The sequence below is a fragment of the Hevea brasiliensis genome, chromosome 11 (genome assembly GCF_030052815.1).
Source record: "Hevea brasiliensis isolate MT/VB/25A 57/8 chromosome 11, ASM3005281v1, whole genome shotgun sequence".
Taxonomy (NCBI): Eukaryota; Viridiplantae; Streptophyta; class Magnoliopsida; order Malpighiales; family Euphorbiaceae; genus Hevea; species Hevea brasiliensis.
In genome coordinates, this window is record NC_079503.1 from 12,194,168 (window position 1) to 12,266,256 (window position 72,089).

Consider the following 72,089-nt stretch of genomic DNA (forward strand, 5'->3'; position numbering starts at 1 on the left):
AATATGAATATAACACTTTAAATTTTTAAATAATTATTTTTTGTGTAACTATATGATTTTTTACTGTTTTGGAGGATTCAGGAGGAGTCATACGATATTGATGAAATATGGTTATGGGAATTTGAGATTTAAAAGTATTATTTGATTTTTTTTGCAAGTTGGGTATGTCATAGGTATAGAGAAAATTCTGTCGAATTTTCGGCAAAACTAAAATTGTCCCTTGATTTTTTAAAAGTTTATTTTACGTAAATATTGATAAAATTTTTGATATAATGTTTAAGTGAACCGGATCACCCTTCCTCATATGTCGAGCCGCTGCAGTAACTTTCGATTAATTTATGAGTATATATTGATTTTATTTATAATTTTAATATTATTATATTGAAAGCATGTTCATGTATCACTTATGCATGTATGTATATAGTAAATATTAAGCACGCTTTATATTGCATTTGTTCTTAATGATATTGCTGTAATTGTTGTCTTATGGTGATCTGGAGCTGTGTGTGTAAGTGGGTGTGTATGTGGTGTGCATATGGATATGGGTAGGAGGGGTAAGCGCGGCTGGAGCTTGACTTGCTGAAACCCGGTCCTTATTATGGATAAATCGAGATAGGCACGGCTTTGAGTTTATCTCGCTGTTCCTCGCATTTTGATATTAAGAGAAAGTCCGGCTTTGAGTTAATCTCGCTGGCAGGGGTTGGAACTAAGAGAGCTATATAGGGGGTCAGCTCCCATATATATATATGTGTGAGTATGGATGTGACATACGGGTGTGTGAGTGTGGATGTGACACACAGGTGTGTAAGTGCTCCATATTGCCTTTGATTTGATTATAACTTGCTTTGTTTGAAATATGTGAAGATAATGCATTTCACTCTTAGGATGCACTAGACATTAAGAGTTATAGAAATTGTAAGTAAAATCAATATCTTACTCTATGAGTTGAACACTCACTCCGGTTCACCCTATTTTTTCAGGTTACAAAAGAGTTTTTCTTGTGATTGACCTGTCTCCTTCTTCGCAAGTCTATTGTTGCATTGTCTATAATTATTGTCATTGATCTAAAATATAGAACTCCGCATGTATTAGTGATATTTTATTTAACTAGTTCTGTAAAAGATTAACTATTTAAATTTGTTAACTTATTGATTGTGTTTGTGTGGACTTATAAATTTATTTATTTATGTGAATGAGGGAGCTGAGCTCCCAGTGATCATATTATGTTGATTGAGGGTATTGTAGTGAGCTGAGCTTTCTAAATGATTATATATATTGTGATTACAGGTCGGGTGAGTCAAAAACTCCTCGTTGGATGGTCCTGGTTATGACTGGACTCTGTCCGGTTATTTTCTTAAATTGGGTTTTGAAATTGGGCTTATCGTTTGGGCTTGACAGTTAGGTTTACTATGGATTTTGGGGGCCTTATGCTGACCGAAGTCCTAATGCTGGTTCAACCCATAATTTGGGTCGTGACAATGAAATATATAGTTTTGAGAGAATTTATAGAGAACTAACTCTACTAAATATGAATTTCAACTAAATTTAAATACATTAAGAAAATAAAGATCAAATAAAAAATTAACTAGTCCTACCCTAAGTAGGAGACGTGATTGAGTCCCAAGTAAAATAAGAAAAGCCTCAAAATTAATTGTGGAACAATTACTATTGCTATAACTTGCTAAACAGGGAGTCCAAGTTGATCTAAGACTGCTGAAGATAAAGAAAATTAATTAAAAAACATAGCTCCTCTTACTGACCACTCAAATTTGTTATTTTTTCTCTCATTTTTCACTTAAAAATGCTTACTTCATTTTTTCCTTCGAACCTTATCCCATTTTCAAATGAAATTATCACTAGTACAATCCTCATCAATTGGCTGGGAGCGACACCTCTTTGTTCCAGCTCCTCTCTATTCACCTGCTGAATGATGGATCTCCCTCATCCTCTTTAGTATGGGTCATGTATAGTTTTGCTGGATGTTTAGCTCACTAATGGTCTATGGTGGTTGTGCTTCATTGTGAGGGTTTATGGTGCAAATCAATGTGCCAAGGTTTCTGTTTTTGATAAAAGGGAGTGTCCCTGTTGGCTAGCGTTCAAGGCGGCATAAGGTATCAACCGTCAGGGCTAAAGGAGATTAAGATGCCTATGGATTTGCCATGCCCTTTCTTGGTTTTAACCGGCCTTGGTCCTAGCCCGTTTGACTCCTCAGTCTGTTGCTGCTTCTCTCACCTATTATAGTTGGGTTGTTTTTTAATGGGGGATTGAAAGATCTAGTTGGAAAAGTTTTAAATCCAATTGGGCATCCCCCTTTGTGTTTCTCTTGTCCCGAGTTTGTAGATCTTTTTCAGTAGTTACTATTACTCACTAGTCAGTTTATGCTGGTAGAAGGCATCGCTTAGTGATGTCATCTAGATTTGGAGAAGATTTGGATTTAACTCAATTAGTCCTTGTGCTCTATTTTTTTGAGCTTTGCTTTATTTTTGTTGGGCTTGGGTGGGAGTTGCAGTAGTAAGTTATGCATATTAGGTTTATGACTTTGTAATGCTTTGTTCATCAATGCAGTATTTCAATATTTTTTTATGAAAAAATATTAATTTAATGAGGTATAATTAAAAATTATATTATATATATATTTTTTAAAAATTAGTAGATACTTTTAACTTTAATATTTAACTAATAAAACTTTAAGTTCTTCTCAATTTCATCATTAAGTCAATTTTCGTTGAGATTGGAAGTGTGAAGTTTGACCTAGCCCACCAACTTCCATGTTACTCTTTGTGTTGGATTGAGGGTGAGCTAAGGTTCTCTTTGCTTGTGTTTTATTACCCATGCAAGTTGATTGTGTTATGATTCCCTTGGATTGCCCAAAATATAGTTAGACTCTGTCTGTTATTTTCTTGGTATAAGGCTTCCCTTATAGGCTTTGATATAATAAAGCTTACTATAAGTTTTAAGGGCCTTATGCTAGTCAAAATTTTAATGTCTGTTGAGGTAGTGGGTGTAAAATAGGCTTTGAAATATGAAAAATCACTATCTCTAAGATATTAATCGCCCATACAAAATTGAGGTTATGGCAATATACTTTCAGGAGACAACAAAACCAGAATGTGTAAACAACAACTTCTGAAAATTTCCAATAAAAACTTTTTATCAACTAGATTTAGAGAAACAAAAAGAGAAGAAGAAGTGTATATAATTTAAACAACTCATTCATATTTATAGTGAAAAGTCATAACATCTTTTATAGACAAACAAATCTATTTATTTTCAACAAATAAGACTATTTATTTTAAATTAACACATATTTTAATATATATGATTGTTTATGTGTAATAAACATGTCTATTTATTAATGGACATATCTATTATTAATAGACATGTCTATTATAAGACATTTCTAAATAATTATAACTATTTATATGTAATAACTATATCTATTTATGACAAATATATCTATTATGGTATATTTCTAAATAATTATAACTATTTATATATAATAAACATATCTGTTTTATTAACGAATACATTTACTTGCTAACATTTGATTGTAATTTAAATAATTATTTTATTATATATATATATATATATATGTATAAAGTATCCTAATAAATTAATATATATTTATTTAAATATATATAATTTTATTATACTTTTTTTTTTTACATTTCAAATTTATTAAAAATTTTTTTTCTTTCTATCATCGTCTCGATAATATCAACATCAAACAATAACCAGACGTTTGCCTAAGAGTTTGCAACGAGGAACAAGAAGCAGTCGTCCTAATTAACATTTTCAACTTCGAGATTAAGTGTACGAAGGACCCTGTCATCACCCAATCCTGCAAGGTACCAAAAAATTTCTAACTTCAATAAAACATACACATGAAGACATCCTAATTGTTTATGTTCATTAACGATGGATTAATATTTGAGAATAACTTGCCAATGAATCTTTGTATATTAGACTCAATAATTTAATAATCAGACATCATCACTTGATATTCCATCTGCTGCAACAAAGACAACAGAATCAATGACAAGGCAAAGTCTCAAATGTAAATATTAGCATCAAACAAAAACAACCTAGTAAAGTAAGTTTTCAACCTTGAAAAACTTTCTATTCAAAGTATTTATCTTTTTCAAGCTTAAAACTGAGGGGACTCGTGGCCTCAAGGGTCAACGTGGTTGTCATTTATTATCTTTTATTGATTTGATTATTAAAAGCTCGTCCACTAATAATCATAACGATTGTTTTCAAACAATTGTTCTCAAATTTAATTCAACCCGTTTCGTATTGGCCAATTTTTTTCAATTTTAATATCTTAAATAATAATATATTATTATTTTTATCGAAAATAATTATTTTATATATTTAAATATTTAAAATATTATAATTTAAAAATACATATATATTATGAAGATTATATTTAAAATTTATATTTTTAACTTATAATTTAATTTTTAATAAATAAGGGGACCCAGCCCGATCTCCCACGGAGTGAAGACGAAGCCAAGGTCATTGCGTATAATCTTCTTTCTCGACATAAAATTTTTTTTGACAAATTTTTTTTTTAAGTTTCACATGACAAGATTTTGCGTAAAATACTAATTACACGAGAATATTTCTTTTATGCATATTTAGCATATTATATAATTTTAGTTTTATGAGTCACATTTAAAAATTAAAATAAAAAAATGGACTTCATAATTTTTTTCTATTAAAAATGCCAAAAAAAAATTAGAGTGTCCCTATAATCTCAACGAGATTTATAAATTGGCCCATAATTTATCCTCATCAAATAATTTATATTGGAATAAGAATTATGGACTAAATAAAATTGGGAAAAAAACAAAGAACTAAAGGAAAAGATTGAAAAAAAATCAACGAGGCAGCATAGCTTCTCTTTTCTCCCATCACCTCTTTTCCCCCTCTCTCTCTCTCTCTCTCTCTCTCTCTCTCTACTGAATAGAATCCCCTTTTCATTTCCCTCCGCAGATCTTCACATTCCCACTAGCCAAACTCTAATTTTCTCTGTCCTTGCAACTGTCTATTCATTCCTTGGTCTCTCTATTACAACTCTATGATCGGTTTCATCCGATGATTCTAGAACCTTCATGAATCTCTACACCTTCATGGACCCAACTTACCGCCATCACCACCGCTCTCTACATCCATCTTACCATGCCTGACCTGCGTAGCCGAGCACGCAGAAATCGGGACCCTAGGAAATCTACCTCGAATCAGAATCCGATTAAGGTTACCGTAGAGACTCGACAGAGAAAAACCGCTGTGAACAAGAGGAAAAAGAACTCCGTCGCTGTTGATGATAAAAATAATATTGTGAACCTTGAAACGACACCGTTGGTGGACCAGACTAGGGCTTTTAGAGAGGAGGTTGCAGAAAAGAAGATGGATGAGTTCGATAGCGGCGGCCGCAGCGGCGATAAGGGCCCTGGCGCTGAGGACGAGGGAAGCACCGCACCGCTGCCTGAGAAGGTGATTTTCTTTGTTTTATTTTTTAAATTTTTGCTGTTTGGATGAGGAGAAAAAATGGTACTGGAGGAGAAATGGAATATATTCAGAGGTTCACGTATTTCTGCTGCTTTTTGGAATATTTTTTAAATGTATTTTAGTAATAAGTTGGGCTTATAAGAAAGGTTGCAAATAGTAATGTGATTATTATTATTGTTAATTTGTTTTCTTTATGTCTCATTTCTGTAACCTAAAAATTTGTGTTTATGGTTCTAAAGGTTTTTTTTTTATGTTAATTTTTTTGGGAATTTTCTGATTTTGTTTATGGGGCTTCTTTTGCATTTTCAAAAGAAGGTTTGCTTGATTTGTTACTAAGAAGTATTTGAAGGAAAAGAAATGAAATCTTGATTGATTTATTGTAGCTTTCCATTTTGTTGCCTATCATTTGGCTTAATCTAGCTTATTTTTTCAGTCTTAGCTAACTTGTGTAGTATCATTATTTAGCAAGGCAATGCATCTTAAATATTTTTGGTTTATATGCAACAGGTCCAGGTTGGAGGCTCCCCAGTCTACAGAATAGAAAGAAAACTGGGTAAAGGAGGTTTTGGACAAGTATACGTTGGTCGTCGCATTAGTCCCACAGCTGCAAATGAAAGAACTGGCCCTGGAGCTGTTGAGGTCTACTATTCTTATATATTTTATGCCACAACTTGATAATCTATGTTAGATTTCACATTGTTTACAGGGCTTACATATGTGTAATTTTCAGGTAGCGCTGAAATTTGAACATAGAAGTAGCAAAGGATGCAATTATGGGCCACCATATGAGTGGCAAGTTTACAAGTGAGACCCCTTGTCATTTGTTATTTTGGGTATTGCATTCATATGGAGCAGTTGTCCATATGAGGTTATGAACTATGTTATCATGGTTGTTTATACTCTACACAGTGCACTTGGAGGCAGTCACGGTGTCCCACGAGTTCATTACAAAGGTCGACAAGGTGACTACTATGTCATGGTAAGTTCAATGGATCTGGCACTATGATTTGGATCTTCTGGTGTTTACTTTAGTCAAAACTTAAAAAGCCACCAGTTTTAGTTGCTTTATGAATTGCTCCATTAATGCAGGTAATGGATATGCTTGGACCGAGTTTATGGGATGTTTGGAATAACAATTCGCACACGTGAGTTCCTTTTGAAATTGCCTGTGGAATTCTGTTCATTTTTTACATAGCTTTTGTAATCTTAAAAAATTTTATGAATTTACCTATCAAAATCAACAATTTTAGATATTTCTAGCATTTACTTTTTACTTTCCAATTTCAGGATGTCCATTGAAATGGTGGCATGCATTGCTATTGAAGCAATCTCTATACTAGAGAAGATGCATTCTAGAGGGTAATTCTTTTTAATAACAATTCTGTTGCTAATGCTTTTGCATCTTTTTTTGTCATATGCTACTAAGATTTCACATGTTGAGGGATCTCATAAGTTTAAATGTTTTGATTGACTGCTTGATGGTCGTGTAGAGATGGCATGGGGCTAGTGTCAATACTCATGTCAGCTTATTACTTGTTAATTAATGTATAGCTGGTGCTTGGTGGTCAACTGGCTTTTGAGAGTCTTGGTTTTGGGTGCCTGTGTTAGGACAGGCAGAAGGCATATCTAAATGGGCTGGGAGCTTACATTTTGTTGATTAACTCTGAAACAATCAGTTATGCTCTTTCCCCCCTCCCTACTCCTCCTCTATTGATTTGGTGTTATACAATTTCTTTGTTGTGGCAGATATGTGCATGGGGATGTAAAACCTGAGAACTTTTTGCTTGGTCCCCCAGGAAGTCCTGAAGAAAAAAAGCTGTTTCTTGTTGACCTTGGATTAGGTAAGTTGTTGAATGTCTTGTTTTCTCTTGGGCCAATGCGTATTTAGGCTCTATATTATTTGTGAATGTACAATTTAGCTCTTTATCTTGTATTTCTTTTTATTTTGTTAAATTTAATATAAAACTTTATTTTTGAAAAATTGATTCCTATTAAGCATGAATTAATCTAAAAATAATGGTGAGGCAAAAATTAATGGTGTTTTATAATGTTTTGCCGTTTTATAATGTTTTGCCATTTTAATAAATCCTTTCATGTTTTTAACTAATTTATAAAAGATATTACAGCCGAGAAAACAAGTTTACATCTGCTAACCTTAACCCTAAATAGCCATTTTAATTCATGGATCTGAATCCAAATTTGGGCGCCAATTCGGCTTTGGATACAGCAATGTGAACTCAAACAGGATAATTTTTTATTTTACTATTAAATGATTTAAGATTTAAAGAAATTAAAAAAATGAAAAAAGAATAAAATCAAATTAATTGTTCAAATGACAAAGTTCTGTATTCAAAAGATAAAAAGGAGAGGTCAGATGCACATTTGCGAATAGTTCAAGGGTCTCCAAATGCATTTGATCTCTCCCCTTGTATTATACTTTCATGCAAGGTGAAAGATGGATGAAATTTTGGTAATTTTGTTGCCCATTTTGATATGCAGCAACCAGATGGCGAGATAGTTCAACTGGCCTGCATGTTGAGTATGATCAACGCCCAGATGTTTTTAGGTAAATGAAAATTGTGCTTCTGTCTGAATACTAGTTGGCTTAAGATTACATTGGGAGATTCACATATCCTTTTGTTTTCAATTTTGACATATCGGTGCTCAACTGTCATTGTGTTGCAGGGGAACAGTGCGTTATGCAAGTGTTCATGCTCATCTTGGTAGAACTGGTAGCAGGAGAGATGACTTAGAGTCTCTTGCTTATACACTGATTTTTCTTCTCCGTGGCCGGTTGCCATGGCAGGGATATCAGGTTTGCAGAATGCAGATACTGAAATTTCATGGGTTTGTGCTTACATTTAATTTCTAAGTCATTCTGACATACTGTTTCTTTTAGGGTGAAAATAAAGGGTTCCTAGTTTGCAAGAAGAAGATGGCAACTTCCCCAGAAACTTTGTGTTGCTTCTGCCCTCAGCCTTTTCGTCAGTTTGTCGAATATGTGGTAAATTTGAAATTTGATGAGGAGCCCAATTATGCAAAATATATCTCCCTTTTTGATGGGATTGTTGGTCCAAATCCAGATATTAGGCCAATAAACACTGATGGTGCCCAAAAGGTACCTTTTGATTTTTGCATCTTGATATTATTGTTGACTGATAATGGAGTGATACATGTCTGCCCCACTATATGGAGGCTATACTTACCTCTGTGTCTTTTATTGTTAAGCTTATTTATCAAGTTGGACATAAGAGAGGAAGATTGACAATGGAAGAGGAAGAAGATGAACAACCAAAGAAGAAGGTACGGATGGGTATGCCTGCAACACAATGGATCAGTGTTTACAATGCTCGTCGCCCAATGAAGCAGAGGTATGCATATAGAGCTACACAGTGAGCTCTTCATTGTTTTGTGCTAGTGATTGAATCTTAGAAGGCTGACGTGTTTAATTCCTGTTGTAGATATCACTATAACGTGGCTGATGTGAGGCTTTCACAACACATACAGAAAGGCAATGAAGATGGGTTATTTATCAGCAGTGTGGCTTCTTCCTCAAATTTATGGGCCTTGATTATGGATGCTGGCACTGGCTTCACTGCTCAAGTTTATGAGCTTTCACCTTACTTTCTCCACAAGGTTGGTTCGCAAACATTGAATAGTTATCTGTTGTGAGTCTGCAATATAGAATTGACAATGAGTTAATCTACACTACATATCTACGTGATGCATTTAATCACGTTTTTAAGGTGTTTAAAATTATTTATTTTCTAAGTTGAATCAATGAGTTAATCTTGCCTGTATCCTTCTGTATCTTTTTAGGAGTGGATTATGGAACAGTGGGAGAAGAATTACTACATCAGTGCAATAGCAGGAGCTAATAACGGAAGTTCGTTAGTTGTGATGTCTAAGGGTTAGTATTGCATACATATCTTTAGGACGGCAGTGTTTTTAACATTTTACATGTTGCAATTCTAACTACTTGCTTTATTGTATTTAGGGACCCAGTATTTACAGCAGTCCTATAAAGTCAGTGATTCATTCCCTTTCAAGTGGATTAATAAGAAATGGAGAGAGGGTTTTTATGTCACTTCCATGGCCACTGCTGGAAGTAGATGGGCAATTGTTATGTCTCGTGGGGCTGGATTTTCTGACCAGGTCTTGTGACTTTTTAAATCTCTGCTCCAGCAAAATTTCTTTTCTGATGACCAAATAATTTTTATGAGTCTTTTTATGTTTTTGCAACCAATTTTAGGTTGTGGAGCTAGATTTTCTATATCCTAGTGAAGGAATTCATAGGAGGTGGGATAGTGGTTACCGCATTACTTCAACTGCTGCAACTTGGGACCAGGCTGCATTTGTTCTCAGTGTGCCCCGAAGAAAACCAGCAGATGAAACTCAAGAGACACTTCGAACTTCTGCTTTTCCTAGTACACATGTCAAGGTTTGTTTTTCGGCTAATCATTTTGTTTGTCTTTGCTTTATATATCCTTATTTTCTTTCTAGAAAAATAATTAGCACATGTTTTATTTTGCTTCTTTTTTCCCAGGAGAAATGGGCAAAGAATCTGTATATTGCATCTGTATGCTATGGTCGAACTGTCTCCTGAGCAACTGAAGCTATGTTGGGAAGCCATTGATGTTATCATGATTTGGCTCCCGTGTATTACCTAGAAGAGAGTTCTCACCACCAAAGGCCCTTTTTTGATAAGCAAGCATCCTCTTAAGCCAAAATGACGCATCACAGCATTTGGGAGTTTATGTATGCAAAAATTCTTCTTTACCGTCGCCAACACATAGCACCAATTACAAATACCTGTGCACTGTCTTTCAATTGCATTGAGATGTTTGAGCCAATTTTAGATCTCATGTCCATTAGGATGGGTTGATTTACCCATTTGCCAAAAAAAAAAAAAAATTGTATAGTTATGAACAGTAGTCACTTGGTTGAAGGTGCGTGCACAGGTGGTCATGTTTTCATTATTAACAGTATCATGATTTTGCAAAGGGTTCTTGGCATTCTCAGTCATCGAGTCTGTACTTATTCCTTCTTCCTTGTTTTTGGACTCAAGGATCCTTTTTATCTTTCACCCAAGAACTTATGGAATGTCTGAATCTGGCCTAAAGAGGGTTGTTACTTATTTTGTACACTTTGAAGTAACCTCTTGTAATATTTTTTTATTATATTAATATTTTTATGCTATAACCTTATATTATTTGTGCCTTCTAACACCCAATTGTGCACGTGTTATGTGATGTGTCCCTCGATGCAGTTATTTTGAGCAGTAAAGTGCACCCTACCTTGCTTTGGTTACCCTTTTTTTTAATATTTTGTATTTGTTTCCTCCTATTGAAGATACTTGTTTACTTGCTAATATGACCAGATTGGTCTTTATAGTTCTGGTTTTGCAACTGAATGCAAAGCCAAAATCTATTCGATCTTTTCCAAAATTAGTTTCTGTTGTGAGAGAACCTCTTGGTAGTTGGGATTTTGTATTTAAGTTATTAATTGACGGTATAGTATTTTGTTTGGAAGCTTTAGAAGGAATATATGACTCTTAACTGGTGACATGGTTGAATTTTATCTTTTGAGATTTTAATTGTCCTTTTGTCTTAATATGAGTAGTTTTTCTACTTTGTTTGTATATGGCATGGTAATACGAGCACAGAAGTTGCTGTGTGGTATAGGATCGCAGGTTAAATTGTTAATATTTTGTGGTCAAGATATTCAAGGTGGAAATATTGTCGGCAAGACCTCCTTGCTCTAAGAATTTGTGATACTGAGTAACCAACCTATCTTTTACTTGGTAAGCCCTGGATCAACTTAGGAAGTTCCCTTTGAAGTTCTGCAGATCTTTTATATCTGATTCACCTTTTCATTGTGATGTTTGTAGCTAAGAAGTGGGTGTATTGCATTGATAAAATTACTTCTGTTTTCAGCAACCACTTCACATTCATTTGGCTCAAAAGCATCTGGCCTGGATTTCTTGGGCATTTGACTGGTGAAGTATGTTAGTTTCTTTGTTCGCCTGGTATTTTTTTCTACCATTTTGACCTAGTCTAATGTCTGCATATCCTGTTTTGCTTGCAGTATTTACACACTGAATGGGAAGAAGTGACAAATTCAGGTCACTTTTGGGTCTGATATGGAATCTAATTGCACTCTGGATTTACATGTTGAAATTGCTGCTTAGTTTAGTGATTCAATCTTCATGCTGATGGTATTAGTCTTTTATCTTTTTCCTTTATCTGCTATTTATGAGAAGGCAACCATTTTTATGTAATTGTTTTCAACAATTTCCAATTTTGCTTGTGAAGACAATCTTGATGACATTTCTGTGACTGAAAATGCTAGATTTCCAAGCAGTCCTTTGTTACTATCAATCATGTCTGTAAAAAGCCTTGGAAAAATTAAAGGGAGAAATCGATAAAAAAGACAATTTATCCTTTTGCATTCCAACTAATTAGTTGTGGTTGACAGCTTTTTTTCTGTATCTATCATGCAACATGTTGACCATGTTCAATGCTCGTTAAGCTATTCTGCTGTATTCAAGAGGGGAACATAGTAGTGACATAGCTTTTCCTTTAGTTGTTGAGAGATGGTAGTAGGATTGCTCTTTTTCTTTGTAAAGAACAGAAGGAAACAATCCACTAGTCAGAACCTAGAGAAGTCTTAAGCAAAGCATTCCCTCCCCCTCCTCCCCCTCCCCCCACCCCTCCTCAAATTCATATTATTGCAATTGCTTATTGTTACAACTGATTTTCATTTTATTTTATTTTATTTTATATTTTTTCTGAAGGCTGATTGTTAAAACTGGTTGGGCAAAGCTAAGATGTGTTATCCCTGTTCTCCCCCCTCACTCACCTTTAGATTTTTCCTTTTCTAATTTAATGCTAAACTAGTTGGTGTCTTTTGTATGGATATTTTTCCTCCGTTCCAGTTGGTATATGGCCGTATACTGGGAAAGATTTGGGGTCGTTAAATCTTCCTTCACCATTTCTCCTTCCATCATCCAAGGTTTGCTCCCTGCTTCCTTTCTCTTACAACTCCATATGGATGTATTAGTCAGTCTACAATGCACGTCTCCAAATGCTTGCAATCTCCCCTTGCTCAATTTTTTTTCTCAATGGCTGCCACTTCAGCTTCCTATGATTGTATTAATTTCTTATTCAGTACATCTTTGCATTTCTGCACATCCATCTCAACATTCTCATTTTTGGCTTCATTAATTGTGTTGCATTGCCAAGGGATTCCATGCAAGATCAGTGGGAGAGTAATTCTTTCTTTGATGAAATGTTTTCCTTGCATAGCAGTTTCTTTTTATCAAAAATTCAGGATTAGTGATAGATTTATATCTCCGAGGTTGAGATAAAGGAAAATTTGTATTAGGATTTAGGAAAATTGAGTCAGCATATTAACAATGAACACTAACACAGGGTGCCGCTAATCCCAATCCAGCCCACAATATAACTATATTAAAGACAAAGTGGCTGAAGATTGGGGCAAAAAGGCCCAATATGGTGGCAGGACGGTTTCATCTGTATCAACGCTCCAAAGCAAAGAAACGAATGCTAAGCACTGTTGTTAATATGCAAATGATACTTGCCTCTGCATTGTCGTGATGGTGTCAAATAAAAAAAAAACACCTGCAACCTTTTATGTCATACATTCTCCTCTGAATATTTATAACATGAACATCGTAATATATAGCTTGATCTCTCCTTTCCCAAGTAGACCGAACGGTGAAGTATAAGCTGTACCGCCGAATATATAAACAATTTGCAGGGTAACTTGCAATTAATGTCACCTGGAAGCAGCACACCGGATCTCCAACTTGCACCTTGTGACATTCTGAATGCTCTAGCGGATCAGAGCGTTTTCGAACTGCATTTTTTATGTTGATGCGCTCATCCTTCTCAGCTCCAAATCCAGCAAATCTAACGTGAACGTCCTTTAATCAATGACAGGAAAATAAATGCAAAGATAATTTGATTCGTAAGCATGTTTTTATTTTTGGTAAAAAGCCTATTTAGACCTTTAAATTGCATTAAATGATCACATTTAATTAAGTTATTTAATTTTTAAAAATATTAAATAATTCTTTTAAATTATTTAAAAATATATTGAATAAATCTTTTAATTTTTAAAAATAAATTAAATTATAATTTATTTCTGACATAAATCTAGTTGATGTAGTACATGAAATTCTTCTAGGCACAAGATTCTCATTAGTAGTTCTGGATATTTGATTTTATTTGATTTGCAATATCTTGGAATAGGTTTATAAATTATTTTTTGTTGAATGATTTAATAAGTTTCTTTGTTATTTCAAGAAACCATTCAATAAAAAATAACTTATCAATTTATGATACATATTGTAAATTAAATACATAAAATTGCTTATGAAATCCCTCAGTGTTAGAAGATCATGTAATGTTAAATATAAATTATAATTTAATATTTTTTTATATGTTTTTAAAAGTTAAAAGACTTACTTATTATAAAAATAATAAAAGAGTTTATTTGATTTATTTTTAAATTTTAAGTATTTATTCAATCATTTTTAAAATTTAAAAGGTTTGTTTTGACTTCAAAATATTTTAAGAATTGGCTGTTGGCCATATTTTAAAAGCCAAATTAGGGCTTTCCCTTTTATTTTAAGAATTCAACTCTTTTTCATGATTAGCCTTGAACTGTTAGTTTAATCTCCATTTAAAGAAGGGTTTCTTTTTTTTTTTAAAAATTTTTTTTTCCTCCCTTAAATCTCATGCTTGTTCTAATGCATTCAATTTCCATCAACTTTGACCAATCACGTATCTTTTTCGCATATTGAGGACAAAAGGAAGTATATTATAATCTAAATACATACAGCTTCACCAGAGGGAAGAAATCTGTGACCGAGGAACATATTAACGTCGTACCTGTCAAGCCAAAAGACAATGAACTTTGGACATCCACTTGCATAGTTGATATGCAAGCAACCTTTCCATAAAAAAAAAAATAATAATAAAGTAACTATAAAATGCATGACAATCCAAACTGGAACAAAGTCCATCTTTAGGGGCATAAATTAAAGTTTAGTCCACTTAACAATTAGTTTGGAAGGCCCCATTTCCCTACCAAGATCTGGCCATAGTTTTCGAGTTTTAGCGCTCTTCCGAAAAGAGGACATTTTGGTTTGACTTCAGACCCGGAGTTTTTGAGTATACTAAGGATTACCCATGTCGAGAAAGGGCCCGTGCTGGTACCGTACCATTGAAGAGTGAAATCCCGCCCCTGATCATGCCTCGAAAAAGGCAATTCACGAGGAAAGGTCCCACTCAGACATTCAGTCTTTTGATGTTTAGGTATAGCGGGAGCTCGCGTAACATGATGCAGCCGTCAGAAACTACCGGCGCCCACTCTGGTGTCGATAAAGCTTCCGGGTCCGGTGCTTCTAGCACGAAAGCTCATTCCCTATCTAATGCTAATCCCAAAATCAACAAAGGTGTTCAAAATTCATACCATTTTACATGTATGCTTACCATGCCCCATCTTTTGATGATCTAGCTTCAAATTCCAACTCAGATAAATCTGCAACTCTCTCTCCTGCTTTTGAACAAACATTTTTAGCAAATTTTAAAAATTAAATCATTCTACAGAAGATTGTGATTCTGCCGGAGAAACAAAAGCAGGCATGAAGCTCCAAGAAACTCAGGAAGATATGCGGGCTAGCTAGGCATAAACAGTCAACATCATTACATACATTCGTAAATTAATTTGCAGTTAAATGAGAAAAGAGAAGGAAAATATGGAAGAAATTTTCATTTTCGAACACTTTCTATTCTTGTTGCTTGCTTATCCCAACATCCAATTTAATTAAAAAAAAATTCATAGTCACTGTTCATCCAATACAATAAATGAGGTTACTTCTGAGTAACATAATGATAAACTGTAAATCAAAGTCACAACACCAGATTCTTTTTGTTTTTTCAAGAAACAACACCAGGTTTTTAATTATTAATTGCACCTCCAAACAATGTGAACTCCGATGACAAGTTAAACAGTTGCAATATTTATATTTATTTCAATGAACTATTTTGATCAATGAAAACAATCATTTGAAAAATAAGTAAAGATTCTATAAACAAGGAAATCTAGCATGTTACCAGAGATTTTCTTTCATTTGCAGGCAGCACACATTGTAAAAAACCACAAAATCTAAATGATACCTAGTACCCAAAATATACGTAATCTAAAAAAAGAACACTAGTAAAACATTCTGCAGTTTTCAGGTTTTACATCACTGAGTATCAATATCAAAATATGGAGAGAAAAGGAAACACCTTTAGGCATTTGAGGACTTTCTTTAGCCTCATTTGAAGGACAACTTTTTGGACAAGGAGCACCGTCTTTTGAAGTATCAGTTGAAGAAACCACCTTGGATGGGCAATCCTCATGCCTATTACCTAAGACATGGATTGTATTTGTAAGAATAGGAGAGTTATGAGATGGATACAAATGACAAAAGCCCACTTGCAGGAAAGGATTAGTAATAACAGCAATAACAGTAATTTAAATAAGGAAAAAGTGAAGTGAAAATGCAAAACCTCACTCCATCTAACAATAGGTTTGCCTGCACGGGCAGAAGAGTAACTGCAAGGGAACGACAAGTGTAAATAAGAGGTGTTAAAGCCCAAACATTGATTTGCACAACAGGAGCATTGCATATGTATCTAGGTTATGCGGCATGAGATGCCTCTTTAATCATGAGACAGATATGGAATTGACATACATTGGTGGTAGGTTTTGGACATATTTCAACATACAAATAAAACTAACAGATGCGAAGCTTTACAAATAGTATACTAAAGCAAGCTATATACTTGAGAACAAAAGAGTTCATGTTAGTAAATTTTGAATCCCAGTTTTGGTTAAAGTAGAGTGGACAAAAGTGAGACTCTCATTCACTTCTTAGTCTTCAATAGAAACTGTAATCTATTTTCCACCTTCTTAAAGAAAACTACCCAAGCTTTCATAGGATTAGAAACAAATGTTTCAAAAGTAATAGAACCAACTTGGGATCTCAAATCTTGGGTATATAGACTTGAGTGTACCATAAATCAGATAGATTGCAGCTGAAAGTGAGTCAAAGGACCCCTGTAACTATGATCTAATCTAACCAGGTGATTTGTTCTATTCACAATTACACAAAGATACATATGAAAGCAACTCACTTGAAACTTCTTGCAATTTTTTGAAAAAATTCCTTGTTCATTGGTTGCCTTGATTCCTTTAGCAATTTCTCCATCTTCTCTATCTGTTTACATGGATGGGAGGAAAACAATTTATCACTCCGTTGCATGAAACATTAGCAAAACAAATAAAGACAATAACTTTAAAAACTTGGATAATCAGAAATTCGTAGGAATGAGCTTTGCCATTTGCCACTAGTTGAAAGAATAGATTTTGCATCATTCCAAAAGCAGCATTTATGATATCACAAAGTTAAACAAAGGGAGTTTTGTGGATCAATATATAGTGCATCGTAAAAACACAAAAACCAATCTAGCATATCCAAACACAATAAACGAGAACTTTAAGTGAACTAACCTTATGAGCAAATAATTCATGATAAACAGATTTAAATAAGAAATATCCTTAAGAACTATTATATATTGAGCAAAATTAGATTGTAAATTGAATTCTTGATGATCTTACATTATTTTTATTTTTTTAAATAAAAAATTTTATTAAAATTTTTTATTTTAAAATATGAAATTTAATAAAAAAAAAATCAATTGAATTGCAGAAGGGGAATGAGTTAAATCCCATGATTACTAACAACCTCCACGATTACAATTTTTATCACTTGCGACTTCATTTTTCCCACAAGCAAATGGATGTTTCATGTTTCAAAAAAAAAAAAAATTCTCCATAAAATAATACAATATTAGGTAAACAGTTTGAATAAAAAAGCTAATGCATTCTTTAATTTTTAAATAAAAAAATTAAATCAAAGGCCTAATCCTAATTTCTTTGGTGTTTATGAGGCCTGTTGGACTATATTAATCTAGCTGACATATGGGCTCATGTAGTGTACTGATCAAGCCCAGCTTAATGGGCTTTTTCCAAACATTTTGAGTAAAACCAGATTTTGAGTTTTTTTTTTTTAATAATTAGGGTAAACTGTAATTTAATTATTGAGATTTGATAAAATTCATAATTTAGTTTTTGTATTCTTAAAATTAAAAAAAATTAGTCTTTAAAATTTAATAAAATTTACAATTTAGTAATGTTAAAATTTTAATTAAATTATCATTAATTCTAACAAAAATAATCAAAATACCTTTAATTATATTTTCAATCTAAAATAATTTAATTTTAAGATTTTATTTTATTAGTAATTTAATTCCTAAAATTTGCTTAAACTTATAAATCAATCTCTGTAATTTTAAAACTAATCAACTTAGTTCTTAACATTTTAATAAACATATAAGTTAGACTATACCGTTAGAATTATTGTTGATTTTCTATTAAATTTAATCAAATACCAAAATGTTTTTAACTATATTTTCAATATGAAAACAATTTAATCTTTGAAGATTTATTTCCATAGCAATTTGCTTCTATATTATTTTTTCATATGTAACAATATAATATAATGTATGAAAATATTATAAATTGACATATATATATATATATATATATATATATAATTAAAATAATAATGACATAAATAAAATTTAACAAAATTGTAAAGGCTTAGTTATAAATAATTATAATATTTAAGGATCAATTCGTAAAATATATAGATGATTTTGCAATTAAATTAAATTTTTAAGAATTTTAAAGTAATTAATTTATATTTTAATAATTTAAATATAAAAATTTTTAATTTAATGGACCCGCATTTAAAAATATAAAAATTAAATTATTAATAAAATAAAATATCAAAGATAAATTATTAAGAAAATAAAACTTAAGGATTAAATTGTTTTTATATAAAAATAAAGATAATAATATTTTTTTCACTTTTGTTAAAATTAACAATAATTTAATGAAATTCTGATGGTATGGATTAAGTTGTAGATTTTAATAAATTTTTAGAATTAAATTATTTAATTTTAAAAATACCAATACTAAACTATAGATTTTATCGATCCTCATATATTAAATTATAGTTTATCCTTATAATTCACATATAAGTTTTTGTATTTAAAAAAAAAAATAAAAAAAAAGTTTTTAAAGAGAAAACTTATTTAATCCATTAATTTTAGGGATTAAAAAATTGAAAATTTCTAAAAGTTATTAATTTTTTTAAATATAAATTTATAATTTTAAACTATTAAAAAAAATCTCCATCAATCATAACGTTAAATTTAATTTGTGAAGCTTGAGATTAGCTCAACCTCAAGAAAAAAATGAAGAAGAGTAGAAAAGATGAACACATATATATGGAAAAGACTTGGTCCTGGAGACCTTCAACGCTTCCAGAATGTATCCAAAGACTAATCTAATGGTTGCAGTGGTTGCAGAGTTGCCGCGTAAAACATGTCAATGTCAAACCACCAAAAACAAAACAAGTTGACAATCAATGGGAACGCAAAATATGCCTACTGCCCACTGCATGCCATAAGCCTGTTAGCTCTTTTCTCATTCCCATCAAATATGCTTTTACACTATTATTTTGATGTATTTTATTGAATAATTGTGTAAAAGAAGAACGTTGGCGGAACGCAGAATGGGTTGAATTTGGAGATTCAAAGAGGTTGGGTGCACTGCCTGACCCTCACCAGGTCTCGCCGGCCTTAGGCTATGAATTGACTATTGAAAAGAAGTTAGTTACTTGAAATGATAAGTAGCCATTTTTTTAAGCAAGAAAAATCAAAGCAGTCAGGAAGTGCCCTTTTCAATTTTTTTACTCAATTCTTCCTTTGATTCATGCGGTTTAAGCAATTAAGTTTTATGTTAGGAGCATCTTAGGTGGATGAACAGGGATGATAATGAATAAAATATTCATAAAAATCATTCTGCTAGAATTTAAATTTATTAATATTTTTACATATCTTATATAGTGTAAGGGCAAAACACCTTATTATATTTCGATCCATAATTAAAAGTTAGATCTGATCATACATCAATTTTTGATTCAATTTTAAATTGAAATTATTGGCTCAGATAATTTCACAGTTTGAATTGATTTTGGTTTAAATAATTTAGATTTGAAATGATTTTAGTTTAATATGATTTTAATAAGATTCATGATATTATTAAATTATAATAATTTTTTAAATATTTTTTTATTTAATTTTTAATACAAAATAATTAAAGAAATCTAAATATAAATTTAACCCAATATAAATTTAAAAAAGAAAAAAAAAACTAATTTTTTAATCGAACTAATTTTAGTTCAAGTTCAAGAAAGGAACCATAACTGGCCCTCTATACCTTGAATCTAAATCAATTTATGAATTGAAATTAGAAATGACAATAGATATGATACTTAAGAAAATCATCCTATTTGAATTTGAACTCAATTAATATTTAAAAAATGCGAACATCTCCCAATCTCATTTAATTTTATATATTTTAAATAATAATTTACATAAAATTTATTTTTATTAATATTTATATTTTAAAAGTTAATAATTTTATAAAATATTTAAATTTTATTTTATTTAAAATAAAAATATAAAATTTATAAATATTATTATAAAAATATATAATTTATATTTAATTAAATATTTATATATAAATTTAAGAAATTAATATTCACACAATATTAATTTCTTAAATTTAAATTTAATTATATAACACTTAAATTCATTTCGGTAGAATTCATCGAATTAGATATAAAAAAGAAAAAAAAAAAACCGTTTTCATACTAACAACCATTTTCTGTTCCGTCGCAGCAATGTAATAAATTCTTCTCTCTCTCTGCCGAAACGCGTAACAAAGATTTTCTCACTCTAAGAAAGAAAAAGGGCGAAGAATTATCCTCTCTCTCTCCACCCTTTCACACGGTCCTGCAGTATGATTACACTGAAGAGAATTACTTTTCTGGTACCATTAAATTTAACATGAGCATTCCAACTTTGCAATACACTCACGCTCACATTGTCCTTAAATTTCTTTTAAAGCAATGCAAATTCTTTTTTATTTATTTTTAATCAAATTGTCCAAGTGGGTAGTCTACGTTCGCCCTTTTGACATTGAAAGTTGAAAGTTGAAAGTTGAAACAAACCCTCTAAGCCTCATCTTCCATTTTCAGAAATTATTAATATAATCACTGGAACTTTTTGGGTTTCGGTTGCCTATAAAAGGTGGACTCTGTTTTCTTTTTCCCCAATACAAGGTTCGTGTATCCTGTGTGTTGTATCTTTTCGGCTTTCTTTTGTTTGCAGAGAGTGGTGCTGGGTAGGGAAGTAGAGAGAAAGTTTTGTGCTTTAATGGCGAGTACAATGGTAAATGGTGGTCACTCAGTGGAGGAGGAGGAGAAGAAGAATGTTACTGTGGGTGGAGGTGTTGAGGACTTGTATGGTGAGGATAGTGCCACGGAAGATCAGCTTATCACTCCGTGGACTGTCTCTGTTGCCAGGTGAAATGGGTTTCTTTTTTCAATCTAAGCCCATTTCTATAATTTTCTGTCTTGTTTTTAGTCACATTATGTGTTTTTGAGATTTTGTTAACGTGGGTTTTGTTTGGTATCATCTAAAGTTATGATCTTTTTGCTCTTCATGTTTCTAATTTTGTCATATTGTTTACTCTTCATGTTTCTAACTTTGTCATATTGTTTTTCTTTTTTCTTTTTAATTTTTGACTCCTTGAGCTTTACTAATATTTAGAGGCTACACGCAATATTGAAGTTTGAGTCTTTTGTATATCCTAAATCTAAATTATTTTTATGATTTTCTGTCCAAATTGTGTTTTGGAAACAAAATTCGTATTAAAATATTTCTATTTCTAGTCAATTTTGCTGCTAAGTAAATAAATTGCACCACAAAGTAATTAATATAATTTTTATTAGATATATTATTTAACTTTTGGTTATAAAATTTCTGTCTTCCATGGGGCTACAGAGAATGGGGCAATTGTTATTTGAAGGTGTGTAGATCTGGGAAATGGCACCAGAATTATGTATGTTCGTGCTAGTTTCTTTAAGTTCTTATTTTAATTATTAAATTTTTGGATCAAAAAAGACGGGCACAAACATAAATGCCTCTTCTAATTTCATAACTCAAGCCTACATATTGATGAATTAAGTTTTCATTATCTTGGATCTTTACTTTATAGCCTTGCCCAAGCCTTCTTGCTAGACGGTAGTTTTGCTGATCGATTCATACTTTGCAGAATTTGAATTATATATTTGTTAGTCTTATAATTTTGTGTTCTGTTACAGTGGGTATACTTTGTTGCGGGACCCACACCACAACAAGGGGCTTGCTTTCACTGAGAAAGAGAAGGATGCTCATTACTTGCGAGGCCTTCTGCCTCCAGCAATTTTCACTCAGGAGCTTCAGGTTAGCTTGAATGACATTCTCACAATTCAAGCCCATATATTTACTGCAATAACTCCCAGATTAGGTGTTTGTTGCTTACTTCTATATGACATTGGAGAATAGGAGAAAAAGTTGATGAACATTCTGAGACAGTACAAAGTTCCCCTGCAACGATACATGGCTATGATGGATCTTCAGGTACTTTTATGTTGATCATAACTCTATGTTGGTAATGGTAATATAGTTGTTCTGCCTTATTAGTTGAATACATTGTATGTTTTACAGGAGAGGAATGAAAAACTATTTTATAAGCTTCTGATTGAAAATGTTGAGGAACTGCTGCCAGTTGTGTATACTCCCACAGTTGGTGAGGCTTGCCAGAAATATGGTAGCATTTTCAGGCGACCTCAGGGTCTCTACATCAGCTTGAAAGAGAAGTATGACTATCTAATATCTTCCATTGATCATGTCCAAAATCTAAATTTTATATTATACAAGAAGATACTGACTAGTGGAATTTTTTTTAGGGGCAAGATTCTTGAAGTATTGAAGAACTGGCCAGAGAGAAATATACAGGTTATTGTTGTTACTGATGGTGAGCGTATTTTGGGACTTGGAGATCTTGGCTGCCAGGTAATAATGCCTGGATCTGTTCTCTTTAAGATAATATATTTGCGATGAATTCATGAGTAAAATGCACAAGTCTCTGTCTATCTCTCAAGAGTTGAATTATTTATTAATATAATTTTCACATTTCTCAGGGAATGGGGATTCCTGTAGGAAAACTCTCTTTGTACACTGCACTAGGAGGATTACGTCCCTCAGCTGTAAGCTTTACTATGATCTCAAGCTCTTATTGTTACTTGTTACATTACTTCTACCTTCTGTTGTCATTTTTCACCATTAGTATTAGAGTAAAATCTAGGAATGAAAAATCATTTGTAACAAATGGATATATCTGTTCGTCAGATATGGCTCAGTAACCTTCCACGTTGGACTTTGATGAGTCAAGTAAATTGCAATTGCAGCAATGAATATAATTCTTTGCTAGTTTAGTTACTGAAATTTTCCAGTTTTTGTTTAATATTTGCAGTGCTTGCCTGTTACCATTGATGTTGGCACAAACAATGAGCAGTTGTTGAATGACGAGTTCTACATTGGTCTGAAACAAAAGAGGGCAACTGGAAAGGTTTAATGATATTTCTTTTTCCTCCTCTTTTCAACTTCTTGTGATGCCAGCACACACGAAACCTGAATATTTAATTCTGAATGGTTCATTTGTTTTTCTGCTTTTAGGAATATGCTGAACTTCTAGACGAGTTCATGACTGCAGTCAAGCAGAACTATGGGGAGAAAGTCCTCGTACAGGTAAGTTATCAATTGCAATATGCCATTTGCAAGTTACTTATTTTTTGAGCTTTGGACACTTGAATCTGATCTCCAAATAATGAAAATATTCTTCTCAGTTTGAAGATTTTGCAAATCACAATGCATTTGAGCTACTGACGAAATACAGCCCAACTCATCTTGTTTTCAATGATGATATACAGGTAAAATGTTGTAATTATTTTTTTTAATAATCCATGCTATCTTCAATGGAATTTCTCTTATTGTCAATTATCTCATTATTACAGGGTACAGCATCTGTGGTGCTAGCAGGACTTCTTGCAGCTCTGAATTTAGTTGGTGGAACCTTGGCTGATCATAAATTCTTATTCCTGGGTGCTGGAGAGGTGAGCCTCAACACTATATGTCTTGAAAGCATTTTTTCTTCATTTTTTCTATAGATAAATGGCTAAGCATTCTTAGTTGTTTACCAGTGTAGTTGTGTCTTTTGATCCTCGAACTCAACAGGGTTTGCCTACCTTGACTTTCACCTCATTCAAAAGCATTTTCTCCAAGCCCTCTTCCCTCCATTGCCCCCTCTTTCCCAAAAACATTTACACCCCCACGATCATCATCTAGATGGCTAAGCTTCCATTCTAAATTTTGAGCTTTATTTGCCTGGCATCTAAGCATTGGGAAGTACGCATGCATATAGATATTTGGTTCTCTTATTTCTCACTTTTTATCATTTCGGTGTTGCAGGCTGGAACTGGTATAGCTGAGCTTATAGCTCTTGAGATATCAAAACAGGTACCGAGTTACTATTTTTATCTATTAAATATTCTGCAATTCAATTCCTTATGCTAATATCATGATTAATCATTAATCCCATAAATTTTCTTCAGATTAAAGGTCCAATTGAAGAGACCCGCAAGAAGATTTGGCTTGTGGACTCAAAGGTAGTCTTGATGCTTGCTACTGGGAAAAATATATACATTTTGCTGAATATTTTGCCTTAAATAAATTTTCTTTGTTGACATTTGATGTTGTTGACTGCAGGGACTGATTGTTAGCTCTCGTAAAGAGTCACTTCAGCACTTCAAGAAGCCTTGGGCACATGAGCATGAACCTGTCAAGGGACTTTTGGATGCTGTTAAGGTGTGAAAATTGTCTTATATTATGAGATAACTCTTTCAAAGCATTTTCCTCACAATTCTGATTTCTCAGGCAATCAAGCCAACAGTATTGATCGGATCATCTGGAGTTGGAAAAACATTCACAAAGGAGGTGGTTGAGGCCATGGCATCCTTCAACGAGGTTCTTTCTCTCTCTAACAAACATATGCACAAATACTTGCATACATTTGCACATGCATACAACAAAGTCATATTGTTGGCTGACCGAAACAACTTATCTATCACTGGCATGCAGAAACCACTAATTCTTGCCCTCTCCAATCCTACATCACAATCTGAGTGTACAGCTGAAGAAGCTTATACATGGAGTAAGGTAAACCAAAAATTTCCCTTCAAATATTTGCTTAAGCTGCTGTGATATCTCACCTCAAGTGTATAGGTGATGCGGCTTGACAGACTAGTAAAGTTTTGCCATCAACTTGAGTGTTTTCCTTGTCAACCTAGCAGGGTCGTGCTATCTTTGCTAGTGGAAGTCCGTTTGACCCTGTTGAATACAATGGGAAAGTTTTTGTGCCTGGCCAGGTTTAACCTTTTTCTGAAGTGTATTTACACCGGAAATTAGTCAATTACTCTTCAAACTGGAAATTCACTGTAATAATGTTGTTCAGGCAAACAATGCTTACATATTCCCTGGATTTGGCTTGGGGTTGATCATGTCTGGTGCAATTCGTGTGCATGATGACTTGCTTTTGGCAGCCTGTAAGTCGACGAACTGATGGAGTTATATTTTCATGTTCACAATGCTTTCAGTTGAAGTGAAATTTGTCTAATCTCTGGATCAGTATTGGATTTTGCCTCTTCCCCCGCGTTAGCGCAAACACACACACACATACATGTTTTCCCTGAAAATCCATGCTTGGCAGCTCCTTATTAGTACTAAAAAGGGATTGTTCTTAAACTTTGTATTACTCTCTCTGCATTAATAAAAAGATCGAACTGTTTAACCAATTTCGTCTTGCAACAGCCGAAGCTTTGGCCGCACAAGTAAAACAGGAAAACTTTGACAAGGGACTAATTTACCCTCCATTTTCCAACATCCGGAAAATTTCAGCCTACATTGCTGCTAAAGTTGCTGCCAAAGCATATGAACTTGGTGAGTTTCTTTTTTGGTTGTATATCTTCCTTTTGCATGCAATGGTTTGTATGATCCACCAACTTACCCAACTTAAATATCTCATAGGTTTGTCATCTCGTCTCCCACGTCCAAAGGATCTTGTCCAGCATGCAGAGAGCTGCATGTACAGCCCAGTCTACCGATGCTACCGTTAAATCTGCAGTGTAGTTTTGCACACTTTGTAGCCTGCAATGTGCTTTAAGCCTTTCTCTTCTCATTTCTGTTTGAATTTTTTTACCATTTTTACAAATTTTCGTAGTGACTGGATTGTAATTCAGTCGACTATCAATTATTAATTTCAGTTCTTAGCCAGTAAAATTTTGGCATTACTATCAGAGCTCGAGTTCCCTTTCCCTTATTCCCTGAGAATGTTGTCAATTTCTTTTTAATTCCTCTTCAATGATTTATAATATTCATTTATCAGAATAAATTTTATAATAGTATGTGATTAAATATTTATCAATTTTACCATTGGCACTGACTCTATAATCACAACTTTTGCTTTTGTTTGCACTGTTGTTGCGTTCATTGTTGCCCAATGTTAACCCATTCTTTCTACTATCACCCGCAACTGAAGTAAATATAAAATTAAAATTCTCACCTATATTACATAAATATTTAATTTTTTTTAATATCATCACATGACATTAAAAGAAAAATTTTACCGTATAGCCATACGACCGGTTATGTTATATGGTAGTGAGTGTTGGGCACTGAAAGAGTCGTATGCATCTAAGATAAGAGTAAGGTGGATGGTGGCCATACTAGATTAGATGAAGTAAGTAATGAGAGTATTAGAAAAAGTAGGGTGGTGCCAATTGAAGATAAGTTGAGAGAAGGAGATTGAGGTGGTTTGATCATGAAGCGTAGATATATGAGAGCATATTAGGTTAGATGATAGAAAGAAAAAACTTGACTTGAGGGAGAGTAGACATATGACCTGTAAAGTATACACATTCGAGGATTTAACTCAAAATCGTTCAGAGTGGAGAAAGCGAATCCATATAGCCGACTCCAAATTTTTGGGATAAAAGCTTAGTTGAGTTGAGTTATATCATCACATGACAGGTTAGCCATCCCTTCCCATTGGGTGTTGTTTGGAAATGCTTTACGGACCTCTATGCTATGCTTAACAGCATAAACTGCCATTAGATCCTCATTGCAGTTAGGTTTCCAACTCCATTCATAAAGCATTGCTTCTTTCAGACCAGGAGATACTTGTCTCGCCTTGCAACCTCAACTTCCCATAGACGATTACAGCTACAGCTTATCCATTTGTGTTTCACTTTCACCATCCAATCTTTTGCCTCTGGGGTTCGCAGCAAATTTTTAAGTAATACAACCCATTTTACTTCAACAGACTCATGAGACAAACCTGAAAAGTGAGACTGCAATCGCATTTCTATTTCCCGGCCACAGATCGCATTGGGTTTGAAGAAAAATGCCTCAGATGATATTAATACTATCCATGGATTCAGTCTTTTGACTTGCAAGTATATGAATTGGGCAATTGATCAATTAAAGGGACAAAATATAATGAGTTTTGGCTCAATCGTAGTGAAACCGTCTCCAGTGCTACAAAGTTTTTAAGTTCAAACCCCATTTAAAAATCATAATTTGAACCCACACCCTAGAAAATCTACAAGGTATATGAAACAAAAAATTTGATCGTCATTTGGAGCACTGCTTACTGTTCCAAACCAGACATTTTATAGCATACTAAAGCTTTGAATTTTCTAGGAAACTTAACTTGTGACTTGCCAAAGAAAGATATCACAGGAAAAGTTTAGATTATTTTTTTCCAAGATGGGACAAAAAAGACTAGTATATACAGGGTAAGCTCATTACATGGCCACAACCAGATTTCCGAGCCACAATCGGAAAATACTGATTCTGAACTTAGTGTTTATCATCAGCAACCTGGGCACTCCGGATTGCCCAAAAAGATTGAGGCTTCAACTGCTTTTTTGTAGCAGTGAAAAGCCACCCCATATGGAACTCACAGTTGGCGCAGTCTGCTATTGTCCATGCATACCTGCAAAATATTGCAAATCATCAAACACAGTCCTCAGATGATCATTACAAGCACATCTCATATGTATTATCACTTGCAGTGTCAAATTTGAGAAGAGAAGCATAAACAAAAGAGAATCACGAAAATTACCAAATAGAAACCTACTACATGTAACAACCTAATTCTGACTACTCCTTGCTCTGCTGATATATTACCTGTGTTATCATTTCTCTCTCAATAATTAACTCTCCAAAATGATTACTAACCACTAAACCCATGAAACATGAGCTAGTTAGACCCTCTTCCTCTCAAATTCCCATCCCCTGTGAAGCAAGTCAAATTACACGGAGGTTTATCCATGCCATTTCACATATAATGATCACTTACAAGTGAGAAAAAAGAAACTTTTCACCACGCTTGAGAAAAAAAGTTGTTTAGCAGTAAAGAATAGTCAGAAAATAGATCCATACCCAGGAAACCAGCTGTATTCTGTAACTGCTTCCCCATCAAGTGCTAAGCCATTTACTTTATAGAAAGTCATTATCTCATGCACAGAACCATGTGGGTTAACATAAGCTCCAAGGGGACCTTCACTAGACATCACCAACATATCACTCCGCCTGGCAATCACAATCTGCATGGAGAAAAGTGAAAAACAATAATAAATTGCTGCACATGATATTTTAGGATTTCGATGTTTTGGTGAGGGTGGGTGGGGAGGATTGGCTGGGGTAGAATGGAAGGACACAAGTGCATTAATGGAGGCACAAGCAGGAACACAAGTATGCATGTGCATACACAGGCATAAAAACTTATAACTTACTTGACAATGTTTACACCGAATAAGATCAAAACTTTTTAGTAAATCAATTTCCCGTTGCAGGCGATGTGAAATGCCATCAATCTCCAAAAGCTCCTGCCTTGTGGATTCAGACACAGGTATTTTACTAGCAATGTAAAAGGATAAAAGATCAGGTCTTTTCACAAGACCATCCATGCTTGGGGTCCCAACTATCTGTTTCCACATGTCTGCAAAATGTTCATGATGGTGGAAAGAAAATTGTTGATCAATTCTACATTCCACACAATAAATGCATAAGACAGTAGAAATGAAGCAAGTTTATCCCATTTACATAACTGCACAACGAAGAATGTGACCGAAGAAACTTCTTCAATTTACATTTTTGAAAGTGATACTCTGCAAATCCACTCAACATGCTTCCAACTCTCTTTGAAATGGAACTTATTTCTAGATTCGCATGCATATTCACACATTTTATTTATGAGAACTTCTTATCTTAAAACTGATACTGATTCAACTATTTCCACTTTATTTTTCTAACTTTGGGTGGGCAAAGCAAAAGTAATTCATGTCCACTAAAAAAGTGAAACCCCAAATTGAACAGTACGCTTGTAAGAGTCAGTATTTGATCAAGATTAAGTCAAATAGTCAACCATGAACTTTTAATCAAATATCAGGGAACCAAGTACCTGCAGCCCTTCCAGCAAGGCAATAGGAGTCATACATACGGTATACCCAGTAGGGCCAGAATGCTCTTGGAACCCTACGAAATTTGTTTAAGCCAGCATTTTTGCTGCGCCTTCTGGAACCTTCCCCTTTGTGAGATTTCTCCCCTGGTGTGGAACTACAGCCAGAATCGATTATGTGAGATCTTGAATATTTTATTTCTGAATCAATCTTGTCATCACTGCTGCTTGTTGATTCATCCATCTTATCATAGCCACAACATGAACTGACTGCAGATTGATGGATTCTCTTTTCAGCCGATGAAAGCTCAGTCTCAAAGCTTTCCTCTGAGTTTGCTTCTGAATCATTGTCACCATCCCCATGTCCATGCAATGAGACTTTTGAATGCATTCTGTGTGAGACATTATGGCCATTAAAATTACATAATGGTGCCAATTTTCCAAATGCATCCTGTGGCGCCCTTAATGGCAGATCTTCCTGGATAACTTGAACCTCCCCACAAGGCTAAACAAATGAAATTATACACCAATCAGAATTTGATTATAGTGTAGCTGTGAAAGAAGGAACAATAATATAACATAAAGATACAGTCTGCCCACTCCTTCCACATCAGTCCAATGACGTCTTATGCGAATGCGCTGCTGGCCACGAGTAACTACATTCAGTGACCCATCCTCTAGCCGCCGGTACTGTCGAATCTATAAATTGAATATAACAAGTTCCATAAGCTATTCTGCTCACGTGATATCTGAAAGAATAAAATCAACAGCCAGATCACCAGGAAAACATTAAAAATATATTTCCATGACACATCAAAATCTAAAAAAATCCCAGTGGCCACCAACCCATCAAGCAAACTGTTAGAATCCCTCAATTAGTGTAAATCCTTTAATAAGTGTAAATTAGCTGTAAATTAGAATATAATTAGAAATCATTGTATTTATTAGCTATTATTAGTTTCCTAGTTAGTCCTAGCCTTTGTATATAAATTAGAATGCTTATAAATCATTTTAGTATGAAGAAATATAAAAGAAAAATTTTTCAAATTCTCTATTTTCTACATGGTATCAGAGCAGAGCCAAAATTTATTAGCATGAACAGTGTAGTTCTTGGTAATTTTTTTTTTTGGGTCAAGCTTCTACGTCGTTCTAGGAAGGGAGGTGACTGTCACCTCCCACCTGAGGAGGAAAGACACCAGCCGATCGGCCTACACCCGAAATCTCGCTGCCGTCCTGTGAAGCGAGTGAGCTCACGCATCTCCAGAAGTCTTGCGTCTCCAGAAGTCTAGCGTCATTCTTCACGCGCCGGCGCGTGCACCCTTTTTTTTGGGTGATTTCTTCGATTGTGCCTCTTGCCGACAACCTTCCCTGTCCGGCGTGCCTCTGACCAACGTGTTTTCACACCTGGTTTGCACATTTTTTTTTTTTTTGGTACCTTCCGTTGTCCAGTTTCTTACTTTCTTAGTACCTATTTCTTTAATTGAAAAATAACTGATGAAAAGAAGAAAGCCTCTGAAACAAAGGCTGGATTTGTTGGTGTTAATCCTTCTTTACAAATTAGTCCTGTAAAGTTGGATGGAACTAATTATTTAGCATGGTCTAGATCTTGTCTACTGTTCTTTCAGGCTAGAGGACTGCAGGAGTATATAATTGGAGATAGAAAAAAGCCAGAAAGTACTAATTCTACTAACAGCCAGTGGGAGTCGGAGAACTCTCTTGTTATGTCATAGCTCATCAATTCTATGCAACATCATATAGCTCGTGGGTATTTACTGTTGGACAGTGCCGTTACCATTTGGAGTGCTGTTTCTCAGACTTATTCTCAAGTTGAGAATGATGCATAAGTTCATGGGCTTAAGAACAAGGTTTATGAAATTAAACAAGGTGAGTTGACTGTTGCTCAGTATGATGCGGAACTGAGTGGTCTATGGCAAGAGTTAGTTTCTATCAGAACTTTTAAGCTTCATGTCACGCTGATGCAGTTAAGTTTCAGAAATTGGTTGAGAAGGAGCGCATATATGATTTTCTTGCTGGGATAAATGTGGAGTATGATCAGATTCGAGTCCAAGTGCTTGGTAAGGATCCTTTGCCCACTTTAAGGCAGACATACTCTTATGTTCAGCAGGAGGAGAGCAGAAGGAGTGTCATGATCAATTCTATAGCTGTTGATAAGGCTGGGCTGGCTGCTAACTCCTTACGAGAACAGTCATATGGTCTATCAGATAAGGATCACTTGCATTGTGCTGTGGGAAATCTCGGCACACCAAAGAAAAATGTTGGAAGCTGCACGGCCGCCCAACTAAAGGGCGTGGAGGAAGAAGGATGGGCTCTGCTAGATCACAAGCAAATGTATCTGAGGCTGTGAGTGTTTCTGAAGATACTGCTACCACTGGGATGTTTTCCAATGAAGAGGTATAGACTCTGAGACGATTCCTATCACAGCTTGAATCACAATCCACTACAGTTGCCTCTTCTAACTTCGTCAACTCAGGTAATGCTTTTCTTGTCAATCATAATAATTCATTTTGGATTATAGATTCTGGAGCAAAAAAACATATGACAGGCTCTTCAAATAAATTCATATCATATTCTCCATGTTCAGGCAAAGAAAAAGTCTACATTGCGGATGGATCCTCATCTAATGTTTCTGGAACAGGTTCTGTTAAATGCACTCCTACTATAGGTCTTAGTTCTGTCTTACATGTGCCTAGCTTTCCTATTAACCTTTTGTTTGTCAGTTCTATCACAAAAGCTTTCAACTGCAAAATTGAATTTTTTCTCACTCACTGTGTGTTTCAGAAGTTGATAACAGGGAAAACGATTGGCAGTGGTAGACTGCAAAAATGGGCTATATCTATTGAATGATTGTGTTGATCAAGCCATGTTGGGACAGTCTATGAGTGCTGAGGAAGAAATTATTCAGTGGCATAGGAGACTTGGACATCCTTCATTTACTGTTTTAGAGAAACTTTATCCTCTTTTGTTTAAACAATGCAAAACTGAATTGTTAGTATATCATGCTTGTGAGTTTGCCAAACATACTAGACAATCTTATCCTGCAATAAATAATAAGGCTTCAGTTCCTTTTATGACTCTATTCTGATGTGTGGGGACCTATTCAAATTGTGTCTTTATCAGGTTATAGATGGTTTGTGACCTTTATTGATTGTTGCAGTAGGTTAATTTGGGTATATCTGATGAAAGGGAAAAATAAAATATTTTCATGTTTTCAACAGTTTCACAAAATGATTAGCACCCAATTTGATGCTCATGTTAAAATACTGAGAACTGATAATGGCACAGAGTATATGAATAGAGTTTTTCAGGAATATTTGAAGTCACACGAAATTTTGCATCAGACTGATTGTGTTAACACTAGTGCTCAAAATGGAGTGTCTGAGAGAAAAAATAGACATTTACTTGAGGTTGCTAGGTCTCTTATGTTTACAATGAATATTCCCAAACTTTAATGGGGGGATGCAATTCTTTCCGCTGCATGTCTTATTAATAGGATACCACTTCGGACTTTAGAGTTTAAGAGTCCTTTAGAGGTTTTGTAAGGTAAAAATTCATATACTGTTCCTCCAAAGGTCTTTAGTTGTGTTTGCTTTGTTCATCAGCTTAATAGGGGAAAGTTTGAACCTCAAGCCCTCAAGTGTGTCTTTGTTGGTTATTCCAGTACTCAGAAGGGGTATAGATGTTACCACCCTCCTACACGGAAATATTTTGTGAGCATGGATGTTACCTTTAGGAAATTTGAATCTTTTCCATCCACCTCTTCAAGGAGAGCATAGGAAGGAAGAAGATGTGTCTTTCCCTTTCCCTTCTTCTTTGTGCTCTCCCAACTTTCAACTTCAAAGGGAAAATCAAGGTTTAAAGCCTATACCTAATAATGATACTCAGGGAGAGTCACCTAAATCTCGAGGGAGATTGAATGGACCAGATTTGAGAATCTATACTCGGCGGAACAAGACAAATATAGCCATCGAGCAGGAGACTGCTGATCAACCGGAATATCTGGATTCAATTCCTAAACATCCTGAGATATGTGATGAGTCTCCCTTGGTTCCTGAAGAGTCTAATTTTAATTCTTAGTCTACTCTTCCTTCTTCTAATGATGATCTTGATATTTCTATTGTTCTTAGAAAAGGTGTTAGCACTTGTACTAAACATCCCATCTCTAACTTCATTTCCTATGATTCTTTATCTCCATCCTATAGAGCATTTTTATTGTCTGTTTTCTCTGTTTCTATCCCACAGGATTGGAAGACAGCATATCTTGATCTAAAATGGAAGGCATCCATAGTGAAGGAGATGAAAGCTCTAGCAAAGAATGAGACATGGGAACTTGTTATTCTTCCACTGAGAAAAAAACCAGTTGGATGCAAGTGGGTGTTCACTGTGAAACATAGAGCAGATGGTTTAATTGAAAGGTATAAGGCTAGGCTGGTAGTAAAAGGCTTCACACAGACGTATGGGGTATATTACCGGGAAACGTTTGCTCCTATTGCTAAAATGAATACCGTCAGAATTTTACCAATTTTGAGTGGGATTTGCAGCAGTTTGATGTAAAAAATGCTTTTCTACAAGGTAATTTGGAAGAAGAAGTATATATGAAAATCCCTCCAGGGTTTGAGAATGGGAAGACCAAAGGAAAAGTTTGTAGATTGAAGAAAGCACTGTATGGTTTAAAACAGTCACCTAGGGCATGGTTTTTTTTTTGATATTGTCAAAGCAATACTGATCACACCTTGTTTATAAAACACTATAGGGGTAAGATCACTCTGCTTATTGTCTATATGGATAATATTGTGGTAACTGATGATGATAGGGAAGAAATGATTCATCTAAAGGAACAACTAGCACAGGAGCTTGAAATCAAAGATTTGGAAATGCTAAAGTACTTTCTTGGAATAGAGGTTGCTAGATCAGATAAATGAATTTTTATTTCTCAAAGGAAGTACATACTAGATCTGTTGGAGAAAACAAGAAAGCTAGGTTGTAAACCAACAGAGTCTCCCATTGAGGCAAATCACAAATTGCAAGTTGGAGTTGGGGAATCCGTGGATATTGGGAGATATCAGAGGTTGGTTGGCAGACTGATTTACCTTTTGCATACCAAACCAGATATAGCATATGCAGCGGGTCTAGTGAGTCAGTATATGCATGATCCTCGTGAACCTCATTTGAAGGCTATTTTCCCAATCTTGCAATACTTAAAATCTGCACCTGGGAAATTAATTCTCTTCTCAAAGCATGGCCATCTTCAAATTAAGACCTTTACAAATGCAGATTGGGATGGATCTCTTGATGATAGGAGATCGACATCTGGTTACTCTACTTTTGTTAGTGATAATCTAGTCACTTAGAGAAACAAGAAGCAAAATGTGACAGCTAGATCCAGTGCAAAGGCTGAGTTTAGAGCAATGGCTCAAGGTATTTGTGAACTATTGTAGTTACAAAAGTTGATGGAGGAATTAAAATTGCTGAAAACTAGTGGTTTGTCCCTGTTCTGTGATAACAAAGCTGTCATCAGTATAGTTCATAATCCAGTTCAGCATGATAGGACCAAGCATATAGAGATTGACAGACACTTCATAAAAGAAAAAGTTGTCAATGGTTCCTTAAGTATCTCTTACGTAGGGTCAAAAAACCAGTTAGCTGATGTGTTCACTAAGGGATTAAGTTGTAAGGGGTTTCATACCCTAGTTTGCAAATTGGGCATGTGCAACATACGTTAACCAACTTGAGGGGGAGTGTTAGAATCCCTCAATTAGTGTAAATCCCTTAATCAGTGTAAATTAGCTTTAAATTAGAATATAATTGGGAATCATTGTATTTATTGGCTATTATTAGTTTCTTAGTTAGTCCTAACCTTTGTATATAAATTAGAATGCTTGTAAATCATTTTAGTATGAAGAAATATAAAAGAAAAATTTTTCAAATTCTCTGTTTTCTACACATACATTAACCATTTTGAATAGCAGAAAATAAATGCTTCAAACACATAAAAATTTTTACAGAATAATGTCATTATAACTGTAAGACGAACAACATCATATTATCCTCTTTTACAAACTGGATCCAATAAGCAAAACTAAATAACTGCTTGACAACTTCTTTAAACAATAACTCACAGAGAGGAATCTTCTTTGCTTACATCAGAAATGCACTTCTCTAGCGTCCTAGTTAACTACACAAGCGACCTCCATTTATGACATCTTGACATCCCATGCTAAAATAGATAGATTTTGCACATATGATATAACAATAAAATATTCTAGCCTTTCTTTTGTTCTGGCTAATCCATCAACGAACAAAAACCGTAAATGTTTGCAACAACGACATATGCACCTTTAATACAAATTTGTTTTTGACATTAATGTGCCTTTTAACAGATTCAACACATAGAAGTTGCATTTCAAAAGTACAAATAGTCATTTAAAAATACAATTGCACACAAATCTTAAGTAGTGTTACCAAACGGCCATGAGATATGTACAATTCTATTTAAACAAAATTTACATCCTCCTCATCGCTTAGAAATAATATAAGACCATAGGATTCATGATTATACCTCTGCAGTTGTCCCTATAGTTGCAAACCTTAATTGTCCCCTATCACGATCTCTGTACGCATGAACCTGGAGAAAGTTCCAAGTAATTTTAATTATGTAAAAAGAAAAAAAAAATGTACAGAAAGAAATCCTGTAAACAGAATAAGCAAAACAATAAGTTTCAGATTGAGTTCACCGACCACGCCTATAGTGTAAGGAGCATCAACTTGTGTCAATGCCCTCTCAACAGCGGATATAAAATTGTGTTGAACAACTCTAAGAGGAAGGATGGCCCCTGGGAAAAGAACAACCCCTGACAACAGTATCAAGCAACAAGATTAGAAAACTGATTCAGGGTAAAGGCATTAAACTAGAAGGACGCAAACCCAACACAAATACAGCTGAACATTAAGATGTTACATCACACTGCTCCTCAGTCCTCAGCTATATGACAAGGTTCATCAAGCCTCAAAACTTTCGAGGTTATGAGCTAATAAGCTGGAATGATTTTAAAGCTTATTATTGCATCTCCTTGACAAAACAAATTCCCATTAGAGAATTAAAAGATACAGAGTGCATATGTATCTAATTTTAACCGTGAATGCAGTGCACTCATGCACACACAAAAATCAAACAAATGGTCATGGTAAAACTTTAAAAACTTCTTAGATTATGACAATAAAATATTCAAAACTTTTCAGATTATGACAATCACCGATCGGTACAGATTATATCAATCACCAATGGTCTCTTTGCATTGACTGCATGTGCATGCGCATGTGCACAGAGAAGGAGAGCAAAAGAAATTAATGTCAAGCTTACCTTCAAGATAGAACAGTGGAAGAGTTAATATGGCACCACCATCTAAGAAAGCCAACCTACGGTAAGTATCTTCAACCTCTGAAATACACATATGAGATTACAAGTCTCAAATCATTTGAATGAAACACACCTTCATCCCTTCCCCAACACCCACCCCCCCCCCCCCCCCCCCCCCCAAAAAAAAAAAAAAAAAAAACCAAAAAAAAAAAAGTAATATAAGCACTTTTTTACGCGTGCTCACCACCAAGATATGTGTGTAACGGAGCCAGGAAGGTGTTAAAAGTATATTCATCAGATGAAGCAGCTGCAGCACCACTTCAGGTACAGAGAGAGAGAGAGAGAGAAAATCAGATAACTTTGACAATAATTGACATGGTATATTGGTATTATACAAATGAAAAAATGCAGTAAAACTGAATTGCCAGTTGAACAGATTATTTGGGAATCGAAGGCATTTGATGCAAGAATTCATTTCTCTTTCACTTACAATTTTTGCTTATATTCTAGAAAAAATGTTCAATTAATCTTAACACACACACACACACACATAGAAAACTTATTAATCTTGCTCTAATCTATAAGACAACAGATTCTCTTAATTCTTAAGACTTCAATAGTTAACAGAAAGTTTTTAAAATTAAATCAAAGTAAATTTATCTTACTGAAAGCACCCTAGTAGTATGAATTTCCCTTTAGACATTGTTTTCAAAACTATCTGTGGATTCCATTGGCAGCCAAACCCAGTATTATTAGCTGCGACTGAAAACCCATCATCTGTCATCTAAAAAAAAAAAAATTGATTCCTTAATCTTTGTCAGCATTCAACAGGACGTCATGAACTAATGTTGGTAGCCACTATCTGATTGGTTTAACTGTTATTTTATACTTAATCCTCAATGTTCAACTTCAAGCGAGTTAAAAAGGGATTAGGTATACAAATTAAGCCATTAAACTCCCATCATCATAAGACAATGAGATATCACTTGCAGAATTCGAACTGACAAAAAATTGAAGGAGAGAAAATAAAATAAACGAAAAGCTCGAATGACTGACAATATAGCCATTTCTTAGTCTCGATTTCCCACAAATTAAAAGGATCTAAAAATTCCAGCAACAAGTAAGGAATTAAAAAAAAAAAAAAAAGGGCACTACTGCTACCAACTCGAGTTTCAACACGAAAGTCCAAAATGTAAAAGCCATAATCTCCCAAATCAACATGAGGTTAAAATTATATATATATATAAAAAGAAGAAAATTAAATTGAAAACTAGTAAATGAAACGGAGAGGTAGAAATCATGATGATTACACGGCGTTGCGGTCATCGTCCGATGAGTTGCCTTCATCCATTTCCTCGACCTGTAATTCCTCAAATTCAAGCTCTCGAATCTGCTCCATCTGGTATCTCTCTGCCTCGAGAATTCTTTGCTCATCCATTTGTTTTTCCTCTTTTTGGATATTTCAAAGGGCTTTTGTTAGATTTATGCTATTAGCATGTACCCGTCACTGAGATCGGCTCAGCGGCAAGTTTCCTGAAAGTTATCACTCTGACCTAAGCCTATGTTAAATAAAAAGAGAAAATAGAAGATTTTTTCACTATAAATTTATTGGGGAGAAATAAAAGTAAAGTTAAAAAAATATAATGTGAAATTTATAACTATTTTTTCTTCAATTTAAAAAGAAAATTGAGTAAAAACATAGATTTATAACTCTAAAATTATTTATTTTAATGACAAATAACAAGTAAAATAAATATTTTATTATTTTTTTCTTTTAACATTTAAAAATAATAATTTTCCTTTCTTATTTTTCTTTCTTTATAATATTTTTTTCTCCTTAAAATGATTTTCAAACATAGTATTTTTTATATAATAATAAAAGATTTTAAATATATGAATGCTAAATTCTATAAATGCCTAAAAAATATATTGTAAATGTGAAAAATAATTTTAAAATTATATTAATTTAAATTATAATATTTCCATGTTACAAGAAAAAAAAATTCTAATATTCTTAAATATGAAACATTAGTTGAGAATAAAATCTAACTTATTATTGAATCTTTTGCTAAAAATAAATTTCAAATTAATTAATTGAAAATAATATATAATTTTTTTAAACACTCTTTCAAAAGCATTTTATTTCAATTTCATTCTCCAACAATTAATAAAATATGGAGTAAATATTGAAATTTCATCAAATTTTATTAATAATTAAAATTTTTTATTATATTGATAGTGACTTGAAAAAATTGTAAAATAAAAACTAAAAAAATTAAAAAATTAAAATACTACAGTTTATTTTGACATGTGTATAAGTCTAAAAGTTATTTGGATAATATGATTCATCATTTGTCCAACTCCAAGCCCCAGTTGATTTATTTAAAATTTTTTTATATAATTTTTTTTTAATTTTTTATATAATATAATATTATCATTATACTTTATTTTAATAACCAATTAAATTTAATTATTTATTAATATGAATATATTTTATTTCTAATTAAAGTTGATTAAAAAAATATAAAAAAATAAAATTAATAAGTTATATTACTTCAATCAATTAAAATATTATAAATAAAACACATAAATAAAACTTTTTATATATATTACTTTAGTAATTAAAATATTATAAATAAAATACTATAAATATGGTACGTAAATATGAATATTTTGATTTTACAAATTAAAATAAATTATTTTTGGAATAGTATCATATTTTTAATAATATTATTATAATTCATTTAAAATAGATATTGTAAAGCAAAAAAAAATATGTGTTTTATTGCTTGACTTTATCTTATTGCAATAAGAATTTTAGAACTAACAATTTTTTTATAAATTTTTTTTATACTTTTGTAAATAATAAAAATAATGAAGGGTATTTTTGAAAATGATATGTTTTCTCATTCCCACTTTTTAATTTTTTTTTCAACTTCTAGCTATTATAGTCATATTTTTAATTTTTGATGATTTTAGCTTGATTTTAAATATTTATTTTTTTAGTAAATAATAAAAATTGAAATAAATTAACAATCAAAATTATGACTAAAAGAGAAACCAACAATCAAAACTACATCGCCTTAACTGATTTAAATCAATTTTCATTATATGTTAAAAAAAACTTTTAAAGTCATGCTAAAATTATTAAAAAAAAGCTATAATTATAAAAATTGAAAAAAAATATTTTTTAATATTAACCCTTTAAATTACATATTATCATTCAATATTAATAAAATTGTTTGAGTTAGAATTTTTATCTATATAAGTATTTTTTAAAATATGATTTATAATAAGACAAAGATTTTAATATGTTAATTATTATTTATTGTAAATTAAAAAATTGAAAAATAATTTCATTATTTCATAAGTTTTTTTATTCATATTTTTATATTTATTAATTAATTATTAGAAAAGAATACAACACTATAAGTAAAAAGTTAGATTAAGAATTGAAGATATTTTTATTTTATATATATATATATATATATATATATATATATATATATATATATTCATGTAATGTAAATTAAAAATTAAAAAAAAATTCAAGTATTTAAAAAAAGTATATATGATAAATGTATTGATGAAAAGTTAAGTTATATAATTTAAAAATACATTGTTATAATTATATGTTATATATTAATTTTATTTTTTAATAAAACTCTAAATACTCATATATTTACATAATTAAATAAGGATAAAAAACAAAAAAAAAATTATGTCAATTATCAATTATAGTAAAAACTTTTAATTATATCAATTTATTCATAAATCTTCCTAAATGTTTTTAATTTTAATAATAAATTTAATTAAAAACAATTAACTCATCAATTGGTAAAAATAATTCAAATTTTCATTTATTATCAATTTTAGTTGCTCCTTTTAGTGTTATTAATATATTCAATAATTTTAGTATTCTTATTAATTTTAAAAAATTTCATATTGATAAAAAATAATAAATTAATAGTATATCTAATATTATTATCTAAATTTTTTTTCTCTTTTTTTTACTTATACTTTTAATTCACATTTTTTCTATCATTTTATTTCAAATTTAAGGAAAAAAAAATCAAATATTTAAAAATAAAATATGAATAATAATGAAATCAAAATAAATATAATTATAATTTTCAAGACAATAGATATATTAATTAAAATAATATTTTTTATCAATTTGAGAATAACTACTAAAATTGATATAAAATAAAAAAATTAGCTAATATTAATAATATATGCAAATATTTGAATTGCTTTTGTTACTTAAGTAATTCAATTAGGCTAATTGCTAAAATTGAAACTAATGTCAAAATTTGAGATTAAATTGATAAAATTAAAAGGTTTAGCTAAAATTGAAGAAATTTATAAAGATTTTGATTTTTTTAGTCATTTAGCCATTAAATAATAATATAAAATTTATATAAATAGATAAAAATTTGAAATGAATAATTATTTAAATTTGATATTATGATTTTTTTATTATATTTTAGCATAAAATTAAAATTAATTTTTATTTTATAAATTAATTATCTAAATAAAGTCTAAATAATTTTTATAAGTAGTAATTTAAAAAAAATTAAAATATTTATAAATTATAATACTTTATTGATGTAAAGAATAAAATTAATTTTATTTAATTAATAAAAAAATTCTAAGCACTTTTTAATTTTATTTAAAATTTTAGTTGATTTTATTAAAATTGTAAAATTAGTGTTAGTTTTATTCTATTTATCTAAATTAGTGAAAATTAAAATGCAATTATAATAATTTCATTAAAGTTTTCAACAAAATTTATTTTTTAATTTATTATGTTGAACAATAATTTGAGAATATAAAATTATTTATTTTCATTCTTAATAAAAATGAAATAGATAAATTTTGTTTATATATAAAAATAAATTTTAAGTTTGATTAAAGTTATATTTTTATCAATGTAAATAATAAAAAAAGACTATAAATTTAAGACCAATAATATAGTTTACCAACTTAAATTCGATTAAAATTTTAAATTCTTAATTTTAATATGTAATTAACACTAAATTTTTATTTAATTAATATATATAGGATTATAATATATAAAATCTAATAATATAAATAAATAGATTAAATTAATTAACTTTAATCGTTAATCATTTATTATTTTTAAATATTACCATGATATATGTTTATCTACTAGGTGGGTGTATAGATCCACAAATATCCCCATGGATAAGTTCTAAAAATGCAGGAGATTTAATCCCAACCTTTGTTGATGATGGTCTAATAATTAATTTACTTTTGATAGTAAGTAGCACAAGAAAAGTCACTAGTTGTAAGAATCTTTTGGTTCTTTAAAGAATGACCATTTGAATTTTCAATTATTCTTCTCATCATTATACATCTAGGATGGCCCAATCGATTTTGCCTAAGTATAAAAATGTTTTGATTAGTAAACTTCTAGTTTACGATAGAATATGCTTTAATTGTACTAAATGCAAGTTAAAAGACAAAGAAAGTAATTTTTCTAATACACATTTCTTACCTTAGATATTATTAATAATACAAAGATATTCAACATTCCTTTCATTTAATGTCTCAATATGACATCCATTTTAGCGGATATCTTTGAAACTTAATAAATTTCTTTGAAACTTGGAAGAAAATAATGCATTATCTATAATGAGTTTTGTTTCCTCAGGTAAAAATATGGTAGCTCTTCAGAACCTTCAATTAAATTTGTATTACCAGATATTGTGTTAATATTTGCTTTTTCCATAAGCAAATGAGAAAAATATTTTTGATTTTTAAATATGGTATGTATAATTGCACTGTCAATTAGACACATATTTTCACCATTGAGTTTTAACCTAAACAAAAACTTTGGAAATAGATAAAATAAGATTTTCTAAATAACATTGCAATTATATTAATATGATATGATAAAAAGTACCTTAAACAAAATACAAAAACTTACATATCATGATAATATTTACTAAGAAAAAAAAAAACATGTAAATGACTTAACGAATAGTCCCATCACTAATCAAATGATCAATTTTTCTTTTAGGATGTTCAAAGAAATCTGCTATATCCAGGTGTGTCATATCAATATCAACATCACTTTCTGAAATAAAATTTATTGCTATATTTTGATCTATCCTTTTTAGCGATGCTTGATAAAGATAAACGAGATGCTATAGCGTACGATAGGTAAGTGACCAGTGTCCTTTCACACCACACCGATCGCATACTTCTTCTGAATTTTTATATTATCATGTTTCTTGTTTCTTGTTATTCTTTTTTCACTTCTAGTAGTGAGATGTATTTTTATAATTTGATAAATTACGAATATGATTACCATGATTGAAATGCATATTTATTCCTCGACCACAACCACGAACACGACTGGGGCCATAACCTCTTCCACGTCTAGAATAATAAGTAGAAGTCTCATTCACTTAAGTGAATGGGGTAGAATCAATTGATCGAATTTCATGATTTTTTTATTAATAATTCATTGTTTTGTTCAGCCACAAGAATGCATGAAATTAATTTAGAATATTTCTGAAAATCCTTCTCTTGATATTATTGCTGCATGAGCATATTTGAGGCATGAAAGGTGGAGATTTTTTTTTTTCTAGCATATCATTATTAACAATAGTTTTTCCATATAATTTTAACTAAGAAGTTATTTTGAATATAGTAGAATTATACTCACTGATTGATTTAAAATCATGTAGCCTTAAATGCATTCAATCATACTTTGCTTTTAGGAGAACAATCATTTTCTGGTGATCATAGATTTCTTTTAGATTATTTCATAGGACAAGGGGATCCTTCATTGTCAAATATTCGGCTTTCAATCCTTCATCAAGTTGATGGTAAAGGAAAATTATTGCTTTAGCATGGTCTTGTTTTGATGCTTGATTTTTGTTTTTGGTGGTGTCTCCAAGACCCATTGCATCTAGATGAATTTTATCATCTAGAATCCATTATAGATAATTCTTACCCGAAATATCAAGGGCCACAAATTCAATTTTGCAAGGTTTGCCATGATGAAGAAAAAAAAAAAAAGAAAGTACCTTAAGTCTATTTTAAAACAAGTGCTTAGAATGGTAGAATCTCATGCTGATAACATATTTGCAATGCCCAACTCCAACCACTAGAGGAATTGTCCGCTTTAGCCCACCCCATCCTGAGACTCACGATTTTATCCCATAAATGGAATGGAGAATTTTCTCAAGAGGTCACCCATCTTAGAATTTCTCTCAAGCGAGTCCGCTTAACCTCGGAGTTCTTCCAACTCTCTAGACCATTCCACCAAAAGGCGCCTCTAGTGATTAGTTTCCCCCATTTCAATGTATGATTTGATTTATTCCTATGCCTCGCATTCCATTACCCTAGGTAGCCTCGCCATCCTAGAAGCTTGCCGGGAGTTTACTCTCTTATGTCACTCCCTGCCCTCATTGGACCCCTTTCTCGGGTCGAGTCTTCACAGGCCCATCAGCTTTTGCTTAGTTCATCCTCGAACCGCACATCTACTAGAGGAGGTTCGACTCTTATACCATCTGTAACACCCTGCTCCAACCACTAGAGGAATTATCCACTTTGGCCTACCCTATCCTTAGTCTCATAGTTTTGTCTCATAGGTGGAATGGAGAACTTTTCCAAGAGGTCACCTATCCTAGCATTTCTCTCAAGTGAGCACGCTTAACCCCGGAGTTCTTCCAACTTATCGGGCCATTCCACCAAAAGGTGCCTTTAGTGATTAGTTTCCCTCGTTTCAATGTATGATTCGATTCATTCCTGTGCCCCGCATTCTACTACCTTAGGTAGCCTCACCATCCTAGAAGCCTACCGAGAGTTTACTCTCTTATGCCACTCCCCGCCCTCATCGGATCGCTTTCTCGAGTCGGGTCGTCACAGTATTATAAAATAACAACAATCAAAGATAAGAAAAAAAATGTAGAGAGAGAATAGAGAGAATTTTATTTGATGGACAGAAGATGGATCCGGAAAATGATGATCACTATAGAGTCAAGAAAACCTATTTATAGCATATAAATTATACCTATAATATTAAATGGTCTATTAAATTAATTTGTGGAGAAAATAAATGGATTAATTGGAAATACAAATGGACATCTATTATAAATATAGATTTATAGCAAATAATAATATATTATTTATTCATTTAGAGTCAAAGTTATCAATTGCACTGCACAGGCATATCATGTCTCCAAATTAAAGTTATAGTTGAATTGTTATTCTTTAGTGTTTAAAAATATATTTTTTATAATTTTTTTTCCAAATATTTTAGCTTATTTATAAATTTTTTAATATTGTAAATATTATAAAAAAATTTAAGGGTAATTTAGTCCATTGATAAGTTCACCCCCTCATTTATGCATTTATATATACTAGCATTTTAAGAACGTGCGTTGCACGTACATTAAAATAGTTTACAACATGTAATTTATTTTATTTATATGTAAAATAATCAAATATTAATTTAATTACTTAATTAAAATATCAAAATTTTTTAAAAATTAATATTATAATTTAATTAGTACAATATAATAGATAGATATTTGAAATGTTTTCATATCCATTATTTTATTGTTTTTTTATGTATACAATAAAATTGTAATAAATTTTTTCGAAATATGATAATTTATTTTATTTGGTAATTATATGTTGTTTTAGTATTAATTTAAATATTTATGCCTATTTATAATTTATTTAGTGTTAACTAATTAACAATGATATATTATCATTATTGATTACCTTTAATTCAATAATAAGTATTAAGATTAATAATTCATGATAAAAGAAAATTTTAGAAAACTTATCATACTCATTAAGAATTATGAAAACCTAATATATAAAAGTTACCCTATGATCATAATAATTACAATAATATTTATACATATATTTAAGAATATATTTATTAGATGGAGTTTATAAAAAAATTTTAAAATATAAATATTATTTTTTACTTTGGAAGTATATATGTTGATGTTGTGATATAGATACATTTTTTGGGAGAATTACAAATACTAATTTTGATATATTTTAATTTATCTTTTTAAAATCTTTAATAAAAAAATAATTTATATCAGGAAGTTGCAATTCAATAAATTTAAAATTATGTAACTTTTATTTTTTTTTAATTATAAAGTTTGTAAATATTATGATTATTTATTTTTTAAATACGTGTTCATATATAAATAAGATATTATATTATTAAACAGTATAAAAATTGAAACTTATATATTTTAGAAAAGTTTATATTTGCGAATTTTTCAAATCAAGTAAGCACAAAATTTTATAAATTTTTTTAGAAATAATTAATTTAAAATACAATATTAATATTATAATTAAAATATTAAATTTCCAACAACAAAAATTATTTTAAAAATTAAAATATTTTTATCCTTTTATAAATTTGTCTTCCCATTCATATTTTTGTAGATTAAAATAAAGTTTTAATGGAATATTTATCTATTTAAATAATAAAATTTGAATTAAATTGGAAATTTTAATTTAAATGAAAATTATTAGGAAAATAATGAAATTCTAATTTTTTTTTTAATTTGGATAATTTTTAAGTAGTAATATTATTTAACTCAATAAAAATATAATTTTCATTAATTAGCTTAAAAAAAAGTAGTTTTTAACTATATCTATTATTATATTCTTTGTTATAATTAATGTCGATACCATATTTTGACCGATCCCCGAAATCAACAGACTTTAAAATCGATCCCCAACACCAAGTCTCCATTACCGATCTCTCTTCAAAGAGACCAAACCAACACCAAGTCTCTAGGTTGCTTAATCCATTACTAATCTCTCAAACCAATTATCAAGTCACCTCGCCAGCCGATCACATTTCCGACCTCCATTTATAAATATGATGGATAATCGTTAAATGAAGTTAAGGTTTCAATCCGGTCCGATCTTCGTTGTGGATAATTGTTTAATGAAATTAAGGTTTTAATCCTGCTTGATGTTGCTTCCAATCTTAAGTGTTCAAATCGGGTTTCCAATTTTAATAATCTTAAGTCCCGTGCAGTGTTTGCTCTCAGCTGATCTCGTGCTTACAATATTTTTCCGACCTCTTATACTTAGATTAATAATCACTTTTAAGTTTGATGTTCTAATTGGTTTAGACAGTCAGGTGCTTGTACAAGTTAGATACTTTCCGATCTCATCAAGTTATTGAACAAAAGAAAGAACTTCATTTTATTCCAAAATAAAAAAATACAAGTCATTCGGCTGGAGGATCACCCCCAGCATGTTCTACATTTTGTTCACCTTCTCTATCACCCTCAGCCTCCTCCTCGCTATCCTCTTCGTCTTGGGGAGCCAGGTCCACCATCCAGGAAAAGTCTTCTTCGGGATAACGCTTCTTGAGCTTGGCCAAAAGGTCCGCATGGGCATTCACATAAGCACCCGCTTCCCTCGTCACTGCCTTTTCTTCTTTTGCTCTGAGTTCTTCAGTGAGGCGAGCAACATCAGCAGCTCGGAGCGCCCGAGCTTCTTCGAGAACATTTGTCTGCTCGGCCAATTTATCTTCATAGAATTTCATCCGCCCCTCAATTTCAACTATATATTCTTGGGCGGATGAAAGTTGAGCTCAGGCGGAAGCCGCTTCCTGACCCACCTTTTGGATCTCCTGCTTTAAATGATGAGCCTTTTCCCGGACGATATGTTGGTTCACCAAACTCTCCACGCTCAGGTTCATAGTCTGGGTCAGGATATCGTCGAGACTGTTCGGGGTCAGCCTATTCCGATCCTCCTGGAGGCAGATGGAGGCCCCCAAAACCTTAGCCAAACCCGGATTCTCTCGACCAGTTCAGTTCTTCTCTAAGGAGTGAATCAGGACTTGAGCACCGCGGGAAAGGGACCTTGTAGGAGGTTGGGAAGGACCCCCTTCCGCACTCGGAGCAACCGTTGGAGGTGGCAGTTCTTCTTGTCGAGGAGGAGACCGGATCATTTCTACCTCAGGGATCGACGGTCCCGAGTGTTGGGACGAGCCTCCCTACATCTCCCCTGGATCGTGCCTTGGCGTCTAAGAGGCCTCAGCGCACTTCATCTCCCTCACTTTTCTGGAGACCTCTCTCTTCCGCTTTCGGCTCTCTTTGGAGGCCTCGCCACTCGCCATGCCTGCACAAAGAAAAAGTTAGTGAGTTCGCTAAGGCCCAAAGATCAGAGATATAAAAAGTACCGAGGCTGAGATCAGAGAGTTGAAGCCCGCGTTCTTCGCCGGTAATCAGCTGCATTGTCCAATGATGCAGTTCGGCCGTCACCGCATCTAAACAGGAGAACTTCTGAGTGGCTGCCTGATCTTTCAGCTCCATCACCATTATGCCCTCTTCCCTATTCAGGGTGATGCGCTTCGGAAGTGAGGGGCCCAGATGCAGCCAGCTACGTGGGAAACCCTTAAAACTGTTCGGAATCTTGCTCCTCAGAATATAGAAGCGATTCTTCCAATTCTTCAGTGAGGAAGGCAGATCGGTAAAAAGCCCGCAATGCGGCTTCGCCTGAAAGAACCAATACTCGTCGTCCTTTAGACGAGTTAGCCTATGTAGCTCGGCGAACACCTTCGCTGTTGGACTAAGTCCCTTAGCTCGGCAAAGGCCTCTGAAGGCTACTAGGATCCGCCATGAGTTCGGATGTACTTGAGCTACACATACTTGGTGGAATTTCAGAACTTCCTTGAAGAAGTCATCGAGAGGAAACCGCAGCCCGGCTTTTCATTTTTCTTCATATATCATGATCATATCATTTTCTTCGAAGAAATGATTGGCTCGGAGATCGCCATGGCATCTGATGAGTTCATATGAGTCGGTCCGAAGGTTATATTCTTGGCCAATCGTCTGTAGATCGATTTCTTGAAGAATTGACGGTAGCTCATCTACGGGAAGGCTTTCTCTCCCTGAGGTATGCGTTCGTCTTAAGGGTGCCGCTTGACCACGGGCTGGAACGGAGGATATAGGAGGTTCAGATCGCTCACTTGGTCCGACCACCTCAACTTCATCTGACGACCACGAGACATGAACAGAAGGGGGGCTCGCCGCTCTCTGACCCTCGGCGCAGCTCATTTTCAAAGAAAAGAGAAAATTTAAACTAAAAGAAAGATCAAAACCCTTACCGGAGTATGATCAGTGTCGGAAGAACTTGAAAAAACGAGAGAATTTTGGAATCGCTCGCGAGATGCTGAAAATGACATAAGAGAGCAACCGGCTGACTCATCCCCTATTTATACCAGTGTGACATTTAATGCTCACAGTGCCCCAAGCGGCGCGTCGGTTAATGAGATTCGCCAGCTTTTTCTGACACGTCTCACGAATATTCCGGAAAACTCCATAATTAAATAAAGAGAGATCGGCTGGTTAAAGACCGGCAGATTAAGGTAGATGTTTAGAATTACAGATCGGCTAAGGGCTATTCAGTTAGGAATCGGATCAGATAAACACATCAGAGATCGAAAAATAACCAATGCAATAATAATAAAATGATAATTATCAAAATAAGATTTCATTTTCAAAAGGTCGGATTACATCATTTGGGCGATCTCAAGAGATCGGATTACATTAAAGGTCAGATCACATCATTTGGGCGATCTCTAGAGATTAGTGGTACATCCTACCTAGTAAAGATATGTCAAAGCCTAGTCTCGTGGCTAAATCAAAAGATGTGTTTGATCAGGAAACCAGCTATCGGCATTGGATAGATGTACAGTTCAGATGGGGTGACTATGACTCTCATGAGGATAAGAGAGGTCATCGTCAATGTTATCGCTAAGAACCAAGCCGCGAGGGACACCCGATGTGGTGAGGAGCCAAGTGAACTTTGAAGGGCAGTCACCAATGATAAGAGGGAAATTAGCAGTCTTCTCGCCCGAAATCGGTTCGCCGATTAGATTGGTCGACCGATTCGAGATCAACACGATCGACATTCTCGATCTGGATCGGTAAATTAGTCCGGTTCTCTCTCTGTCATCAGAGGTGGCCATCGTGATTTTCTAATCACCGGGGTCATAAATTTTCAGTCGATAAACAAAGGGAACAGTCGAAAAAAGATAAAAAACAGCTACCATGGCCGGATTGTGGCCGGAGCGGCTAGAACAGGAAAAGTGAGAAAGAAAGAGGAGAAATTGAAATGCGGAAGGATTTCCCATTAAAGGTATATATAGAGAAGGTCTGAGTATTTATTGCTAACAGAAAACGAAGTGGACGCCTCAAAAACCGAAGGAATAAATGCTTTGACTGAACTGGCCCAGATAAAGGAAAAGACTCAGAAATGGGAGAGATCGGGAGAGGGGGCCCAGCATGAGAGATTGGAAAAAGATCGTATTAGGAAGGTCAGAAGGAATGGGAGATCGAAAAGCAAAGAGAGAATAAGACAACTTCTAGTAACTGTCGTCATAATCAGAGCCGAGGTAGTTAAAGCGTTGCAGACGAGATCAAATCTCCACCGCACGCCTCATTTGCAGAATCACCCACATTACTGACAGGCGCTAGGACGTGTCATGGCAGTCCTATACATCTTGATCTCCACCGTCGATCTTACTTGTAAGGACAAGTCCGGAGCCCTTGGATCAAAGAAGAAGACGACAAGACCGACGCTTTTTATTCCCAGCCCTCGGATCGCTCTTGACAAGAAAATTTTGAGCTGTCAGATTAGAAAAGAGAAAGGACAAATATTTTGAAAAGGATCTCAGCCGTTCATTTTGATTCTCTTTAATTCCAAAGCATCAGATCATGTCCTTTAAAATCCAAACCTTCCATCTCCCTCAAAGAAAATCCTAACCCTTCATTGGGAGCACCCGGTCCCTATAAATACCTGCATGAAAACTGTTGAAGAGGGACGAAAAAAGGGTGGTACCTATAGTGGAAAGGCTCTGAAACTTAATTCAGTTTTGCTACTCTGCTATTTTTAAGCTTTCAAAAATAGAAAAAAAACTTCAGAAACCAGTTTTCTAAAGTATTTTCTTTGAAAGGGTATTGAATACTGAAACTCTCTATTTTCAGTTCGTTCATTACTCTGTGATACCCTCTCTTAGTTTCAGTCTTGTTTTCATTTCCACTTTCATTTTCCAAGCTCAACCTCATTCAAACCCGGTTGTTGTCATTTCGATTTAATTGCATTTTAACTTGGTATTCTTCATTCCAAGGCGAACATTAGTCCCCGGGCTATCAGCACGTAGCTCTACTATCTTTTGTGACTCCATAGTTAGTTCTATAGATTCGACTCTCTACAGGTGAGTGCCTATACCGCTGCTTTATCAAGTGCTCATTTTTATTTTATGTATTTTCTTTGTATTCATGTTCGTAATTTTTGCCAAGTTTATGTTATACTAAAGAACCCGCGAAGAAGGTTATTCTTGAGTTTACTTTTTGTTCATCAGTTCATTCTTTTTCTGTTAGTCTTTGTTATTTTCAAATGTAGGTGTTCTGGTCCCGAGTAACGTATAAGTAGTTTGATAAAATGTTGGTGGCTGTATCTTAACACAAGATTTTCTTTAAATAAAAGTTCGGATAATAAATCAGAGAAAATTATGAAGTCAAACCACTAGACTAGCTCAAGAAGATGACTGGGTAAGGTGGGGAGTCGGAGTAAAATCGAATCTCAGACTAGCAAACGAAATAGAGCGAGTATTGCCTGCCGAAAGGTACTGGTAAGGCGATCACATAGAAGATCCTTAAAAATTCAGTCTGGTATTCCCTATCTAGTCACAAGATACAAATGAGTTAAAAGAAGCCTAATCCAGGTTCCTAGTGTCTTCGGATGCCAGAACCCTTAGCCTAAGGTCCTCGCGCGATACGATCGTAACTAAATTTCAAGAGGTCGAATGAGAGTTCTTACCCGATCCTCACTTAAACGAAAAAGGAGATCGGAGGAGAATTCTTATCCGATTTCTCAACCAAAAATTTTAAAGAGATCGGAGGAGAGTTCTTATCTGATTCTCAATCAAAAATTTTAATAAATATTTAAGAGATCGGAGGAGAGTTCTTGTCCGATTCTCAATAAAAAAAAATTAATAAACATTTAAAGAGATCGGAGGAGAGTTCTTATCCGATTCTCAATAAAAAATTTTAATAAACATTTAAAGAGATAGGAGGAGAGTTCTTATTCGATTCTCAATCAAAATTTTAATATATTTAAGAGATCGGAGGAGAGTTTTTATTCGATTTTAAATCAAAATTTTAATAAATATTTAAGAGATCGGAGGAGAGTTCTTATTCGGTTCTCAATAAAAAATTTTCATAAATATTTAAGAGATCGGAGGAGAGTTCTTATCCGATTCTCAAATCAAATTTTAATAAATATGTGGAGATCGGAGGAGAGTTCTTATCCGAGATCCTTCATTCAAACTTTAAATAAATTATCCCTAGAGATCGGGAAAAGCCTTTACCCGGATTTTCTCAAATCCAAACTAAAATAGCACAATACGCAAAGTAACCCCCTAAACAAAAACTGATACGCAACACCAACTCACTAAGGGTTATCTCATTTATTTATGTATCTAGGTAACCCGAACCAGTGAAAAATTAAATATTCTCTTTTATCAAAGGGATTAACATCTTCATTCTGACCCCCCTAACTACCGATTTTAATTTATAAAGGGCATAATGTCAAATCTGTTTGCTCTCATAGAGGGACGAGACGGGGTGCCTAACACCTTTCCCGCCCGTATACAGACCCCGAACCTATAATCTTTGTTTTCGAAGTGGTTTCATTTTAATTTATTTTCACAAATGGTTTTCTTTAATTTCCCTCAAAAATTAAAGTGGCGACTCCTCACTTTTTCCACTTCAGTGAGTGCTCGTCCAGGCAACCGCAAAATACCTTGCGGCAATTAATAATTTAAAATACAATTTAAAAATGAAATAAAAGTATAAATAAAAAGTAATTATAAAATAAATACACTAATTTAAATATAAAAATAAATTAAATTTATAAATAAAATTTTAATTGTTTTGGAATTATTTATCAAATCAAAATAAAGATTTTAAAATTTTTTTAATTATTTATAAATAAAATTTTAATTATTAAAATTCAAATTATAAATAAATTGTACTTTTTAAGTAATTTATCTTGCTTTATTATAAAAGTCAATTTTTTTAGAAAAACATGAAGCATACGTTTTTTTTAATATAAATTTATTATTTTAATTAATTCCTTTTTATAAAATCTTATTTAAATTACAATAATAAATTTAATTAATAAATGGAAGTAAAGTAGAAGTAGAAATAAGAATTTGAAATTTATATAAACCCTAAAATTAATTTAAATAATAAGAGATAATATATTTATAAATAACATAAAAAATTAAAAATATTTTTATTCTTTAAAAGTTCACCCCTCATTTGTATATTTATATATATTAATAATTATTGATATTTAAAAGTAATACATAAAAATTTATATAAATATGTACCTATTTTTAAATACTTTTGTCATATTAATTATACATATTAAGGTAAATAAATATATTATTTTATAAAATTCATTATATAAATAAAAAAATATAATCGTTTATTTACAGGACGTGAAGAAAACGTACAGTTTTGTTTATTAATTAGGGATGTTTTTATAAAAAAGTTTTATAATTTCATACCATGATCTATAATTTTATAAAAATTATTATTCCAGTGATAGCATGTTTTAAATAAATAATTATAAAAATTCTTTTAATTTATTGTTTTTCAAGAAACATTATACAGGAAAATTTATTTTTCAATGATTTAATGTGATTTATTTTAATAATACAAAATTATATAAAAATAATTTAAAGTATATCATTTTCAATTTATTTAAATATTATTATATTTAATAAATAGTTATTTTATATTAAAGATATTGTAAAGGTATTATATATAGAAATATCTTTATAATATATAATTATATATTATAAATAATATTTAAAACTTTTATATCTAAATAGTTATATATTATTATTCAAATAATTTTATATTTTAGTTATATAATTATGTTTATTATTTGACATTTAAATAATTATATATTATTTGCATATAAAATTTAAACATAAAAACTATTATATTAATAAGAATAAGAGATATAATTATTATTTGTTAGAAATATGGATTGGGTCACCCATGTGGGTCAATCCGGATTCATTAGACTTAAAACCCAAAAGCCATGTACATTGCTAAAAAGGCGACAAAATTCAAAATTTATGTATATTAGTCAAAAGATGTAACTACATGAAGAGATGTGTCGCAAGGAGTTTTGCGGTCGCCTGAACGAACCCTCACCGAAGTGGGAAAGAGTGAGGAGTCGCCACTTTAATTTTGAGGGAAACTAAAGAAAACCATTTGTGAAAATAGATTGAAATGAAACCACTTCAAGACAGAGATTCTAGGTTCGGGGTCCGTAAACGGGTGGGAAGCTGTTAGGCACCCCACCTCGTCCCTCAATAAGGGCAAGTAGATTTAACTTCGCGTTCTTCATAAATTAGTTAGGAGGGTTCGGATGGAAATGTTAATCCTTTTGTCAAAAGGAAATTTTAATTTTTCACTAAATTCGGATCACCCAGATACATAAGTAAATGAGACAACCTTAGTGAGTTACTGTTGTATGTTAATTTTATTTGAAAGAAATATTTTATTAAAATTTAATTTAAGAATCGGATAAGAACTCTCCTCCGATCTCTATTTAATATTTATTAAAATTTTGAGTTGAGACCGGATAAGAACTCTCCTCCGATCTCTATTTAATATTTATTAAAATTTTGAGTTGAGACCGGATAAGAACTCTCCTCCGATCTCTATTTAATATTTATTAAAATTTTGAGTTGGCCTAAGTTTAAGAGTTCTAGTATTTAAAGATGCCAAGGGTCGTAATAAGGCTTCCTTTAACTTATTGGTACTTTGTGGCTAAGTAAGGGATGCCGGACTGAATTTTACCGACCTCCCATGTGGTCGGCTTACCAGTATTCTCTCTGTTCCATTTTTCTCATATGAGATTCGATCTTTATTCCGTCTTATGGTGTTATGCCGGCCTATTTTCTACGTCAGCCTAGTGATTCAATTTAGCTATTTCCCCTGACGTGTTACTTAGACCCTCTTTTTTAAGAGACCCCTAAAATACAATTACCTATTTTTATCCTAACCACTTATATATTATTCAGGACTAGATGACTTGCGTTCCAAAATAATAAAGATCAACAAAAATATGATTTGGCCGACACAGAATCCAACTGAAGCACGACCTACCTTTGCATTTTCAAGTGTGATATGACCTTAAAGAAAATAACATGCATAAAAAAAAGGAAATACGCAAAACAAGAACTAAATAAAATGGCAATATGAACACTGACCTGTAAGAAGTCGGATTTAGTGAGCTAACTACAGAATCACAGAACGTAATAAAATCGCAAGTTGGTAGCCGGGAGACTAAGGTCCGCCTTGAAACAAAGAGTACTTCACTAAATGCAATCGAGTCAGAATTATACCCGAGTCTAAATGAGATTGAACATGGACAATGGAAATAAAAATACAGATAACCAGGAACTGAAAAATAGGAATGTTACTGGATAATGAACGAGCTGAAAATGAAAAGTTCCAGTGTTCAAAATCTTTTAAGAAAGCACTTCAGGAAACTGGTTCCAAAAGCTCTTCTTATGAAAGCAGAGTAATAATCTAAATTAAATTTCAGAGTTCTTCCACTATATTAACAATCTTTTTTTTCATCCTCCCCTTTGAACAGTTTTCAGGCAGGTATTTATAGGAATTGGGTGCTCCCCACGAAGGGTCAGGATTTATTTTAAGGGAGATGGAGGGTCAAGATTTCGAAGGACATGATCTGAGGCTCAGGAATTAAAGAGGATCAGAACGGACGGCTGAGATCCTCTTTAGAAAATTTGTCATTTTCTTCTTCTAATCTGACGGTCCTAAATTCTCTTGTCCGGGGGGATCTGAGGGCTAGGAGTGAAAGGCACTGGTTTTGTCGTCTTCCTCTTTGATCCAAGGGCTCTGAGCTCGTCCTTACAAGTTGGATCAACGGTGGAGATTAGGATGTACAGCGCATGTCACAAACGTGGGCGATTCTGGGGGGTGCGGTTGGGATTTTACCTGGCGATGCTTTAACTACCTCGGTTCCGATTATGGTGGCAGTAGTAGGCGCCCTTTCGTTTTCTGTTCTCTCTTGCTTTCCGATCTTCTCAACATGGTCCTTCTCCGATCTTTCATGCCGATCTTCCCTCTTCCGATCTCTATTATTCCAATACTTCCCTTAACCAAGCCCGGTCCGGTCAAAGCATTAATTCCCCTCAATTCCCGAAGCGTCCGCTTCGTTTTCCGCTTAGCAATAAATGCTTGATTTCCCCCTATATATACCCCCTGATGGAAGAAACTTCCTTCATTTGATTTCCCTCTTTTCCTTCTTACTTTCCAGTTCTAGCTGCTCCGACAGAAGTTCCGGCCATGATTGTGGTTTTTGAACCCTTTCCGATAGACTTCTTTGTTCCTCGACTGAAAACTCATGACCCTGGTGATCGAATAATCGTGATGACCTTATCTAATGATGGTGAGAGAACTAAATCAATTAACCGATCTGGATTGCGGACCTCGATTGTATCGATCTCGAGTCGTTCAACTGGCATAATCGGCGAACCGATTTTGACCGAGCAAATTATTGATGTTCTGCCGACCCTTGACGGTTGCTCTTCCAAGTTTATTTGACTTCTCACCACATTGGGTGTTCCGACAGCGGCTTCCCTCCACATTGGGTGTTCCGACAGCGCCTCGGTTCTAGTCGGTGACACCCCTTTGGATCAGTCACAATGTTGACTATTGACACAGGCCTCTTTAGATAGGATGTTCCGCTGATCTTTTAGAGATCGGCCTTTTGATGTAATCAGATCTCTAACGTATTCCTATCTTTAGATCGCCCAAATTATGTAATCTGACTTTTGGAAATGTATTCCGATCTCTTGAGATCGCCCAAATGATGTAATCCGATCTTTTGGAAATAAAGATTTTATTTTGTCAATTATTATCTTATTAATTATTTTCCGAGCTCTAATATGATTATCCGATCTGATTCTTTACCTGAATGACACTTATCCGATCCGTAATTTGAAATACCCGGATCTGCCGCTTTATAATTAACCGATCTCTTTATGGAATCTTAGGAATATGCGTGAGACGTGTCAGAACAGCTGGCGAGTCCCGCTAACCGATGCACTGCCTGGATCCTCGTGAGCATTAAATGCTCGGACGAGTATAAATAGGGGTGGGGGGTTAGCCATTTGCTCCTGTATGTCATTTTCAGTCTCTTGCTCACAACTTCAAAGTTCTCTCGTTTTCTCAAGTTCTTCTGACGCCGATTAGACTCCGGTAAGGGCTTTGATCTTCTTTTTAGTTTAAATTCTGTATTTCCTTTGAAAATGAGCGGCGCTGAAGGTCAGAGAGCGACGAGCCCTCCTTCCATTCAGTTCTCGTGGTCGTCTGATGAGGAAGAGGTGGTCGGGCTAAGCGCACAACCAGAACCTCTCAGGGTCTCCGTTCCAGCTCGGGGGCGGATCGCACCATCAAGGCATGCACCTTCTTTAGGGAGGGAGAATCTTCCTATGGACGAGCTGCCATCGATCTTGCAAGAATCCGATCTGCAATCGTTTAGCCAGGAGTACAATATTCGTCCTGATTCATACGAACTTATCCGGTGTCACGGCGATCACCGAGCTGATCACTTCTTTGAAGAGAATGACATGGTTATGGTATACGAGGAGCAGTTAAAGGCCGGTCTTCGGTTCCCTCTGGATGACTTCTTCAAGGAGGTCCTAAAATATCACTGAGTGTGCATTGCTGAAGTTCACCCTAACTCGTGGCGGATCTTGATAGCCTTCCGAGGCCTATGCCGAGCTAAGGGAATCAGTCCTACGGTTAAGGTGTTCGCCGAACTGCACAAGCTAACTCGCCGAAAGGACGATGAGCACTGGTTTTTCCAGGCGAAGCCTCATTGTGGGCTCTTTACTGATCTGCCCTCCTCCCTTAAGAATTGGAAGAACCGCTTCTTCATTCTGAGGAGTAAAAATCCGACCTGCTTTGAGGACTTCCCCATAGCTGGTGGCATCAGGGGCCCTTGATTCCGAAGCGTATTACCCTGAGCAAGGAGGAAAGCTTAATAGTGATGGAACTGAAGAATCAGGTGGCCACTCAGAAGTACTCCTGTTTAGATGCGGTGACCGCCGAGCTGCACCATTGGACCACACAGCTGATCACCGGCCAAGATCGTGAACTTCCGCTCTCTGACCTCAGCATTGGTATTCTCTACATCTCAGATCTCAGGACCTTAGCGATCTCACTGACCTCTTCTTTGTGCAGGTATGGCGGGTGGTGAGGGTTCCCGGAAGCGGAAGAAAGAGAGAGAGATTTCCCGGAAGGTAAAAGAGATGAAGCGTTCGGCACTACTTCAAACACCCGGCCATGAACCTGGGGAGATATGAGGAGACCCGCCCCGACCTTCGAGACCACCGATCTCAGAAGCTGTCCGATCTCCTCCTCGACGAGAAGAGCCGCCTCCACCTCCTCCGGTTGCTCCAAGCACAGAAGGGGGTCGTTCTCAACCTTCTGCGAGGCCCCCTTCTCGTGGCGCTCAAGTGCTGATCGCTTCCCTGGAGAACAACTGGACTGTTCGGGAGAACCCAGGTTTTGCCAAAGTCTTGGGGTCTTCCATCTGCCTTCGGGAGGATCGGGACCGACTGGCTCCGGACAATCTTGACGACATCCTGACCCGATCCATGAGTTTGAATGTAGAGTGCCTGGTGAACCAGCACATAGTCCGAGAAAAGGCTCACCTCCTGGGTAAGGAGGTCGAGAAGAAGAGTCAAGAAGTGGCATCCCTCCGATCCCAACTCTCATCCGCTCAGGATTACATATATCAAATTGAGGGGCGTATGAAGTACTATGAGGATAAGCTGGCCGAACAAACTCATGTTCTGGCTGAAAGGGATCATGCTTTTAGAGAAGTCCAAGCGCTCCGGGCCAACGAAGCTGCTCAGGTCACTCATCTTACTGAGGAGCTTAAGGCAAAAGATGAAGAGATGGTGACAGGAATAGCCGGTGCTTATGTGAATGCTCACCAGGACCTCTTGGCCGAGCTCCAGAAGCGTTACCCAGAGGAGGACTTCTCTTGGATGGCCGACCTGGCTCCCGGAGGCGAGGAGGAAAGCGAAGAGGAGGCCGAGGGTGAGAGAGAAAATGAGCAAAATGTAGATCAGGCTGGGGGTGATCCCCCAGCCGAATGACTTGTACAAATGTTGGTATGAAATGAAATTGCCCTTTGTTCAATGATTGGATGTGATTGGAAAATCTCTGAATTGCCTAAGTATTTGATTGTCTGAACATAGCAAAACAAGAACTAAATGCAATTATTAATCTAAGTGTAAGAGATCGGAAAGCACAATAAGCATGAGATCGGTAGGGAAGAAATGCTGAACGGGACTTGATTAAAATTGGAAATTTGACTTGAACACTTAAGATCGGAATCCTCATTAAAATGGACGACCAAAACCTTAGCTCTTAAACTTGTGAAAGGGAGATCGGCAATAAAACTGGTAAGAAAAGATCTAGTGTCAGTTCACTTCGTTTGTCAACAGAGATCAGGAATATACTTGATTGGTCCAGAGATTCGATAATGGGTTTGAGAGATCGGTGAGCGATTTAATAGACTGGTAAGGCTTGGACTGATGTGAGGACTTAGCATTGATTCAATTCTATGTGAGGAGAGATCGAAAACGTGACTGTCTATCAAAGTGGGATCGGAAATGTGATTAGCTGTCACAGGGAGACTTAGTACTGGGGATCGGTTTCGAAGTTTTATTGATTTTGGGGATCGACCAAAATATGGTGTCGACAAGATGTAACTCTTCTTAATAGTTATATATATGAAGTGATGCAACTATTGGCCAAAAGGCATCTTGACTTTATAAATAACTAAGCTTTTGTTTTCATTAAATATAGAAGAAAATCACATACAGAAGTGTAAAGTGTGTGCATTGAGTGGTTGTGCATTGGTTTTTTCCTTGGCATCCTTAAAAAACTCTCACTTAATTCATTTTGTGGAGCATTGATTATTATACAAATAAGGTATACATTTAGACTGTGAACTAATCTGTACAAGTTGTGTTATTCATGTCATTATATGATAGACTAGTGATACAAATATGGTGGAGATCTTAGGTATTATGCATGAACATGGGTTAAGATCCATGTATTTGAATCTACGTGTTGGGTCATTATAAATTTTTTTCATTGATATCAAAGCCTTAAATATTTGTTTTCTAGTCTAATTAACATGTATAAGCAAGTTTTACTATTATTATTTTTATTATTATTGTTATTGTTATTGTTAGTGTTGATTTAAGAATTAAATTTATGTGGATACATATTTATATTCTTCCCATAAATTCTTCCTCTGTCCAGAATTGTTTTGAAAACTATTACATGATTTCCATATTTGAGTTTTAATATTTTGATATTTTGAATCTTGATGAATATTTTTAATTCTAGAAAATTTAATTTTCTATTATAAAAAAAATTACATGATTTCCATATTTGAGTTTTAATATTTTGAAAGTTCAAATCTTGATAAATATTTCATATTCTAGAAAATTGAATTTTCTATTATCAAAAAATTGAATCTTTAAGAAAATGAATATGTAAATTTTGTTCATGAACAATTGTAAGCAAGGGACCATTCAAACCCATCTGTGTTGATAGTAGTTGTTGTATGCCACGCATATATAGTTGGCATTGTTATGCTTTGTTGGTTGGGCTTATTGGCAACATGGTACTGGGTTTGTCAGCGACGTGGTGCAACACCCGAAATGGTTCCACAATCAAGTAGTGTCGCATAATGGTGGCTGTTCCAAATGCGTGTCAGTGGCCAATGGTCTTGGACCGCCGCTGGACGTTCGACTGGTGGTGGCGCTGCATCTTGGATAGCTAGAATTTGAGATTTGGAAATCATTTTCAGATCTACCATGTTGCGTGAAACATTGAGGAAGGAGCAGCTGGGATGTGCGGAGGCCACTTGCCTTGTGGCAACCGGCGATGGCTACCGTGACTGCTAACAAAAGATGTCAGCATTGTCTTGAATCCATACCAATGTTGTATGGGGTGTCCTGCAAATCATAGGTCTTCAATGGAAGGAAGAGAAAGAAAAAGACATAGCCCATTGCCCATGTTTTTCAAAGAAATTACAAGTTACACCATTAACATAGTTGTCATTGTTTTCAACATATTTGACTCTGCCACCTTTTCTTTTTGCCATGGATGTTAATGAAAATCACAAAAATGCAACTTCCAATGATTTACAATCAATGCCACTTGACTTTCCCTTTTGACTATTGAATTAAAAAAATTATATACTTAAAATTTAAATCTAATTCAATTAGGACATGAATTAAATTGTTTAATTCAATTAGAATTAGAATTGTAATTTTAAATCCTAATTGAATTAAAACTTGAATTAAATTGTTAATTCAAGTAATTTTTAATTCTAGTTAAAATTGAGATTTAAATTAAAGTGTTTAATTTAAATTAATTCTACAAATATTGTTTTCTACAATTGATACAAGGCGGCATATAAATTATTTGGTATTAGAATTAAAATTGTTTAACTCTATATTAATTTTAGAAATTAGTTTCTAAAATTTATTAAAGGGCAATTGGAGGAATAATTTATTTAATTAAATTGTTTTATTTAATATCAATTTTAGAAATTAGTTTCTAAAATTAATTGAGGGTAACTGAAAAATAAAGTGTTGAATTAAATTGTTTAATTCAATTAATTTTAGAAAACGTGTTTTCTAAGATTAAAAACAATGGGGCAAGTTAAATTAATTTGATGAAATCATTTAAAATTAGTTTTAATTGATCTCATTAAAATTAATTGTATTAATTCTAAAGTTAATTTGGAATTAATATTCCTAATGTGATTAGGAAATGGAATTAAAAGTGTTTAATTTATTTATTTTTTAGAAAAAAAAAGTTTTCTAAAATTATATAGGGCAAACTAACATTAATATTTTTATTTATTCAATTAAAATGAGTTTTAGTTGACTTCATTCAAAATTAATTTTAGCTTCTAAATTTGTTTTAGAATTTTATATCTCTAATTAGGTTAGAGATTAACCAAAAAAATTTTATTTGATGTGAATATTAATATGAAATTTTTGTTATTTTTATTTCACTTGTCATATTATATATATATATTTTTTAATTTCTTTATAAAGTTATTTATATGTAAATAACTATGCTATAAGACATATATATGCGGGTCTTATTAAATATTTCAATATTAAATATTGTATTTGTTGTCCCTCGTAGAAACCAAAAAGAGAGGGGGGAGGGGGTGAATTGGGTAGAAATTAAAGTTTTTAGTGACAAAGAAAAATTAATGAAAACTAAGCACAAGAAAGAAAGAAGGGAAAGAAAGAAGACACAAACCCCTTGCTCTTTTACAAATTTCTTTTCTCATAAGAGCAACTTAACGCTCCAACACAGTAAAGATATAATAAATACTCTCAATAACTCAATCTCAGAACTCACAATTTATAGCTCAACAAATAAGTTCTCAAGAATTAATTGTGGAAGCTCAAGTTCTAGAGAGAAATAGTACGAAAAAGCCTTAAAACTCAATAAATTCTCAAAAAATCAGTTGTTGTCACTTACCTCTTATCATAAATGGTCTCTATTCAAAGTTTTGGTAAGAAAATGACCATTGAGATGCATTAAATGCAAATATAGCCATTTTACTACCCAAAATCCCATTTTATAGAGTTGCAAAAACTTAGATTCGGCTGCCAAAAGGTAGGGTGCCAAAACTTTATGTTTAAAATCTTGACTTTGGCTGCCGAAGTCCCCTACTTCAGTTAATGAAGTCCTTTCTTGACAGATGTAAAAACACTTTAAAAACTCATAACTTTTTGTTCCGAACTCGGATTGTCGATCCGTTTGAATCGTTGGAAAGCTAATTCAATAGACTTTTCAACAAAAATATTTTCAAAACTAAATTTTACATTTCTAAAAAATAAAAATTTTATTTTACTCCTCCTTGGTCAAGAAATATGTAAAAATAAGGATACTAAGAATTTTGCAGATACCTAGACTTCAACCAATATAATCAATTAATTGAGATTCACAAAGTATATATAAATATAAAAATTTACATTATAGTGTCTCCTTGATCTCTGCTTCAATTTCTTACTCTTTTTCAATATTGATTTGAAGCAATTTCACAATTTTGAATTTGAGACTTATAATCTTAACACAAACAATTTCAAAGTAGATTAGTAATACAATAATTTTTTATTATCATCAAAAATATATATTAATTATTATTATCATAAAAAATGGATTAAGATCCCTAGATTCAACAATCTCCTCCTTTTTGATAATGACAAATAATTAGTAAATGAAAGAAATTAAGCACAAGTGAAGTGAGTATTTTTTAAAAAATTCTCCTCTTAGTGTACTCCCCTTTTAAAAATAATTTATACCTCAATAAATAAAATTAGGAGAGCACATAAGAGATGTTTTGACTCAATGAATGCAATAGCATGATGTAATGAGTACTAAATGAATGATGATGCAAAAAGCATTGCTTTGTTCAAAACCAATCCAATAAGAGAGTAAGCCAATATATGAGTTAATATATCATAAATATACAAAAAGAAGAAAAAATTATCATCCAAAAAATCAATATGGCCAAAGGTATGTCACAACTACAAGTATGTGTAAAACCTATAACTATGCATTTGCTAGCTAAAACATTAAGAAAACATCCACTATCTACATCTCTTTCTCTTTTGGCATCATCAAAACACTCACCAAAGAGGAAGATGGACAAAAAGAACATTAGAAGATAATAGAAAAGAAGTCAAGACTTTGAAGGTGGTGGAGCAGCTGTATCTGATGGAGGAGCACTACAGGCCATATGCTAGAGAAGTGAGAAAATCTAGGCCATATGCTCCTCTACATGCCGCTAATGATGAAGCTGATGGTCTTCCATCCTCTGTAATTGATTCTCTATCTAGATAGTCCTGAGCTCCAGATGAGCCAGGGTATCATATATCATAAGAAGTTTGTGGGGACTCACCCTGGTCGTCTGTGCCACTGGGTCAGAAGAAGATGCTCCCACTAGTGTGCTCTGAGGCTATGGTCTCTGTGCAGATGTGGATCTATCTCTCCTGGCATGCTCATAGCTAGCTGCATAGACACTAAGCCCCATGTGCGGTAGAGTATCCATGGTGTAGTAACCACAGTCTTTGGGGACGTTCATAGCAGCCTCGGTATTAGGGTCTACCCTAAGTGCCCTAAGAAGCCCAGTGATTAGACGACCATAGGGGAGACAGGTAGAGGAGTACCTAAGAGCTGTGGTTATGGTATGAATCATAAGCACATGCAGATTTAGAGGATGTTGCTCCAAAAGGTAAGACATGACAAACATATCAGCATTGGTTTACACAACTGACAAGAGTAGGGGGTTTGGATTGATGAAGTGTGTGTAGGTTAGCATAAAAATCTCTAGGTCAGCATAAAAATCTCAAACAAGGTTTTCACGGGTAGTTTTAGGTGTGGTGATAAGCAAATCCCACCCTTGAGCTACAAAGGGCTATAGGAACCCATGTGAGGTGAAGTGAGGGATAGAATCTAGGTCAATGGGTTAACCTGGGTGAACAAAATGCCTGGAGAAAGGAGCATACTACTCAAAGTTCCTAGTCACTATAGGATACTCAAAGGTTTGAGGAGGTTAGGTAGGTTAGGGACCTCTACTAGATTCTCCCTTAGGTCATTTACCACATGCCTTCTTTTGACCCATAAAGATAGAGATAGAGATGTAGAGCTAGAAACATTAAATAACAAACATAAAAAAAAAAAATCTCTCAAGCAAAAACATCATGAAGAAGTTGATTATAGCATATTAGCACATAAGTCATATCAAAAAGGGTGCATATGTGCAAAACGAAGAAAATAGTATCACTTTCTCAAATAGGAACCAAATAGAGCATAAAAGAAGCAAAAAAATTAATCTTAGGTCACAAACAACACAACCTAACCCAAAGCAAGGTAAACCATAAGAAAATTTCTCAATTTTAATCAATACAAGGCAAGGGTATTAGCATAGAGAAGCTAACATAGCATAAACAATAGAATTATAAGAGCAACTCAAGGAATTAAACACATAAAAACTTCTCATTATATCCATTGCGCACAAATGCAATTTATATATATGTAGGTTTTGACAAATATAATCAACATAAATAGTTATGAAAAAAAAATAGCAAGGTGGTAAGCAATCACGGTAAAATAAGGAGAACTAGTGCACAAAGTGAGTTGAATTTGATTTAAAAATTCAATTTTAACCAAGTGAAATTAGTATTCAATAAAAATAGTCAAGGCATATGCAAATATCAGTAAAACAATGCATAAGGTTTAAGAAAAAAACAAGGTATATATATATATATATATATATATATATATATATATATATATATATATATATATATATATGGGCATAAAACTAAGTAGAAATTATTTTTTTCTTTAAAAAGGATTTTAGGTAAAAATTGTTTCGAAACATATTTTAGGTAGGCTACAAAAAGATGAGAAAGCATATTCCACAAGGCATTTATTCGCTTTTGCAAAGTGCTATCACTAACATGTCAACTATTTAGTCACTTGTCAAATTAAGAAAAGGAGTGTACATATGATCATAAAGAGCAGCAAAAGCAAAGTATGACTTAAAAAAAGTAAAGCATATTATACTTAAGGAAAATAGTTGAAATCAGCAGGAGCAAAAATGACACAAAACTGATCACATTAAAGAAACTGCTATTAAACTAGTGTGGTTTGAAAAAGAAATTTTAATTTGAGCAAATCAAGTCACAGGTGATAATCCAAAAAAGCATACCCATGATAAATTAAGGGATCAAACTAGCATTAACCTCTAAGCAATAATCTAGGAATTTTGTCATGACCTAATTTCTGGGCTGGATTGGTACCAGAACTTAGGTCAACATAAAACCTCCGAAGCCCATAGTAGGCCTAATTATTTCAGGCCCAAACATAAAGCCCATAAAAATAGTCCAATTTTAAGAAAACAAACAGATAGAGTCCAGCCATAATTTGCACTATCTAACGAGAAGTACTAACTTACCCAACTCGTAACACATAATATCAATATTATGGGAAGCTCAGCTCACCATCACAATCTTCAAAACAGATAAATAAATATTTTCGAGCCTAGCTCCCTCCATCCACAAAAAAAAATATCGCATAAACGCAAGTAGTCTGCCATAATTAAGTTTATAACTTTAGAAAATTAAGTTATTACAACTCCATATAAAAAATAATACATCTACTAGTACATGCAAAGTTCTAGAATTGAAAGAAAGATAATAAAAGTAAAGCTAAACTTTTCTGATTTAACCTGCGAGAAAAGAAAGCAAGTTATTTTTAATAAGTTCACCTGTCACTTGAGGAAAAAATAGTTGAACAAGGGTGAGAGTTCAACTTATAGAGTAAGATATTAATTTTAAATATAATTTCTATAACTATCTAGGCCTAATACATTCTTATATGTGAAATGCAATATATTCACATAGTTTCAAATAATTCAAACAATATTCGCACAAAAAGATAATTTGGAGCACTCACACACTCGTGTGTTACATCAATAAATATATATAGGAGTTGATCCCTTATACAGCTCTCTTAATTTCAATACCTGCCAGCGAGGTCAACTCAAGCTGGACTTTCTCTTAATAATCCAAGTGCGAGGGTCAGCGAGATTAACTCAAATCCATACTCACCCTGACTTATCCATAAATAAGGATTTGGTCCCAGCAAGTCAAGCTCTAGCCGCAACTACCCATCCTACGCAAGTCCATATCCAAACCATACACACACCAACACACGCACATAGCTCCATATTATCTTAAGGCGACATCCATAAACAAGCTCAATAAAGTACGCAACAAAAGAGAGTACCTAGCGTTTAACTAAATATATACATAAATATATATGAATGCATTAGCCTGCCTTGAATATAAATTATTAATATTAAAATTATAAATAAAATCAATATCTACTCATAAATTAATTAAAGATCACTGAGGCAGCTGAGAAGAGGAGGAGGGTTGACTCGAATCGCCTAAACAATTATATTCATGAATTTATTAATATTAAAGTAAAATAAGGACTTAAAGAGTTAAAGACATCCTGAATTTATGTCGAAAATCCAACATAATTTTTCCCGTATGTAGGACCTATCTAACTTGCAAAAATAGGTCAAACAATGCTTCCTAATCCAAATGCCTTAGGCTCATAACACAACAACATCATAATGCCCCTCCTGGGCTTGCCACAACAACCAAAACTCACATATTTATGTTGTTTAGCTATTGAGTTTAAAACTAATAATTTACAAAAATTACCCAAACTAACCTCAAAAATTCTATAATCATGTCCTGTAGTCCTTAATAATGCTATTATACTAATTCAATTATAATTATAATTTTTCAGTTACCCACAAATATTTTATGAATTTTATTCTAAACTCAACCTTAGTTAAAATGGGGTATTTGGAGTTTGGGTTTACCTTTGCTAATTCTGACACTTGAAACACATCTGGGGCATTTGAAAATAGTGGGAAGTACTGTAATATTGACCCACTTTTGAAGATCATCAGGCAGCCCATATGTCTGGCTCGAAAATGCAGTCCTGATTGCTAGTAGAATTTCTTCGAAATGAAAATATTTACATGAAACTCACAATACTAGACGTTAGAATATAATTTTTATTTAAAAAATTCAGGATGTTACATTTTTTTCTCCTTACAGAAAATTTACCCTCGAATTTTACATAAGGCAGAATAATAATTCTAAGTTACATGCTAAATAAGTATGGGTACTTGTTGTGCATATACCGCTGACTCTCTGGTGCATTCCTCCATAGAACTTTAATCACAGAGATCTATTTTAACTAAAGCTGTCTCATCTGATTGTCTACTATAGCCATTAGCTGCTCCTCAAAGGTCAAGTTCTCATTCAATTTCACCGTGTTTGGTTGCAGCACATGAGAAACATCAAGAGTATATTTCCTAAGTATGGAGATATGAAATACTAGGTGGACATGAGGAAGGTTTGGTGGTAACTCTAACCAGTAGGCAACTGCTCCCACTTTATCTGTGATCTCAAAAGGTCCTATGTAATGGGGTGTCAACTTGCCTTTCTTTCCAAATCTTATAACCCTTTTCATGAAAGAAACCTTTAAGAACACATAGTCACCCACTGCAAATTCTACATCTTTCTACGTTAGATCTACATAACTCTTCTGCTTGTTAAAAGTTGTCTTTAAATGTTCCCTGACCAAAGGAACCATCTCTAAGTGTATTGTACCAAATTTATATCATGTACTCTCACCTCTCTAACTTCTATCCAATATAGAGGGGATCTACACTTCCTACCATATAATGCCTCATTAGGTGCCATTCTAATATTGGAATGATAGTTATTGTTATAAGCAAATTCCACCAATGGTAGCTGATCATCCCACCGACCTCCAAAATCCATGACACACATGCAAAGCATATCCTCCAATGTCTATATTGTCCTCTCAGACTACTTATCTGTCTGTGAGTAGAAAGTTGTACTAAAATTCAGCTGTGTGCCAAGTACTTCTAGAAGCTTCCTCCAGAATTGAGAAGTGAATTGGAGCCCTCTATCAGATATTATGGAAGTAGGAACCCCATATATTCTGATTATCTCATGGATGTACAACCTTGCATACTAAGCAACAGAATAGGTGGTCCCTACCAACAAAAAGTGAGTCGACTTGGTCAAATGGTCCACAATCACCCATATGGAATCATACCCTAAAGTAGGACAAGGCAACCCAGTCATAAAGTCCATAGCAATCATTTTCCACTTCCACTTTAGAATGGGAATCTCTTACAACTTTCCTAACAGCCTCTAATGCTCAAACTTTACTTTCTGATAAGTTAGGCACTTGGACACAAAGTCTGTTATGTCTCTCTTTATACAATTCCACCAGTACCTATTCTTCACATTATGGTATATCTTTGTAGATCCTGGGTGAACATGGTAAGGTGTATAGTGTGCCTTTTGCATAATCTCATTTCTTAGGTTGTCCACATCACGCATACATATCCTGGAGCCTTGCATAAGGGTACCATCTCTATCAAACCCAAATTCACAATATTCTCTCTATTGTACCCTTTTCACAATCTGTATTAATTGTGGGTCTCTGTACTGAAAAACTCTAATTCTGTGTTACAGATCCGTCCATACTATGAAATATGCCAAAAGTGCACCCAAAGTAGTTATATCCAAAATCAAACCTTGATCCATCAGCTCACATAACTCCTGTATCAATAGTCTCCTCTCTGTTATTATATGTGCCAAGCTACTAGAAGACTTCTTGCTCAAAGATCTACTACAATATTTGCTTTACCAGGGTGATACTAGATAGTGTAATTATAGTCATTTAGAAGCTCCATCCATCTCCTCTGCCTCAAGTTTAAATTCCTCTACTAAAAGATATTATTTAAGCTTTTATGGTCGATATATATCTCATACATTTCACCATACAGATAGTGCCTCTAAATTTTTAGTGCAAAGACTACAACCGCTATTTTTAGATCATGAGTGGGGAAGTTCTATTAGTGCTTCTTTAATTGAGCCACCACTTTACCATGCTGCATCAAGACACACCCCAACCCAACTTTAGAAGCATTGCAGTACATCATATATCCTTCTCTACTCACAGGTAAAATCAACACAGGAGCTATAGTTAAATAGTTCTTAAGCTTCTCGAAGCTTTCCTCACACTCATCTGACTAGAAAAATGGGACATTCTTTCAAGTTAATTGTGTCAGAGGAGTTGCTATCCTAGAAAAGTTATGTACAAAGTGCTTATAATAACCTACTAGGCCTAGAAAACTTCACACCTCGATGACTGTAGTAGGCCTAAGCCAATCAGTTACTGTTTCAATCTTCTTGGGATTCACTTGAATACCTTAACTAGAGACCACATGTCCCAAGAATGAAATACTCTCCAACCATAACTCACATTTCAAAAACTTAGTATACAGCTGATACTTCTTCAAGGTCTGCAACACCATCTTTAAATGCCAAGTATGTTCTTCTTCTGTCTGAGAATATACCAAAATGTCATTTATAAAATAATGACAAAGCGATCCAGGAATGTTCTAAACACTCCATTTATTAGATCCATAAAGGCTGCTAGTGTATTAGTGACTCCAAATGACATCACTAAGAACTCATAATGACCATACCTAGTCCTGAATGCTGTTTTTGGCACACCCTCACTCCTTGTCCTCAGCTAATGATAGCCTGACCATAGATCTATTTTAGAGAAGTATCTTGCTCCTTGTAGCTGATCAAACAAGTTATTAATCCGAAGAAGTTAATACTTATTCTTAACTGTCACCTTGTTTAGTTGTCTACAGTCAATGCATAACCTTAATGACCTATTTTTCTTCCTTATAAATAGAATAGGAGCACCCAATGGTTATGTGCTAGGCCAGATAAAACCCTTGTCTATAAGCTTTTGTAGCTATTCTTTTAATGCTTTTAGCTCTGCTGATGCCATCCTGTAGGGTGGCATAAAAATGGAGATTGTACCTAGCACAATATCTATGCAGAATTCAATCTTCCCATCAGGTGGCAACCCAGGAAGCTCCTTAGGAAATGCATCCATAAATTCTAGAACAATAGGTACATTCTCCACACCAGTACCTTCAACAAATGTATTCCTTACTAGTGCTAAATAACCTTGGCAACTACCCCTCAATATATTTTTGGCACTTATGGCTAATACTAAATTGTATGTAGCTATACTTCTGTCACCATCAAAACTCAACTCTTCCATCCTAAGAATATGGAAGTACACCTTTTTGTTTCTACAGTCTAGTGTAGCACAATAGGTTGACAACCAATCCATGCCCAAAATCACATCAAAGTCCATCACCAGTAAGGGAACCAAATCTGCTGGGAGGATATTTCCTTCTACTAACACTTAACTGTCAAGAAAAACCATAACCACATCTATAACATCATTGAGAGGAGTGGCTACAGACAGAGGACACTCTAAAGCCTTAGGATTCCTACCCAATCTCAAGGCAAACACAAGAGAAACAAATGAGTGTGTAGCACTCGGGTCTATTAAAACACGTGCCTCAAAAGAACAAATTATGAGAATACCTACTATTACTGCATTTTAAGCCTGAGCATCTTGATGTGTCAAAGTGAAAACTTGAACTTGTCCTCTGGCTTGTGATGCAAAACCTTGAAACTAACTTCTTTCACCAGATCTGCCTCCAAAATTGCATCCCCCATGTCCATGGCCATGCTGGCCACTAAACTGGCTACTCGCCATGCTAGAAATACTAGGGAGTAGCTAGCGGGTACATTGGCTACAGAACCTTAGACCCCATCTAATGCTCATTGAACATAGAGCATTTCCTAGAAAAGTGACCCGGCTGACCACACTTGAAGCATTCTCCTGTACTTACTAAGTAGGATCCTGAATGTACTATTTCACATTAAGTACATGGCACAAAAGAGGATCCCGAACTAGACCCTGAACTACTATAACCTGAGCTTTGCCCATTGCTAAAGCAGTACCCTGATCTAAATCTCCTAGATTTGTGTTTAAGGCCCCCTTTTTTATTGCCTTTAGTTCTGCCACTGTAGTTACTTTGGCTGCCACTGTAGTTACTTTGGCTGCCTCCACCCATTGTACTCATATAGGGTGCACTAGATGACCCTTCAGCTTTGTTTTTCTTTAGTCTACCTCCATCATCACTCATGTAACTGATTTCTATTTATCGGGCCTTATTTACTACTATATTAAAAGGCTGGTCTGACAGCATAGCCAAGTTTGCATACGTTCTATCCAGCCCCTTCAGAAATCTCTTCACATTCATATATTCTCAGTGGCCACAATAGTTGGAGCATATCTACTCAGTTCTAGAAACTCGAATGCATACTCATCTACTGATCTCCCATTCTATTTCAAAGCCTCAAAGGCCCATTATTTCTGATCCTTGAAGCTCTCTGGCACAAATCTATTTATAAACAGCTCCAAAAACTGTGTCCAAGATAGCCCTTTAATCTGAGGGAGTACATAGTCAGTCATCCACTGTCTTGGCACAGGCCCTAAAACATGCTGTACACACTCAATGAATCTTTTTTCTGTCAATTATAACTCCAACCCAGCCTATTTGTAGGAATCCAAAAAAATGTATGCATCCCTTATGTTGTCCTATACCCTGGGCACTAACTTTTTAAAATTTATTATCTATTTGTATGGCTTGGCCCTTTGTACCGGAGGCTGCTAGGGAGGGTGTGTTTTATAATGGGTCATCATATCTATAGTCCTCTGCAGTCCTATAAGGGTAGCTGCCATCGGATCTACAGGACCTTGGACCACATATGGCTACTTGTCTAGCTGTGGCTACTTTTCCACCTGAGCAACTTTGGGTCTTCTGCTATGCCTTATAGGAGCTAGTACTA

The 72,089-nt window shown here is 33.7% G+C and overlaps 4 protein-coding genes across 5 annotated transcripts; 2 read left to right on the top strand and 2 right to left on the bottom strand.

Annotated features, from left to right (window-relative positions):
• The first annotated feature begins 4,890 nt into the window (after positions 1–4,890).
• On the top strand, positions 4,891–10,721 carry LOC110670244 (casein kinase 1-like protein HD16). The gene is made up of 16 exons (XM_021832221.2): positions 4,891–5,499; positions 6,022–6,153; positions 6,245–6,318; positions 6,424–6,493; positions 6,604–6,659; positions 6,802–6,873; positions 7,261–7,355; positions 8,014–8,080; positions 8,200–8,329; positions 8,414–8,632; positions 8,743–8,885; positions 8,976–9,150; positions 9,334–9,424; positions 9,512–9,669; positions 9,767–9,955; positions 10,061–10,721. The coding sequence occupies exons 1-16, from the start codon at positions 5,185–5,187 to the stop codon at positions 10,118–10,120; spliced, it is 2,046 nt and encodes a 681-aa protein (XP_021687913.2). The 5' UTR covers positions 4,891–5,184; the 3' UTR covers positions 10,121–10,721.
• Positions 10,722–13,138: 2,417 nt separating this feature from the next.
• Positions 13,139–16,801, bottom strand: LOC110670256 (protein SAWADEE HOMEODOMAIN HOMOLOG 1-like). The gene is made up of 7 exons (XM_058129886.1): positions 16,728–16,801; positions 16,091–16,146; positions 15,837–15,965; positions 15,036–15,102; positions 14,381–14,432; positions 13,320–13,462; positions 13,139–13,238 (listed from the first exon to the last, which is right to left on the bottom strand). Exons 1-7 carry the CDS (start codon positions 16,799–16,801, stop codon positions 13,139–13,141), a joined length of 621 nt encoding a protein of 206 aa, XP_057985869.1.
• Positions 16,802–20,692: 3,891 nt separating this feature from the next.
• LOC110670261 (NADP-dependent malic enzyme) lies at positions 20,693–26,066 on the top strand. The gene is made up of 19 exons (XM_021832241.2): positions 20,693–21,091; positions 21,893–22,013; positions 22,116–22,190; positions 22,278–22,429; positions 22,520–22,625; positions 22,754–22,819; positions 23,086–23,181; positions 23,289–23,360; positions 23,459–23,542; positions 23,627–23,725; positions 24,081–24,128; positions 24,224–24,277; positions 24,378–24,476; positions 24,546–24,635; positions 24,750–24,827; positions 24,962–25,036; positions 25,123–25,213; positions 25,479–25,607; positions 25,695–26,066. Exons 1-19 carry the CDS (start codon positions 20,943–20,945, stop codon positions 25,781–25,783), a joined length of 1,773 nt encoding a protein of 590 aa, XP_021687933.2. The 5' UTR covers positions 20,693–20,942; the 3' UTR covers positions 25,784–26,066.
• A 1,249-nt stretch (positions 26,067–27,315) lies between these two features.
• LOC110670227 (uncharacterized) lies at positions 27,316–38,089 on the bottom strand. 2 transcript variants are annotated; one of them, XM_021832204.2, is made up of 10 exons: positions 37,816–38,089; positions 36,750–36,823; positions 36,509–36,586; positions 35,887–35,999; positions 35,708–35,773; positions 29,731–29,829; positions 29,134–29,635; positions 28,466–28,671; positions 28,113–28,276; positions 27,316–27,663 (listed from the first exon to the last, which is right to left on the bottom strand). In XM_021832204.2, the coding sequence occupies exons 1-10, from the start codon at positions 37,941–37,943 to the stop codon at positions 27,528–27,530; spliced, it is 1,566 nt and encodes a 521-aa protein (XP_021687896.2). In that variant the 5' UTR covers positions 37,944–38,089; the 3' UTR covers positions 27,316–27,527. The 2 variants fall into 2 exon arrangements, with proteins under 2 accessions (XP_021687896.2, XP_021687897.2); XM_021832205.2 differs by lacking the exons at positions 36,509–36,586; positions 36,750–36,823 and having other exon boundaries at positions 37,816–37,947.
• Positions 38,090–72,089: the final 34,000 nt, after the last annotated feature.

What these genes read in the sequence shown, in the direction of transcription:
- LOC110670244 (XM_021832221.2), top strand. Translation starts at nt 5,185, where the DNA reads ATGCCTGACCTGCGTAGCCGAGCACGCAGAAATCGGGACCCTAGGAAA. An exon ending in TCTTGTTGACCTTGGATTAG is followed by an intron (nt 7,356 to 8,013) that starts GTAAGTTGTTGA and finishes TTTGATATGCAG; the next exon opens with CAACCAGATGGCGAGATAGT. An exon ending in CGTCGCCCAATGAAGCAGAG is followed by an intron (nt 8,886 to 8,975) that starts GTATGCATATAG and finishes TTCCTGTTGTAG; the next exon opens with ATATCACTATAACGTGGCTG.
- LOC110670256 (XM_058129886.1), bottom strand. Translation starts at nt 16,801, where the DNA reads ATGGAGAAATTGCTAAAGGAATCAAGGCAACCAATGAACAAGGAATTT. An exon ending in AAAATTGCAAGAAGTTTCAA is followed by an intron (nt 16,147 to 16,727) that starts GTGAGTTGCTTT and finishes GTTCCCTTGCAG; the next exon opens with TTACTCTTCTGCCCGTGCAG. An exon ending in AAGTCCTCAAATGCCTAAAG is followed by an intron (nt 15,103 to 15,836) that starts GTGTTTCCTTTT and finishes TTTGTTCAAAAG; the next exon opens with CAGGAGAGAGAGTTGCAGAT.
- LOC110670261 (XM_021832241.2), top strand. Translation starts at nt 20,943, where the DNA reads ATGGCGAGTACAATGGTAAATGGTGGTCACTCAGTGGAGGAGGAGGAG. An exon ending in TTGGAGATCTTGGCTGCCAG is followed by an intron (nt 22,626 to 22,753) that starts GTAATAATGCCT and finishes CACATTTCTCAG; the next exon opens with GGAATGGGGATTCCTGTAGG. An exon ending in TTTGGCTTGTGGACTCAAAG is followed by an intron (nt 24,278 to 24,377) that starts GTAGTCTTGATG and finishes TGTTGACTGCAG; the next exon opens with GGACTGATTGTTAGCTCTCG.
- LOC110670227 (XM_021832204.2), bottom strand. Translation starts at nt 37,943, where the DNA reads ATGGATGAGCAAAGAATTCTCGAGGCAGAGAGATACCAGATGGAGCAG. An exon ending in ATTGGACTGATGTGGAAGGA is followed by an intron (nt 29,636 to 29,730) that starts GTGGGCAGACTG and finishes TCATTTGTTTAG; the next exon opens with CCTTGTGGGGAGGTTCAAGT. An exon ending in GAATACAGCTGGTTTCCTGG is followed by an intron (nt 27,664 to 28,112) that starts GTATGGATCTAT and finishes AATATTTTGCAG; the next exon opens with GTATGCATGGACAATAGCAG.